This window comes from Salmo trutta, unplaced genomic scaffold (assembly GCF_901001165.1).
Source record: "Salmo trutta unplaced genomic scaffold, fSalTru1.1, whole genome shotgun sequence".
NCBI lineage: Eukaryota > Metazoa > Chordata > Actinopteri > Salmoniformes > Salmonidae > Salmo > Salmo trutta.
The window spans coordinates 1-60,037 of record NW_021823058.1 but is presented as its reverse complement, the minus strand read 5'-3'; the positions used below and the strand labels follow the sequence as shown (position 1 = coordinate 60,037).

At 46.0% G+C, this 60,037-nt stretch overlaps 3 protein-coding genes across 3 annotated transcripts; 1 reads left to right on the top strand and 2 right to left on the bottom strand.

The window, feature by feature from the left end:
• Positions 1-5,249: 5,249 nt before the first annotated feature.
• LOC115188641 (cytohesin-4) lies at positions 5,250-24,578 on the top strand. Its single transcript, XM_029747376.1, has 13 exons — positions 5,250-5,425; positions 7,602-7,684; positions 7,794-7,858; positions 8,302-8,368; positions 17,716-17,834; positions 19,137-19,217; positions 19,401-19,513; positions 19,628-19,776; positions 20,148-20,259; positions 20,680-20,756; positions 22,095-22,166; positions 22,327-22,481; positions 23,119-24,578. Exons 1-13 carry the CDS (start codon positions 5,407-5,409, stop codon positions 23,198-23,200), a joined length of 1,194 nt encoding a protein of 397 aa, XP_029603236.1. The 5' UTR covers positions 5,250-5,406; the 3' UTR covers positions 23,201-24,578.
• A 1,771-nt stretch (positions 24,579-26,349) lies between these two features.
• On the bottom strand, positions 26,350-36,611 carry LOC115188639 (protein FAM83F-like). The gene is made up of 5 exons (XM_029747374.1): positions 35,674-36,611; positions 28,548-28,715; positions 28,042-28,163; positions 27,095-27,825; positions 26,350-26,932 (listed from the first exon to the last, which is right to left on the bottom strand). The coding sequence occupies exons 1-5, from the start codon at positions 36,232-36,234 to the stop codon at positions 26,883-26,885; spliced, it is 1,632 nt and encodes a 543-aa protein (XP_029603234.1). The 5' UTR covers positions 36,235-36,611; the 3' UTR covers positions 26,350-26,882.
• A 185-nt stretch (positions 36,612-36,796) lies between these two features.
• LOC115188640 (GRB2-related adapter protein) lies at positions 36,797-42,672 on the bottom strand. Its single transcript, XM_029747375.1, has 7 exons — positions 42,566-42,672; positions 41,799-41,886; positions 41,327-41,418; positions 38,509-38,628; positions 38,188-38,350; positions 37,661-37,879; positions 36,797-37,469 (listed from the first exon to the last, which is right to left on the bottom strand). Exons 2-7 carry the CDS (start codon positions 41,874-41,876, stop codon positions 37,269-37,271), a joined length of 873 nt encoding a protein of 290 aa, XP_029603235.1. The 5' UTR covers positions 41,877-41,886; positions 42,566-42,672; the 3' UTR covers positions 36,797-37,268.
• Positions 42,673-60,037: the final 17,365 nt, after the last annotated feature.

The following is a 60,037-nucleotide window of genomic DNA, read 5'->3' as shown; positions in this document are numbered from 1 at the left end:
CTGATGTCCCTCATCTTTGTATAGCTGATGGACTTCATGACACAATGAATATGACAACAACAACACTCCCCTAGTAAACCAGGTCTGATAGGAGACTGTCCTCTCCTAACAATAGGACCTCTACCTCATCATCTCTCAGTGTCCTAGTAAACCAGGTCTGATAGGACACTCTCCTCTCCTAACAATAGGACCTCTACCTCATCATCTCTCACTGTCCTAGTAAACCAGGTCTGATAGGACACTCTCCTCTCCTAACAATATGACCTCTACCTCATCATCTCTCACTGTCCTAGTAAACCAGGTCTGATAGGACACTCTCCTCTCCTAACAATATGACCTCAACCTCATCATCTCTCCCTGTCCTAGTAAACCAGGTCTGATAGGACACACTCCTCTCCTAACAATATGACCTCTACCTCATCATCTCTCACTGTCCTAGTAAACCAGGTCTGATAGGACACTCTAATCTCCTAACAATATGACCTCTACCTCATCATCTCTCACTGTCCGAGTAAACCAGGTCTGATAGGACACTCTCCTCTCCTAACAATATGACCTCTACCTCATCTCTCAGTGTCTTAGTAAACCAGGTCTGATAGGACACTCTCCTCTCCTAACAATAGGACCTCTACCTCATCTCTCAGTGTCCTAGTAAACCAGGTCTGATAGGACACCTTTCCTCCTCCTACAAATATGACCTCTACTAATCATCTATCAGTGTCCTAGTAAACCAGGGTCTGATAGGACCACTCCCCTCTCCTAACAATAGGGACCTCTACCTCATCATCTCTCAGTGTCCTACGTAAACCAGGTCTGATATGACACTCTCCTCTACCAACAATATGACCCTCTACATCATCATCTCTCACTGTCCTAGTAAACCAGGTCTGATAGGACACTCTCCTCTACCTAACAATATGACCTCTACCTCATCATCTCTCAGTGTCCTAGTAAACCAGGGTCTGATAGGACACTTTCCTCTCCTACAATATGACCTCTACCTCCTCATCTCTCAGTGTCCTAGTAAACCAGGTCTGATAGGACACTCTCCTCTCCTAACAATATGACCTCTACCTCATCATCTCTCAGTGTCCTAGTAAACCAGGTCTGATAGGACACTCTCCTCTCCTAACAATATGACCTCTACCTCATCATCTCTCAGTGTCCTAGTAAACCAGGTCTGATAGGACACTCTCCTCTCCTAACAATAGGACCTCTACCTCATCATCTCTCAGTGTCCTAGTAAACCAGGTCTGATAGGACACTCTCCTCTCCTAACAATGACCTCTACTCATCAGCTCTCAGTGTCCTAGTAAACCAGGTCTGATAGGACACTCTCCTCTCCTAACAATAGGACCTCTACCTCATCATCTCTCAGTGTCCTAGTAAACCAGGTCTGATAGGACACTCTCCTCTCCTAACAATATGACCTCTACCTCATCATCTCTCAGTGTCCTAGTAAACCAGGTCTGATAGGACACTCCTCTCCTAACAATATGACCTCTACCTCATCATCTCTCAGTGTCCTAGTAAACCAGGTCTGATAGGACACTCTCCTCTCCTAACAATAGGACCTCTACCTCATCATCTCTCAGTGTCCTAGTAAACCAGGTCTGATAGGACACTCTCCTCTCCTAACAATATGACCTCTACCTCATCATCTCTCTCAGTGTCCTAGTAAACCAGGTCTGATAGGACACTCTCCTCTCCTAACAATAGGACCTCTACCTCATCATCTCTCAGTGTCCTAGTAAACCAGGTCTGATAGGACACTCTCCTCTCCTAACAATAGGACCTCTACCTCATCATCTCTCAGTGTCCTAGTAAACCAGGTCTGATAGGACACCTTGGGATCCAGTGTTTTAATATACATCACAGTTCCATGAATTCACAGACAATGTGAAGAATGAGAAGAGAAATGGGGGCCTCCATACATACTGTAGATGAAAAACCTGACTTTTGTCACTGACCCATCAAACAAACTCAGTGTGACATGACACACCTTTGAGTTGCAAAACACAACCTTGAACATATCAGGCAAGTGAACTGAAATCAAGCTGAATACACTATAGATAGGACTGAATCCATGTGTTATGACCATCAATACAGAGATTTACCAGCCACTCTATTCTATTCTATTATGAGCCAATCAAATCACTCCTTCATGATGTGTGTATTAACCTTGTTTCAGCTGCTCTGAACTACACATGTTATGTGTCCCAAATGGCATCCTATTCCTCATATAGTGCCTTACTGTTGAACAAGGCCCAGGGGCTCTGGTGAAAAATAGTGCACTACATAGGGAATTAGGTGCCATTTGGGACACTATCCCAGTGATCCTCTTACACGCCAGCATTTGAAATGCATGTCCTGGCGTGTCTGATACAGCTGCTATGACTGTGTTGGTTTCTCCTATCCACAACCAAGACTGTCCCATGTTACATAGTGCTCTATTCTGCCATACGAGTCCATTGAAGTTGGCTTTGGGGTTCAGATTCAATGGAGCTGGATGAAAGATAGTAGTTGTCTGTTAGTCAACTAATGAAGTAATGAGTAGTAGGGAACTGTACTAACTGTGGAGGCTATTTTAACTCTTTCTCTTTGGATGCACCTGATTAGTAGTATCAACAAACCTCTGGGTCTCTCAACAGACTCATGTTCATCATCTGTTACAGGATTTGTGAATGAAAATATCTGTACATGTATTTCTATAGATGTAAAAAGAGAACAGAAAGAGAAGAACTTGAAGTCACCCAGAACAGAGAAAGTGAAGACATCAACAAGCATCCACTCTTGGCTTCGTATACTGAGAGGCCAAAAAAAGTCATATAGGGTTCGATCGCTCATTGAACCAATGACTAAACCACAGCATTAAGATATCATGTGATAAAATAAAATGAAAAACACTTACCCGTCTCCCACAACAACACATTTGATAGCCTGCATGCTGCTTAGCTTGAGTCAGCTCCCGCTGCTCTCTGTGTAACAGTCTCTGAGAGTTTCAGACAGAGAGAAAATAACTGCAACTCCACGCCTCATGCAACAGCAGGAAGTTGCTACAGCACTCACCTCTCTCTATCGCTCTCTCTCGATTGCTGAGTGATCTCTCTCTCTCTCTCTCTCTCTCTCTCAATCACTGAGTGATCTCTCGCTTTCTCTTCCTCTCTCTCTTCCTATCTCTCTCTCTCTCTCTCTTCCAATCTCCAACTCTCTCTCTCGCTCTGTCTCTCTTTCTCTCTATCTATCTCTCTCTCTCTTTCACTGTTGCAGCTTGCACAAACACACATGCACAGTCCCCCCCCTCCCCTGCTGATTTTGTACGTTTGCCCACTGACAAAGAAATGATCAGTCTATCATTTTAATAGTAGGTTTATTTGAACAGTGAGAGACAGAATAACAACAGAAAAATCCAGAAAAACTCATGTCAAAAATGTTATAAATTGACTTGCATTTTAATGAGGGAAATAAGTATTTGACCCCCTCTCAATCAGAACGTTTTCTGGCTCCCAGGTGTCTTTTAAACAGGTAACGAGCTGAGATTAGGAACACACTCTTAAAGGGAGTGCTCCTAATCTCAGCTTGTTACCTGTATAAAAGACACCTGTCCACAGAAGCAATCAGTCAATCAGATTCCAAACTCTCCACCATGGCCAAGTCCAAAGAGCTCTCCAAGGATATCAGAGACAAGATTGTAGACCTACACAAGGCTGGAATGGGCTACAAGACCATCGCCAAGCAGCTTGGTGAGAAGGTGACAACATTTGGTGCGATTATTCACAAATGGAAGAAACACAAAAGAACTGTCATCTCCCTCGGCCTGGGGCTCCATGCAAGATCTCACCTCGTGGAGTTGCAATGATCATGAGAACGGTGAGGAATCAGCCCAGAACTACACGGGAGGATCTTGTCAATGATCTCAAGGCAGCTGGGACCATAGTCACCAAGAAAACAATTGGTAACACACTACGCCGTGAAGGACTGAAATCCTGCAGCGCCCGCAAGGTCCCCCTGCTTAAGAAAGCACATATACATGCCCGTCTGAAGTTTGCCAATGAACATCTGAATGATTCAGAGGACAACTGGGTGAAAGTGTTGTGGTCAGATGAGACCAAAATGGAGCTCTTTGGCATCAACTCAACTCGCCGTGTTTGGAGGAGGAGGAATGCTGCCTATGACCCCAAGAAAACCATCCCCACCGTCAAACATGGAGGTGGAAACGTTATGCTTTGGAGGTGTTTTTCTGCCAAGGGGACAGGACAACTTCACTGCATCAAAGGGACGATGGACGGGGCCATGTACCGTCAAATCTTGGGTGAGATCCTCCTTCCCTCAGCCAGGGCATTGAAAATGGGTCGTGGATGGGTATTCCAGTATGACAATGACCCAAAACACACGGCCAAGGCAACAAAGGAGTGGCTCAAGAAGAAGCACATTAAGGTCCTGGAGTGGCCTAGCCAGTCTCCAGACCTTAATCCCATAGACAATCTGTGGAGGGAGCTGAAGGTTCGAGTTGCCAAACGTCAGCCTCAAAACCTTAATGACTTGGAGAAGATCTGCAAAGAGGAGTGGGACAAAATCCCTCCTGAGATGTGTGCAAACCTGGTGGCCAACTACAAGAAACATCTGACCTCTGTGATTGCCAACAAGTGTTTTGCCACCAAGTACTAAGTCATGTTTTGCAGAGGGGTCAAATACTTATTTCCCTCATTAAAATGCAAATCAATTTATAACATTTTTCAAATGTGTTCTTCTGGATTTTTTGTTGTTGTTATTCTGTCTCTCACTGTTCAAATAAACCTACAATTAAAATGATAGACTGATAATTTCTTTGTCAGTGGGCAAACGTACAAAATCAGCAGGGGATCAAATACTTTTTTCCCTCACTGTATAAATAACTTTTGGGCCTTGTTGACTGAACTGTAATGTTAATTTAAAAACACTAGAGGGCGTTTTGGTGCAATTTATCCAGGAGGAACCGTTTTTTTCCCTCAGCCTGTTTTTGATTAATTCTGTTCAACGTGTCAATAACCACTTTGTGAAAGTCTATTTATGCATTACATACAATACAATAGCCTACTCGTCATTTTGTTTGATTATAAAAATTGTTTCATTTTCAAGTAAAACACTTCTTTAGTGTAAACTGTAACATAAATCTACATTGAGGCAGCTGCTACATCATTGCGGAAACGTCCACTTCTGTTCTGCAACTAGGCTCGAGCCTATAATGTGACGCGAGAGAGAGAGAGAGAGGGGTGTGTTGCAACAAGAGAATCTTGACTGTCACTTTACATTATTGAGCTGTGGAGTTTGCATGGATGACACCGGTTTGTTACTTTGTCATGTTTAAATACCTGTAGTCTATAGGGTCCGTAGGCTATCGAGTTTGACCGTTTCTCCTGTGTGCCAATGACCGATTGCCAAATGGGTAAGTTCACTTTTTAAGTTGTTATTGCACTTCAATTCACGGTCTAAAATGTTATTCTCACCTGTGAATAGAAGCATTGCTACCAAAAGTAATCATAGTGGTAGACATTTTTATCTTGAATTACCCTACCTGTTTATAACATTATTTAAAAGATGTTCTGCAAATTAGTGCACGTTTTCATGGTCTTGCAAGAGGAACTATTTCCTCTCCTTCCTTTCCACTGACATCACTCCTGTTTCGAAAGACTGAAGAATGACCATGGCAGAAAGGGGAATGGTGACACCTTTATGAATGAACGACTACTTCATGCTCAGTTGTCATGACACCTAAAAGGATAGAGGATTTATTGTAGCCTGAGCGACAGTCTGTTTGTGCTATCACACCAAGTCCTTGTCACTCATTGCCATGCCATAGCCAGGAGTTGGCTGGGAACTGGCTTGTTTTATTATGTGTTAGGAGAGGCGACATTTGAAATCCTTACATAAATGTGGCATCTCCAAACTTCATTTCCTTGAGATACAAAAAGGTTATTATGTAGCTAAATTGCATTTCTTGTTAAAATGCATTGGAAATGATTACATAAATATGTCATCCCAAAACTTCATTCCATGGAGTTACACAGATTATTCTGTAGCTAAATAGTATTTTGGTCATGTCAGTGTGTGTATTTCGGGTCATATTACAGGCTGTAGGAAGGGTGTTGAACAGAGGACTGGTGGTTAGCTGTTTAACAGCAGTATAATAGCCTGGATCTAACACTAACTAACCAAAACTGCTGCCTGTTGATATTTTTCTTTAACCTCTTAAGTTAGGGCCAACACCCTTCTCTGGTTCGCATGGATGCATGCCTACACACACACACACACACACACACACACACACACACACACACACGGTTACATCCCCCCACAACAATACTATGGCTCATGGTTGACATGCTTGGATGAAGATTAACAACGTGAGTTTGGTTAGACTTACAAAAGCTCTTTTCAGTTCTTTTATATTCCTCCTAATGCATTACTTTTCACAGCTTCACCAACATATAGAAAACACCGGAACATTGTGTGTATAAATATCTAGCCTACTACTAGCCTACTATAACTAAACTGGGTAATATCACATTCACTATCGCATTAACACAGTAGCTCATGCATTTGCATACCGCACACAAAGTTTGGAGCCGAGAGCTCATCAGGTAGGAGTATAGACAGACAGTTGTGGGATGAAGGGTTGTGAAAGAGAGAGTGGAAACACAATGTGACGGGATACCTGTGTGCTGTATCTGAAGGAGATGGAGATGGAGTTCCTATGAACGATACTAGTCATATTCTGGCCTTCTTCCTGTTCATTTGATGCTAAATCTCTCCTGTGGCCGGTTCAGTAGTTTGCCTGTAATGTGTTTTTCATATGGTTAAGCTTATCTTGCAGATGTAGGTAACAGGGATTTGTTTTTAACTGTAGGCCATCTGATGAGATGTTGTGGACTTCTGGCGCTTTTGAACGGACGCTTCTTCCTCTTCCTCCTCCATTTTACTCCTCTTTTTTTGTCATCATCTTCCTCATATTCTTCTTCTTCTCCTCTTTCTCCTCTTCTTTTTCAATCAACTCTCCTCCCTCTTCCTCCATCTATTCTCTCCTTCTCTTCCTCAATTTCTTCTCTCCTTCTCTTTCTCCATCTCCTTCTCTTCTCCCCCCTCCATCTCCTTCTCTTCTCCCCTACAGTGTCTCCACTACAGTATCTTCAGATAATAACCCTCCTGTTGTCGTGTCTCCACTACAGTATCTTCAGATAATAACCCTCCTGTTGTCGTGTCTCCACTACAGTATCTTCAGATAATAACCCTCCTGTTGTCGTGTCTCCACTACAGTATCTTCAGATAATAACCCTCCTGTTGACGTGTCTCCACTACAGTGTCTTCAGATAATAACCCTCCTGTTGTCGTGTCTCCACTACAGTGTCTTCAGATAATAACCCTCCTGTTGTCGTGTCTCCACTACAGTGTCTTCAGATAATAACCCTCCTGTTGTCGTGTCTCCACTACAGTATCTTCAGATAATAAACCTCCTGTTGTCGTGTCTCCACTACAGTATCTTCAGATAATAACCCTCCTGTTGACGTGTCTCCACTACAGTGTCTTCAGATAATAACCCTCCTGTTGTCGTGTCTCCACTACAGTTTCTTCAGATTTCACTGCAGATGAGAGGTTGGAGATCGAGAGCATGAAGATGCATAAGAAAGACCTGCTTGAGGACATCCAGGTAAACACACACACACACACACACACACACACACACACACACACACACACACACACACACACACACACACAGGTCTATGAATCACCCTTGTCTGAACATCCTTTTCCAGAAGCTAAAGATGGAGATTGACAAAGTCATGGCGGAAGTTCAAGACTTTGAGTCTACAGAGGAGAAGTGAGTGGTCTTTAATCTTTTATCCTTCCTAAACCATTATCACTGTTCCTCTTTTTTGAACCATTAGGCTTGTGCATTCCCTATTCATTCCCTAGTCATTCCCTATTCACCCCTTATTCATTCCCTATTCACCCCCTATTCATTCCCTATTCATTCCCTATTCACCCCCTATTCATCCCCTATTCATCCCCTAATCTGTTTATTCCTTATCCACCCTTTTCATATTTATGTTTTATCCTTTATTGACTATGTTGTCATCTTTTCTGAATGCATTATTCCTTGCTGATGAATCAGTTATTCACTAGTTGAACATGTCTTATTATTTCCTGTTCTGTAGCTAACAAACCATACAATGAATTACACCTACCTACTTCAGTGCATCGTATTTGTTTACAAGGTCATTTGTTAAGAAGGCAATCTGTTGTTGTTTTCTCTCTGTGCAGCAAAGTCCTTGAGAAAGGAAAGCAGTTCTCAAGCGGGAAGAAGAAATTCAACATGGACCCTAAAAAGGTGAGTGAACAAATGGCCTGTCATCGAGAGAGAGAGAGAGAGAGAGAGAGAGAACCGCATCCTGTCCCCTCTGAGTGGGGGGAGGAAATGTTGGGGGGGGGGGGGGGTTAGGAGCATGTGAGACCACCTACAAGTAAGTACACAGACACACTGAAGCCATGATGACATCATACTTGACCTATGAAACACATCTCTCTATAGGTAGGTTGTGGCTGGAACAAATTATTCATTTTTCCTCAATTCTTACAAGGTGTAGTGTGAGAGAGGGCTATAGTCCACTCATATCACCTTTGAATGTTTGGACACAGGAAAGTGGTTTGTTTGTGTGTGTGTGTGTGTGTGTGTGTGTGTGTGTGTGTGTGTGTGTGTGTGTGTGTGTGCGCGCCTGAGCCACCTTCTCAGGACAAACAGAGGCTCCACTATGGGCTTCCTTTCTGACAGGAAGATGCATCTCTCATAACATGTACACTATACAGCCAGCAGCAATGCCTTGTGGGTGTCTCATCAAGACAACGCACTGTGGTTAAAGTTCAACCACAGCATCATAGTTCATAGCTATGACAACCATCTCACAACATGCATCTGTTGTCACCGGGTACCTTCTATTCTCCTGGACTAGATACAGAGTTAGGTAAAGAACACCAGCTATCTGAGTCAAGGAAAGACATTGGTGGATTGTAAGGTGAGGTCTGAAGTTAAATCGTGTGTTACTGCTGGTCTGGTACAAAACCCTGCACTTACCACTAGCTCTCCAAGACTAGGGTTGGTGACCACTGCTCTAGTGGATAAAGCTATTTACAACCAGTAGATCACCAGGACTAGGGTTGGTGACCACTGCTCTACTGGATAAAGCTATTTACAACCAGTAGATCACCAAGACTAGGGTTGGTGACCACTGCTCTAGTGTCTAAAGCTATTTACAACCAGTAGATCACCAGGACTAGGGTTGGTGACCACTGCTCTAGTGTCTAAAGCTATTTACAACCAGTAGATTACCAGGACTAGGGTTGGTGACCACTGCTCTAGTGTCTAAAGCTATTTACAACCAGTAGATTACCAGGACTAGGGTTGGTGACCACTGCTCTAGTGGCTAAAGCTATTTACAACCAGTAGATTACCAAGACTAGGGTTGGTGACCAATGCTCTAGTGTCTAAAGCTATTTACAACCAGTAGATCACCAAGACTAGGGTTGGTGACCACTGCTCTAGTATCTAAAGCTATTTACAACCAGTAGATCACCAGGGCTAGGGTTGGTGACCACTGGTCTAGTGGCTAAAGCTATTTACAACCAGTAGATGACCAGGACTAGGGTTGGTGACCACTGCTCTAGTGGCTAAAGCTATTTACAACCAGTAGATTACCAAGACTAGGGTTGGTGACCACTGCTCTAGTGGCTAAATCTATTTACAACCAGTAGATTACCAGGACTAGGGTTGGTGACCACTGCTCTAGTTTCTAAAGCTATTTACAACCAGTAGATCACCAAGACTAGGGTTGGTGACCACTGCTCTAGTGTCTAAAGCTATTTACAACCAGTAGATCACCAGGACTAGGGTTGGTGACCACTGCTCTAGTGGATAAAGCTATTTACAACCAGTAGATCACCAAGACTAGGGTTGGTGACCACTGCTCTAGTGGATAAAGCTATTTACAACCAGTAGATTACCAAGACTAGGGTTGGTGACCACTGCTCTAGTGGATAAAACTATTTACAACCAGTAGATTACCAATACTAGGGTTGGTGACCACTGCTCTAGTGTCTAAAGCTATTTACAACCAGTAGATCACCAAGACTAGGGTTGGTGACCACTGCTCTAGTATCTAAAGCTATTTACAACCAGTAGATCACCAGGGCTAGGGTTGGTGACCACTGGTCTAGTGGCTAAAGCTATTTACAACCAGTAGATGACCAGGACTAGGGTTGGTGACCACTGCTCTAGTGGCTAAAGCTATTTACAACCAGTAGATTACCAGGACTAGGGTTGGTGACCACTGCTCTAGTGGATAAAGCTATTTACAACCAGTAGATCTCCAAGACTAGGGTTGGTGACCACTGGTCTAGTGGCTAAAGCTATTTACAACCAGTAGATTACCAAGACTAGGGTTGGTGACCACTGCTCTAGTGGCTAAAGCTATTTACAACCAGTAGATTACCAAGACTAGGGTTGGTGACCACTGCTCTAGTGGCTAAATCTATTTACAACCAGTAGATTACCAGGACTAGGGTTGGTGACCACTGCTCTAGTGTCTAAAGCTATTTACAACCAGTAGATCACCAGGGCTAGGGTTGGTGACCACTGCTCTAGTGTCTAAAGCTATTTACAACCAGTAGATTACCAGGGCTAGGGTTGGTGACCACTGCTCTAGTGGATAAAGCTATTTACAACCAGTAGATCACCAAGACTAGGGTTGGTGACCACTGCTCTAGTGTCTAAAGCTATTTACAACCAGTAGATCACCAAGACTAGGGTTGGTGACCACTGCTCTAGTGGATAAAGCTATTTACAACCAGTAGATTACCAAGACTAGGGTTGGTGACCACTGCTCTAGTGTCTAAAGCTATTTACAACCAGTAGATCACCAGGACTAGGGTTGGTGACCACTGCTCTAGTGTCTAAAGCTATTTACAACCAGTAGATCACCAAGACTAGGGTTGGTGACCACTGCTCTAGTGTCTAAAGCTATTTACAACCAGTAGATTACCAAGACTAGGGTTGGTGACCACTGCTCTAGTGTCTAAAGCTATTTACAACCAGTAGATCACCAAGACTAGGGTTGGTGACCACTGCTCTAGTGTCTAAAGCTATTTACAACCAGTAGATCACCAAGACTAGGGTTGGTGACCACTGCTCTAGTGTCTAAAGCTATTTACAACCAGTAGATCACCAGGACTAGGGTTGGTGACCACTGCTCTAGTGGATAAAGCTATTTACAACCAGTAGATCACCAAGACTAGGGTTGGTGACCACTGCTCTAGTGGATAAAGCTATTTACAACCAGTAGATTACCAAGACTAGGGTTGGTGACCACTGCTCTAGTGTCTAAAGCTATTTACAACCAGTAGATCACCAAGACTAGGGTTGGTGACCACTGCTCTAGTATCTAAAGCTATTTACAACCAGTAGATCACCAGGGCTAGGGTTGGTGACCACTGGTCTAGTGGCTAAAGCTATTTACAACCAGTACATGACCAGGACTAGGGTTGGTGACCACTGCTCTAGTGGCTAAAGCTATTTACAACCAGTAGATTACCAGGACTAGGGTTGGTGACCACTGCTCTAGTGGATAAAGCTATTTACAACCAGTAGATCTCCAAGACTAGGGTTGGTGACCACTGGTCTAGTGGCTAAAGCTATTTACAACCAGTAGATTACCAAGACTAGGGTTGGTGACCACTGCTCTAGTGGCTAAATCTATTTACAATTAGTAGATTACCAGGACTAGGGTTGGTGACCACTGCTCTAGTGTCTAAAGCTATTTACAACCAGTAGATCACCAGAGCTAGGGTTGGTGACCACTGCTCTAGTGGATAAAGCTATTTACAACCAGTAGATCACCAAGACTAGGGTTGGTGACCACTGCTCTAGTGTCTAAAGCTATTTACAACCAGTAGATCACCAAGACTAGGGTTGGTGACCACTGCTCTAGTGGATAAAGCTATTTACAACCAGTAGATTACCAAGACTAGGGTTGGTGACCACTGCTCTAGTGTCTAAAGCTATTTACAACCAGTAGATCACCAGGACTAGGGTTGGTGACCACTGCTCTAGTGTCTAAAGCTATTTACAACCAGTAGATCACCAAGACTAGGGTTGGTGACCACTGCTCTAGTGTCTAAAGCTATTTACAACCAGTAGATTACCAAGACTAGGGTTGGTGACCACTGCTCTAGTATCTAAAGCTATTTACAACCAGTAGATCACCAGGACTAGGGTTGGTGACCACTGCTCTAGTGGCTAAAGCTATTTACAACCAATAGATTACCAAGACTAGGGTTGGTGACCACTGCTCTAGTGTCTAAAGCTATTTACAACCAATAGATTATGAAGACTAGGGTTGGTGACCACTGCTCTAGTGGCTAAAGCTATTTACAACCAGTAGATCTCCAAGACTAGGGTTGGTGACCACTGCTCTAGTGGCTAAAGCTATTTACAACCAGTAGATTACCAGGACTAGGGTTGGTGACCACTGCTCTAGTGTCTAAAGCTATTTACAACCAGTAGATCACCAGGGCTAGGGTTGGTGACCACTGCTCTAGTGGATAAAGCTATTTACAACCAGTAGATCACCAAGACTAGGGTTGGTGACCACTGCTCTAGTGTCTAAAGCTATTTACAACCAGTAGATCACCAAGACTAGGGTTGGTGACCACTGCTCTAGTGGATAAAGCTATTTACAACCAGTAGATTACCAAGACTAGGGTTGGTGACCACTGCTCTAGTGTCTAAAGCTATTTACAACCAGTAGATCACCAGGACTAGGGTTGGTGACCACTGCTCTAGTGTCTAAAGCTATTTACAACCAGTAGATCACCAAGACTAGGGTTGGTGACCACTGCTCTAGTGTCTAAAGCTATTTACAACCAGTAGATTACCAAGACTAGGGTTGGTGACCACTGCTCTAGTATCTAAAGCTATTTACAACCAGTAGATCACCAGGACTAGGGTTGGTGACCACTGCTCTAGTGGCTTAAAGCTATTTACAACCAGTAGATTACCAAGACTAGGGTTGGTGACCACTGCTCTAGTGTCTAAAGCTATTTACAACCAATAGATTATGAAGACTAGGGTTGGTGACCACTGCTCTAGTGGATAAAGCTATTTACAACCAGTAGATCACCAAGACTAGGGTTGGTGACCACTGCTCTAGTGGCTAAAGCTATTTACAACCAGTAGATCACCAAGACTAGGGTTGGTGACCACTGCTCTAGTGTCTAAAGCTATTTACAACCAGTAGATCACCAAGACTAGGGTTGGTGACCACTGCTCTAGTGGCTAAAGCTATTTACAACCAGTAGATTACCAAGACTAGGGTTGGTGACCACTGCTCTAGTGGCTAAAGCTATTTACAACCAGTAGATCTCCAAGACTAGGGTTGGTGACCACTGCTCTAGTGGCTAAAGCTATTTACAACCAGTAGATCTCCAAGACTAGGGTTGGTGACCACTGCTCTAGTGTCTAAAGCTATTTACAACCAGTAGATCACCAAGACTAGGGTTGGTGACCACTGCTCTAGTGTCTAAAGCTATTTACAACCAGTAGATCACCAAGACTAGGGTTGGTGACCACTGCTCTAGTGTTTAAAGCTATTTACAACCAGTAGATCACCAAGACTAGGGTTGGTGACCACTGCTCTAGTGGCTAAAGCTATTTACAACCAGTAGATTACCAAGACTAGGGTTGGTGACCACTGCTCTAGTGTCTAAAGCTATTTACAACCAGTAGATCACCAGGACTAGGGTTGGTGACCACTGCTCTAGTGGCTAAAGCTATTTACAACCAGTAGATTACCAAGACTAGGGTTGGTGACCACTGCTCTAGTGTCTAAAGCTATTTACAACCAGTAGATCTCCAAGACTAGGGTTGGTGACCACTGCTCTAGTGGCTAAAGCTATTTACAACCAGTAGATCTCCAAGACTAGGGTTGGTGACCACTGCTCTAGTGTCTAAAGCTATTTACAACCAGTAGATCACCAAGACTAGGGTTGGTGACCACTGCTCTAGTGTCTAAAGCTATTTACAACCAGTAGATCACCAAGACTAGGGTTGGTGACCACTGCTCTAGTGTCTAAAGCTATTTACAACCAGTAGATCACCAAGACTAGGGTTGGTGACCACTGCTCTAGTGGATAAAGCTATTTACAACCAGTAGATTACCAAGACTAGGGTTGGTGACCACTGCTCTAGTGTCTAAAGCTATTTACAACCAGTAGATCACCAAGACTAGGGTTGGTGACCACTGCTCTAGTGTCTAAAGCTATTTACAAACCAGTAGATCACCAAGACTAGGGTTGGTGACCACTGCTCTAGTGTCTAAAGCTATTTACAACCAGTAGATTACCAAGACTAGGGTTGGTGACCACTGCTCTAGTATCTAAAGCTATTTACAACCAGTAGATCACCAGGACTAGGGTTGGTGACCACTGCTCTAGTGGCTAAAGCTATTTACAACCAATAGATTACCAAGACTAGGGTTGGTGACCACTGCTCTAGTGTCTAAAGCTATTTACAACCAATAGATTATGAAGACTAGGGTTGGTGACCACTGCTCTAGTGGATAAAGCTATTTACAACCAGTAGATCACCAAGACTAGGGTTGGTGACCACTGCTCTAGTGGCTAAAGCTATTTACAACCAGTAGATCACCAAGACTAGGGTTGGTGACCACTGCTCTAGTGTCTAAAGCTATTTACAACCAGTAGATCACCAAGACTAGGGTTGGTGACCACTGCTCTAGTGGCTAAAGCTATTTACAACCAGTAGATTACCAAGACTAGGGTTGGTGACCACTGCTCTAGTGGCTAAAGCTATTTACAACCAGTAGATCTCCAAGACTAGGGTTGGTGACCACTGCTCTAGTGGCTAAAGCTATTTACAACCAGTAGATCTCCAAGACTAGGGTTGGTGACCACTGCTCTAGTGTCTAAAGCTATTTACAACCAGTAGATCACGAAGACTAGGGTTGGTGACCACTGCTCTAGTGTCTAAAGCTATTTACAACCAGTAGATCACCAAGACTAGGGTTGGTGACCACTGCTCTAGTGTTTAAAGCTATTTACAACCAGTAGATCACCAAGACTAGGGTTGGTGACCACTGCTCTAGTGGCTAAAGCTATTTACAACCAGTAGATTACCAAGACTAGGGTTGGTGACCACTGCTCTAGTGTCTAAAGCTATTTACAACCAGTAGATCACCAAGACTAGGGTTGGTGACCACTGCTCTAGTGTCTAAAGCTATTTACAACCAGTAGATCACCAGGACTAGGGTTGGTGACCACTGCTCTAGTGGATAAAGCTATTTACAACCAGTAGATCACCAAGACTAGGGTTGGTGACCACTGCTCTAGTGGATAAAGCTATTTACAACCAGTAGATTACCAAGACTAGGGTTGGTGACCACTGCTCTAGTGGATAAAACTATTTACAACCAGTAGATTACCAAGACTAGGGTTGGTGACCACTGCTCTAGTGTCTAAAGCTATTTACAACCAGTAGATCACCAAGACTAGGGTTGGTGACCACTGCTCTAGTATCTAAAGCTATTTACAACCAGTAGATCACCAGGGCTAGGGTTGGTGACCACTGGTCTAGTGGCTAAAGCTATTTACAACCAGTAGATGACCAGGACTAGGGTTGGTGACCACTGCTCTAGTGGCTAAAGCTATTTACAACCAGTAGATTACCAGGACTAGGGTTGGTGACCACTGCTCTAGTGGATAAAGCTATTTACAACCAGTAGATCTCCAAGACTAGGGTTGGTGACCACTGGTCTAGTGGCTAAAGCTATTTACAACCAGTAGATTACCAAGACTAGGGTTGGTGACCACTGCTCTAGTGGCTAAAGCTATTTACAACCAGTAGATTACCAAGACTAAGGTTGGTGACCACTGCTCTAGTGGCTAAATCTATTTACAACCAGTAGATTACCAGGACTAGGGTTGGTGACCACTGCTCTAGTGTCTAAAGCTATTTACAACCAGTAGATCACCAGAGCTAGGGTTGGTGACCACTGCTCTAGTGTCTAAAGCTATTTACAACCAGTAGATTACCAGGGCTAGGGTTGGTGACCACTGCTCTAGTGGATAAAGCTATTTACAACCAGTAGATCACCAAGACTAGGGTTGGTGACCACTGCTCTAGTGTCTAAAGCTATTTACAACCAGTAGATCACGAAGACTAGGGTTGGTGACCACTGCTCTAGTGGCTAAAGCTATTTACAACCAGTAGATTACCAAGACTAGGGTTGGTGACCACTGCTCTAGTGGCTAAAGCTATTTACAACCAGTAGATCTCCAAGACTAGGGTTGGTGACCACTGCTCTAGTGGCTAAAGCTATTTAGTTGACTATTGACACAGAATGTAACTTTTCCCCTCAGTTACAGTGCTGATGAGAAAGAGGAAGAGATATTGAGCTTTAAGGAATAGTGATTTTAAAAAAACGGTGCCCTAATTCCATCTCAAGCTTTTAGGAAGTCTAGTCAAACAGATGGAATCTATGAGATCATTCTGAAACAAGACAAATAACAGCATTTAACAACCAATCACAGATCGGAAGGCCGGTGTGTCTGTGTATGTGTGTGTTACTCACTCTTATCACTGCAAAAGCTATATAAAAGTGTTATATTTAAAGTGTTTTATAGTATCTGACTGACTGATTGTCTAAATCAAATCAAATCAAATGTATTTATAAAGCCCTTCTTACATCAGCTGATATCTCAAAGTGCTGTACAGAAACCCAGCCTAAAACCCCAAACAGCAAGCAATGCAGGTGTAGAAGCACGGTGGCTAGGAAAAACTCCCTAGAAAGGCCAAAACCTAGGAAGAAACCTGGAGAGGAACCAGGCTCTGAGGGATGGTCAGTCCTCTTCTGGCTGTGCCGGGTGGAGATTATAACAGAACATGGCCAAGATGTTCACATTTTCATAGATGCAGGGTAATAATAATCACAGCAGGGTAATAATACAGCAGGGTAATAAGCAGGGTAACAGCAGGGTAATAATAATCACAGTGGTTGTCGAGGGTGCAACAGGTCAGCACCTCAGGAGTAAATGTCAGTTGGCTTTTCATAGCCGATCATTGAGAGTATCTCTACCGCTCTTGCTGTCTCTAGAGAGTTGAAAAAAGCAGGTCTGGGACAGGTAGCATGTCCGGTGAACAGGTCAGGGTTCCATAGCCGCAGGCAGAACAGTTGAAACTGGAGCAGCAGCACGGCCAGGTGGACTGGGGACAGCAAGGAGTCATCATGCCAGGTAGTCCTGTGACATGGTCCTAGGGCTCAGGTCCTCCGAGAGAGAGAAAGAAAGAAAGAAAGAGAGAAAGAGAATTAGAGAGAGCATACTTAAATTTACACAGGAAACCGGATAAGACAGGAGAAATACTCCAGATATAACAGACTGATCCTAGCCCCCCGACACATAAACTACTGCAGCATAAATACTGGAGGCTGAGACAGGAGGGGACATGAGGGGAGAAAGGAGGGGTCAGCAGACACTGTGGCCCCCTCCGATGTTGCCCCCGGACATTGACTGGTTGATGTATTTGTTAATTGACTGGTTGATGTATTGGTTAATTGACTGGTTGATGTATTGGTTAATTGGTTAATTCATGTCTGTTTTACATCATTCTAGGGTATAAACTACCTGGTAGAGAACAAGCTTCTGGAGAGGAACCCTCAGCCAATAGCAGAGTTCCTTTACAAGGAGGAGGGGCTCAATAAGACTGCTATTGGAGACTACCTGGGAGAGAGGTACAGTAGGGACATGGTTATGATGATGATGATGATGGTGATGGTTGTGGTGATGATGATGATGATGGTGGTGATGATGGTGGTGATGGTAGTGATGATGGTGGTTGTGGTAATGATGATGATGATGATGATGGTGGTGGTGGTGATGATGATGATGGTGGTGGTGGTGGTGGTGGTGGTGATGATGATGATGGTGGTGATGATGGTGGTGATGGTGATGATGATGATGGTGGTGGTGATGATGGTGATGATGGTGGTTGTGGTAATGATGGTGATGATGGTGGTTGTGGTAATGATGATGATGATGGTGATAATGATGATGATGATGATGATGGTGATGGTGGTTGTAGTAATGATGATGATGGTGGTGATGATGGTGGTGATGACAGTGATGATGGTGGTGGTGATGATGATGATGATGGTGGGGGTGATGGTGATGATGATGATGGTGGGGGTGATGGTGATGATGTGATGGTGGTGGTGGTGATGGTGGTGGTGATGATGATGATGATGATGATGGTGGTGGTGATGATGATGATGATGGTGGTGGTGGTGATGATGATGATGGTGGTGATGGTGATGATGGTGATGATGATGGTGGTGATGATGGTGGTGATGGTAGTGATGATGGTGGTTGTGGTAATGATGATGATGATGATGATGGTGGTGGTGGTGATGATGATGATGGTGGTGGTGGTGGTGGTGGTGGTGATGATGATGATGGTGGTGATGATGGTGGTGATGGTGATGATGATGATGGTGGTGGTGATGATGGTGATGATGGTGGTTGTGGTAATGATGGTGATGATGGTGGTTGTGGTAATGATGATGATGATGGTGATAATGATGATGATGATGATGATGGTGATGGTGGTTGTAGTAATGATGATGATGGTGGTGATGATGGTGGTGATGACAGTGATGATGGTGGTGGTGATGATGATGATGATGGTGGGGGTGATGGTGATGATGTGATGGTGGTGGTGGTGATGGTGGTGGTGATGATGATGATGATGATGATGGTGGTGGTGATGATGATGATGATGGTGGTGGTGGTGATGATGATGATGGTGGTGATGGTGATGATGGTGATGATGATGGTGGTGGTGATGATGATGATGGTGATGATGGTGATGATGATGATGATGGTGATGATGATGAAGCAGCGATGGCTGAGGGGAGAGGATAAAGGGGGAGATATTCGAGGAGTTGGGAGATACTGAAGTCATATCAATAATAATATGATGATAGCTCTTGTAGTTAGTGTCTCCCCGTCTGCTCAGTCTGCTTGTGTCTTTACAGAGAAGACCTCCACCTCCAGACACTGAAAGCCTTTGTGGACCTCCATGAGTTCTCAGACCTCAACCTGGTACAGGCACTGAGGTAGGTTGACAGACTGTTCATCAACTAACCTTTCAATTCTCAGCTATGTTAAAATGACAGAATACATTTGGTCAAATAACTGTAGATGATTTGGGCTGAAGTTGTAGTCTGAAGGCAGAACACAGGAGCTCTGTGAGCCTGACTGGTCTGAACCCCCTGTCTGAATGTGTCTGTATGTCTCAGGCAGTTCCTGTGGAGTTTCCGTCTGCCCGGCGAGGCTCAGAAGATTGACCGCATGATGGAGACCTTCGCCACACGCTACTGTGACTGTAACACTGAAGTCTTTCAGTCTACAGGTGTGTGTGTGTGTGTGTGTGTGTGTGTGTGTAGATGTACTGTATGTGTTCTCATTTCCCTGAAATAACAATATAAACTGTGTATAATGTCTACATTTCTCTGTGTTCCCTCAGACACCTGCTACATCCTGTCGTTTGCCATCATCATGTTGAACACCAGCCTCCACAACCCCAACGTGAAGGACAAGACCCCTCTAGAGAGATTCATCTCTATGAACAGAGGCATCAACAACGGAGGGGACCTGCCCAATGAGCTGCTCACGGTGAGACACAACAGCCAATCAGAGAGGCCACATAGGTCACATCATCAGGAAGTAGTAGTTCATTGACCAATGAGATGTTCATGGCGAGACACAGCAGCCAATCAGAGAGGCCACATAGGTCACATGATCAGGAAGTAGTAGTTGGTTGACCAATGAGATGTGTATGGTGAGAAACACCAGACATTCACAGTTTTCATATAGGTCACATGACCCTGAAGTATTGGGATCGGCCGCTATCTAGCTATGGGGTTTGGTTTGAATTCTACCTTGATAGCGGTGGAAAAATGTAGTTGCATAAAAACTAAACATATGTCAAACCAGGAAATGGCCCTTACCTCATCAGCTGGCTTCTCTGCTGTCTCCCTCTTCAGAAACTGTACGACAGCATCAGGAACGAGCCCTTTAAAATCCCAGAGGATGATGGGAACGACCTGACTCACACCTTCTTCAACCCCGACAGGGAGGGATGGCTCCTCAAACTAGGTGAGACACCCAACAACATGGTCATGATATAATTTAGCTGATATACTTCTTAAATACTGTTGCTCCTTGGGGAGCTCCGTCCTTCACAGATATCCAGAGATGTTATTAGCTGATATACTTCTTAAATACTGTTGCTCCTTGGGGAGCTCTGTCCTTCACAGATATCCAGAGATGTTATTAGCTGATATACTTCTTAAATACTGTTGCTCCTTGAGGAGCTCCGTCCTTCACAGATATCCAGAGATGTTATTAGCTGATTTACAACTCACACCTGGAACATTAAAAGCCAGCACCGACCCTTTCCTGTTCGACTCTGTAGTGTAGTGGATCAAAGCAACAGTAGGATGCCGTCTAGATAGTAAACAGACCAAAACCGTAGCATATCTAGAGTATTTCAGATGTGTGTGTTTGGTTGGTCAGGAGGCAGAGTGAAGACGTGGAAGAGGAGATGGTTCATCCTGACTGACAACTGCCTCTACTATTTTGAGTACACCACTGTAAGTCTACTATTTTGAGTACACCACTGTAAGTCTACTTTTTTGAGTACACCACTGTAAGTCTACTATTTTGAGAACACCACTGTAAGTCTACTATTTTGAGAACACCACTGTAAGTCTACTATTTTGAGTACACCCCTGTAAGTCTACTATTTTGAGTACACCACTGTAAGTCTACTATTTTGAGAACACCACTGTAAGTCTACTATTTTGAGTACACCACTGTAAGTCTCTCCTACCTGCCTACTCCTCTATGTCCATCCCTCTGTCCATCTCACTGACCCCTTTCAATACCTCTCCATTCCTCCTTTAAGTTCATCTACATCTCTCATCCCCTTCTCCTTTCTTCCTTTCTAACTTTCCTATTGCTTTTCATCCCTCCATCTTCTTCCCCGCCCAATGAAAACATTCCCTCTGCATCGGTTATATCCCTCCATACCCCTCCTTCCTTGGTCCCTTCCTCCATCCCTCCCTCTCTAACCTCCTTCCTCTAACCTCATCTCTCTCTACAGGACAAGGAGCCCAGAGGCATCATCCCTCCCTCTCTAACCTCCTTCCTCTAACCTCATCTCTCTCTACAGGACAAGGAGCCCAGAGGCATCATCCCTCCCTCTCTAACCTCCTTCCTCTAACCTCATCTCTCTCTACAGGACAAGGAGCCCAGAGGCATCATCCCTCGCTCTCTAACCTCCTTCCTTCCTCTAACCTCATCTCTCTCTACAGGACAAGGAGCCCAGAGGCATCATCCCTCCCTCTCTAACCTCCTTCCTCTAACCTCATCTCTCTCTACAGGACAAGGAGCCCAGAGGCATCATCCCTCCCCCTCTAACCTCATCTCTCTCTACAGGACAAGGAGCCCAGAGGCATCATCCCTCGCTCTCTAACCTCCTTCCTTCCTCTAACCTCATCTCTCTCTACAGGACAAGGAGCCCAGAGGCATCATCCCTCCCTCTCTAACCTCCTTCCTCTAACCTCATCTCTCTCTACAGGACAAGGAGCCCAGAGGCATCATCCCTCCCTCTCTAACCTCCTTCCTCTAACCTCATCTCTCTCTACAGGACAAGGAGCCCAGAGGCATCATCCCTCGCTCTCTAACCTCCTTCCTCTAACCTCATCTCTCTCTACAGGACAAGGAGCCCAGAGGCATCATCCCTCGCTCTCTAACCTCCTTCCTCTAACCTCATCTCTCTACAGGACAAGGAGCCCAGAGGCATCATCCCTCGCTCTCTAACCTCCTTCCTTCCTCTAACCTCATCTCTCTACAGGACAAGGAGCCCAGAGGCATCATCCCTCGCTCTCTAACCTCCTTCCTTCTTCTAACCTCATCTCTCTCTACAGGACAAGGAGCCCAGAGGCATCATCCCTCTGGAGAACCTGTGTGTGAGAGAGGTGGTGTATGCACGCAAACCGGTAAGAATACAATACCCTTAGACACTCATCCTTCAGTGTGTGCGTGTGTGTGGGAAAGAGTGTGAAAGAGAGAGGACCAGTAAGAATGCACTACTCACCCTTACTTATCCTTCCGTGTGATTGACTTGATTGCTCCTGTCTGTCTCTCTGTGTTCCTCAGTACTGTCTGGAGCTGTATAACCCCAACAGCAGGGGTCAGAAGATCAAGGCGTGTAAGACAGAGACAGACGGCAGAGTGGTGGAGGGGAAACACCAGTCGTACATGATCTGTGCTGCTACCGCCGAGGAACGAGACACATGGATAGAGAGCATCAGGTACGTAGAACGCCTGGAAGAATACACTGGTGGGAGGAGCTATAGGAGGACGAGCTCATTGTATTGGCTGGAATGGCATCTATGGAACGGAGTCAAACCTGTGGTTCCCATGTGTTTTGATGTGTTTGATACCGTTCAATGTATTCTATTCCAGCCATTACAATGAGCCCATCCTCCTATTGCTCCTCCCAGTTCCACCACACACACACACACACACACACAGAGATAGACAACACAGTGACTAGGGTCTGGCTTCAATGATGGACTCTTTTGGCAGAGAGCAACTATGTCACTGCCTACATCGATAACAACATTTTAAAAATTCCTGGGAGTCTCCCGACCAATCAGGAGGCAGACATGCCAGAACGTCGCGATTCAAAACCAAAGTTTGCAGGCCAAACCTTTGCAGTGGTTTTAGTGAAGGTAGTTTGCCACTTGCGAAATGCACTCATTATAAAGAACCTCTGTGGTCTCCATCTTGCCAGCTACTATTTAGTATTTGGTTTAAGCGGTAGAGCAGTGACCTAGGCAGTGACGTACTGTAGTTCCTCTATGTTGCCTAGGTTGGGCGTTTAGAGGCTCCACACGCTCTCACAACACCAATAACAACCCAACATCCTGTTATCTCACGTTACAGAGCCAGCATCACCAAGGACCCCTTCTATGACCTGGTGTCGGTGCGTAAGAAGAAGGTGATCAACCAGGCTCCCCAAGACTGAGACAGGACAGCACCCCCTGTGGATCAATCACAGTACTGCATTACAGAGGGAGATGGAACCCCTACAGCAAATAGTTCAATCAATAGACTTTGGTTCAGGTTCAGTGGAACTGACTAAGCATTGGGAACCTGGACACTTTCAACAGTGAGAATGAGGACTTTCTACCTTAAAAAGGAATTAGAAATGAACTTTTGTCATAATGAGATTTGAGGGATCATTTTTTGTTGTTGCAAGAAGAGTTTCTGAGAAGACTGCTGGGGGAAAGACTGATTTGGACTTTTATCTGGATTAAAAGGGTGGAACTGTGGACTGTCTGGAAGAGTGACTTCTCATTTGAACCACGGCCGTGTCAAAGGACTTCCTTCTTATCCTGTGAGATGAAATACTGTCATTGTCAACAGCTGTCAACGTGACCTGTACATACTGTTTGTTGATAAGGTGACAGAAGCGAAGCCAAGAGAGCGGTTTCTCATGTGTACATACCGCAGATAGATACGACCTCAAGCATGGCTGATTCCACCTACTGTCCTTGTATGACTCTTTGATTGTGTCCCAAATGGTGCCCTATTCTCTATACAGTGCACTACTTTCCACCAGAGCCTTATGGACCCTGGTCAAAAGTGGTGCACTAAATAGGGAATAGGGTACCATTTGAGATGCAGACCTTGTCTGCTGTTATAAGACCTCTGTGTCTTTGGTTTATCATACCTGTTCTATGTACTGGATGTACATCATGCTAATAGATACCACCTCCAACGTTGCTGGCTTCACCAACTGTACTAGGGCGGCAGGTAGCCTAGTGGTTAAGAGTATTGGGCCAGTACCCACGAGGCTGCTGGTTCGAATCCCCGAGCCCCCTAGGTGAAAATCTTTTGATGTGCGCTTGACCCATAATGCTCCTGTAAATTACTCTGGATAAGAGTGTCTGTTAAATGACTGAAATGTATTTGTCTCTGTATGCTAATACTGTAGAGAGGATCTCTGAGTCGCCTGGTTATTGTATCTGTTCTGTCTCTATGTCTATAGATGAGACTGTATTGGTTAGAGAGAGAAACCATCACATCTCACCAGGAAGTCAACACAGTATTTATATCACAGAGGTGAATAGAGATAGCATGCAAACACACAAAGAACTCTTCTGTCACTGTCATGCCATACAAGCACCAAACACACACAGAACCTGGGAGTACATATACAGAACCTGGGAGTACATATACAGAACCTGGGAGTACATATACAGAACCTGGGAGTACATATACAGAACCTGGGAGTACATATACAGAACCTGGGAGTACTACCATGTTCTTCTATTCATGTTTTTTTTTAATCTTGTTCCTTAATTGTTCAATTGATTATTTAATAAATGGCATAGAAAGGCCATTGTGAACATGTCCGATTACTGGGTGGTAGTTGCCTGTAAGCACAGATCTAGGATCAGCTCCCTTTCTCCCAGTCCTATTCTCAACCATCAGAGTTAATGTTAAACTGACCTTAGATCAGTGGTCAGGGGCAAATCCACCAGTAGGGTGAGAGCAGTAAGTTCTGTTTTCAGTCAGAAGGAAAGGGACACCTGCATGTTCCAGTTGAACACACACACACACACACACACACACACACACACACACACACACACAGACACACACACACACACACACACACACACACACACAGGTTCCTCTATCTCTCACTTCCTCTTACTGTTTGTTGTGTGTGTGTGTGTGTGTGTGTGTGTGTGTGTGTGTGTGTGTGTGTGTGTGTGTATGTGTGTGTGTGTGTGTGTGTGTGTGTGTGTGGACGTGTTTAACTATTCTTGAATAGTAAAGAATAGTAAACAAACAAAAATGTGACCAATTGGGGACATTTTGTTCATCTCCACGAGGTCAAATGCTATTTCTAGGGGGTTTAGGGTTAAGGTTAGAGTTAGTGTTAGGGTTAGAACTAGGTTAAAGGTTAGGGTTAGGAGCTAGGGTTAGTTTTAGGGTTAGGCTTAGGGTTAAAGAAAGGGTTAGGTTCAGGGTTAAGGTTAGGGTAAGAGTACGGGTTAGGGGTTAGGGAAAATAGGATTTTGAATGGGACTGAATTTTGTGTCCCCACAAGGTTAGCTGTACAAGACTGTGCGTGTGTGTGTGTGTGTATGTGTGCGTGTCCAACACTGATCTCTATAGAGAAGTGACCCCTGCTGGTGGTGTTGGGAACAACACACTAGACAAAAGGACCATCTCTCATCTCCTCATCTGACAAAACTAACAGTGGTACAACCCAAACCTCCTCATCTGTTTCTAATGGACATTATACCATTATGGTTTTGTCTTGTATTGAGAAAACTTAACACAAACTGAGTCTGTAGCAATGGCATAGCCTGGGTATAGCCAAGCTATTATCTTCTGAGTATTACAGGTCTACATTAAAGAGTCATAGGCTAATAACTGCTATGGAAAAACATTCCTACAGGTGTTTAAAGCCTCAGTGGTGTTTCTAATGCTCCAGGGTGAAGTTTCTCCAAAGTGCAGATCTAGGATCAGCTTCCCCTCCCCCAATCCTAACCTTAACCATTAGTGGGGGGGGAAATGCCAAACTGACCCCAGATCAGCGTTTATGGTCAATTGGGCCAGTGTTGAGCGAACAGTGGTCTTTAGTCATCAACACCTCTCATTGCCTTCCTGTGTGCCTCTGTACTTCCTGTTTCAGTGTTGCGCCACACACACATCGGTCCTCGCTTGCATCAGTTCCCCTCACGCCTGTGGTTCCTCTCTGTGGTTAGAGCTGTAGCAAACACCCAGAGAGGAGGGAGGGATGGGATGGGAGTGTGTTTGAGAGAGAGAGAGAGGCTTAGAACTGTGCAAACACCCAGAGAGAGGGGGAGAGGGTGGAGGACAGAGAGAGATGGGGAGGTGACAATGCTTGGTCCCATCAGCAACACAGTGCTAAACTAGTCCACCAACCACACAAACGTCAGAGCGTCAGAACACGTGTTACAGCTATTGAATCTATTCTGCTCAGTCAGGTCTACAGCCACTAGATGGCAGACCAGAATCATCACTGTCTACAGTGCCTACACTGAAGATAAAGGCATGACCACAGAAACCTTAAACATCATCACACAACTACCACTGGCGAATCAGGCCACAAATGTTACACGACTAGAAAACTCAGAAAAACATGTTTTTTTATATATATACTGAATAAACACTCAAATATCCATTCAAATCCATTCCACAATCCACTTATCATTGACATACGTTGGTCACAGCATGAAACACACACCTAAAAGTCCCATTAATGACATAGAAGACTTCACAAGACAACATGACATTGTTCTTTACATGGTATAATAAGCATCATAGACTTGGTGCTCAGTGACAGCGCTTCTTCAACCTGGAATCCATAGTGATGAAACCGCCACGTCCACTTACAATATTACCACAAACATGGATGCTCTTTTCCTCAAAAGAAAAACAACAACTAATGTGCCTGGGGGCGGCCAGTAGCGCTGTTCCACCTATCTCGGATCTCAGCTTCAAGGCACAGGAAGGCTCTGTTTGTCCCTAGAATATCTCTGTACAGAACAAGTAGAATTGACACATTATAATAATTATTGCACCAGATCCCAAAGGTATTATGGAAGACCACAGAGCACCAGTTGAGTGGGGTGGTTTGATTCCGGATTGACTCAGGTTTTGAATCAGGATGGACTACATTTGTTCTTTGTTGATGGCCTACGGCTCTTCACGCCTGCAAGAAAGAAAGGAAGAAAGAAAGAAACGTGCTATGGTTAAATGACTTGAGAGAGAGAGATAAACGGAGAAATACAGGTATTGACATAACGACGAGAGGGAGAAGGAGGGAGAGAGAATCAAACTGAGCTAAAATAATGAGACAAGAAAAACAACTTACTGTCATTGTCTTGTGTGTTGACAGTCTGTTGAGAAGCACTCTTCAGGCTCATTTTAGACTTCTTACTCTTCATTGGTTGTTTCACCATAACTTCAAGGTTATTCATCTCCTCCATACTATTGGTTCCCAACGATGTGGGGGAGGAGATTGGACTGGTTGCCGGGCTATCACCCCCGGTGACCACGCTCTGATTGGCTGTCGATTTCCCCTTGAAGAGTTTCTTAAAAGAAGAGCGGGATTTCTTCTCCAAAATGCTGTTGTTTTTTTTCACCCCTACCTTCCCGTCGTCGGGTGGTAGCGGGGTGAGTTGATCCAACCACTCGCTGTTCACCTGCATTAGTCCCTCAGGACCCGCAGTTATAGCCGTCTTTTCTATGCCTGGTAGATCCTGCAAGGACCCCATCAGTCCAGGAACACTATTCCCGTACACCAAAGAGTATTTGGGGTTGTGGTATTTATGTGCAGGCACCTGGAGATCACCTCTACGCGAGTGGCCTAGACTAACCTGGAATCTGGATGTGGCGGCTCGTATCTGGGGTTTTACGGGCTCCACTTTGAGCCGCGCGGCGGCGGCCATTTTGGGAGATGGGCTGAGGTTGAACTCCTTGTAGAGGTCCAGTTTTTCGGAGACGGCGTAGAGCTCGCAGAAGTCGCGGTCGAAGAAGTCGACCACCTGGCCAGTCATGACCGTGATCATGTTGCGGTCCATCCGAGACGAACTCCATGAGAAGCTAGAGGAGAAGAAGATCACAAGAACGGCGTTTAGGTCTTCAATAAAAACACACACAGCAAGAGAAGCTAGGAGAGAACGAACAGATATATGTTATGTCTTGGAAATAAACACAGAGTAACACACATGAGACAAAGACAAAGAGAGAGAGAGAGAAAGAGAGAGAGAGAGAGAGAGAGAGAGAGAGAGAGAGAGAGAGTGAGCTACTTTCTCTCACCTGTAGGAGCCGAACATGACTTTGTCCCCATCCACCAGCATGTATTTACTACACAAAGAACCAAGGAGTCTACCGAAGGACAGACCCAACCCTGTACCCTGAACTGTACGAGTCCTGATGTTCTGAAAGATACAACACACACAGTTATATAACAGGGTTAGGGTTATGGTAACTTGACACAGTCATAAACAAAATGCACGTAGACGAGCAAGATTCTGCATACACACAGAAAGCCATCAACTCATCGGTGTTAAACCTCCCATATCCAAACTACCATCTGTGCATATTAACATAGAAATCTGTTGAATTTAAGATGCCAAAAATCATTTGACATTTCATTTATTTAGCAGACGCTCTTATCCAAAGCGACTTACAGTTTTTCCTTACTGGTCCCCCCCAGGCATGTCACATGATCACACATGACACAGGGCTCTTGTACAACACATAAGTGAGTAGCCGAAAGCCTTCAATGCTCCTCTGCTTCAGTATGAGGGACCGTCTCTTACCCGCAGGTGCTGAGCTCCGACCTGCAGCCTGCAGCACATATCCAGGAAGTGTGGAACCCCGCTGACATCCAATAGGATGTAGACGGCCACAGAGCGCCGCGACGCTGCGTCCAGCAGGTCCTGCAGTATCTGGATGTCTGTCAGCAGGTCCATGACTATAGCTAACACCTGAAAGATACAAAGACAATCAAACTTTATTTAAAAATGTAATACACTCAAACTTTATTTAAACACACATGGAGGCAGGGGTAATCAAAAACAATCAAACTTTATTTAAACACCTGGAGGGAGAAACAAATACATTCAAATCAAACTATATTTAACTTTCAACAACTAAATAAAAAAAACATACAATTTACATGATGTATTTGAAATATAGCTAGAGCAATACATGGAAATAAAGAGGGATTAAGAACAATAGTAGTGAATCATATCACTTGAAAGTCAATAAAACAATGAAAAACCTCTGTGACGAAAGACCATACAACAATCACTGACTGTCGGGCTGAAAGCACAAGCTGGGCCTACAGAAAACCCGTAGGCTTACACTAAACCCGTAGGCTTACACTAAACCCGTAGGCTTACACTAAACCTGTAGGCTTACACTAAACCCGTAGGCTTACACTAAACCCGTAGGCTTACACTAAACCCGTAGGCTTACACTAAACCCGTAGGCTTACACTAAACCTGTAGGCTTACACTAAACCCGTAGGCTTACACTAAACCCGTAGGCTTACACTAAACCCGTAGGCTTACACTAAACCCGTAGGCTTACACTAAACCCGGGGTGTTATAAAGGCTTATAAACAGTGACATCTTGGCGGTGTAGAGACATTTTTCTCATTTTTAAGCTAATTCCTGCAATTCTGCACATTTTACAACTGAGCTGAGAGACAATGTTGCAGTTTTAAATCTAGTTTCCTGCAGTTCTAGGCATTTTGCTATGGCTAAGGCTGTGTTCTTTTTCTCCAGCATCATAATTAAATAAATACTGCTAAATTCATTGTTCTGGGAACTTTCAACTTTCTCCCTGAGCTTTAATATTGGTGATTGTTAGTTCTCAGAGATTATACTATGAAAAAATATATATGCCCATTATCTTGACTACAGACTTTATATCTGGTTTAAGTGGTTTAAATTTACACTGAAAGTGTTTTTTCATCCCTAAAAATTATACATATTTTTTGGATATATATATATATATATATATATATATTTTCATCCCCTATTTGTTTTTTTATTTTTACATTGTTTGGACATAGGGGCCTGAAAAAACACTTAGTCAGCCTGCCTACGTATTTCAATGGAAGAAAAATCCCTGTAGCTGCCCCAACACGTCTCCTAGCTGCCCCAACACGTCTCCTAGCTGCCCCAACACGTCTCCTAGCTGCCCCAACACGTCTCCTAGCTGCCCCAACACGTCTCCTAGTTGCCCCAACACGTCTCCTAGCTGCCCCAACACGTCTCCTAGCTGCCCCAACACGTCTCCTAGCTGCCCCAACACGTCTCCTAGCTGCCCCAACACGTCTCCTAGCTGCCCCAACACGTCTCCTAGCTGCCCCAACACGTCTCCTAGCTGCCCCAACACGTCTCCTAGTTGCCCCAACACGTCTCCTAGCTGCCCCAACACGTCTCCTAGTTTCCCCAACACGTCTCCTAGCTGCCCCAACACGTCTCCTAGTTGCCCCAACACGTCTCCTAGCTGCCCCAACACGTCTCCTAGCTGCCCCAACACGTCTCCTAGCTGCCCCAACACGTCTCCTAGTTTCCCCAACACGTCTCCTAGTTGCCCCAACACGTCTCCTAGTTTCCCCAACACGTCTCCTAGTTGCCCCAACACGTCTCCTAGTTTCCCCAACACGTCACCTAGCTGCCCCAACACGTCTCCTAGCTGCCCCAACACGTCTCCTAGCTGCCCCATCACGTCTCCTAGCTGCCCCAACACGTCTCCTAGCTGCCCCAACACGTTTCCTAGCTGCCCCAACACGTCTCCTAGCTGCCCCAACACGTCTCCTAGCTGCCCCAACACGTCTCCTAGTTTCCCCAACACGTCTCCTAGTTGCCCCAACACGTCTCCTAGTTTCCCCAACACGTCTCCTAGTTGCCCCAACACGTCTCCTAGTTTCCCCAACACGTCACCTAGCTGCCCCAACACGTCTCCTAGCTGCCCCAACACGTCTCCTAGCTGCCCCAACACGTCTCCTAGCTGCCCCAACACGTCTCCTAGCTGCCCCAACACGTTTCCTAGCTGCCCCAACACGTCTCCTAGCTGCCCCAACACGTCTCCTAGCTGCGTCTCCTAGCTGCCCCAACACGTCTCCTAGCTGCGTCTCCTAGTTGCCCCAACACGTCTCCTAGTTGCCCCAACACGTCTCCTAGCTGCCCCAACACGTCTCCTAGTTGCCCCAACACGTCTCCTAGTTGCCCCAACACGTCTCCTAGTTGCCCCAACACGTCTCCTAGTTTCCCCAACACGTCTCCTAGCTGCCCCAACACGTCTCCTAGCTGCCCCAACACGTCTCCTAGTTTCCCCAACACGTCTCCTAGTTTCCCCAACACGTCTCCTAGCTGCCCCAACACGTCTCCTAGTTGCCCCAACACGTCTCCTAGCTGCCCCAACACGTTTCCTAGCTGCCCCAACACGTCTCCTAGCTGCCCCAACACGTCTCCTAGCTGCCCCAACACGTCTCCTAGTTTCCCCAACACGTCTCCTAGCTGCCCCAACACGTCTCCTAGCTGCCCCAACACGTCTCCTAGTTTCCCCGAAGCTGCCAGGCTGGCAGAGACAAAGCAGAGACAGAGACAGGTATGTGGGGAGCGGTGGAACACCTGAGGAAGGAACTAGAAAGTGGAATCTCAGCTATTATCTTTCCTCAGAACTGGTTCTGTTCTGCTTAGCTTTTACTTTCTGTTTGATATGGGGAATTATTGAAAAAGTAGGAATTTCCATGGACCTAGAACTCTCTGGAGTAGGATGAGACCGATACATTGACTTGAATGTGTCCACAACATAACACTGCCTTTTCAGTCTGCCTCACAAGAAGGAGTGGAGGTTTTTATAGTGCTTTAGATAAAGGAAGTCCTTGTACACAAAACGATATGGGCATAATAAACTCTATTGGGAGTAAGATAAGAAAGATACATTCACTTACAGTGGCAGAATGTGAAACTAAAGCCGTGTTCACACTGCAGGCCTTAATGCTCAAATCAGTTTTGTTTTTTTAAATCAGTTTTGGAATACTGACTGTCCAAACAGCAAGTTACAAGTGACCAGATCAGATTTGTGTGTGTTCAGACAGCAGCCATTTTCTGACATGTCTATGCTAGTTGTCATAGTAACGACTGGTGTATGTTTATTTGTGGTGGCTCTCATGCTTCCTATTAATCAGAAGTTATGTAGCAAGCCCAGGTGACAATAATGCCTGCCATGGATGATTCCCTGTTGCTTTGAATGTTCAAAATCATAGTGTTTGAACACTTTTTTATTTATTTTTTTAACCCTCAAAGTACAAGATGAAACAAGTCCTTTTTAAAAGGGCCTACCAAGGTGGTTTGAAACGTGGCTTGAAATATCCGATTTCATGTGGCCTTTGGCTGTTCAGACCGCATGAAAATAACAGATTTGAATCGGATATGCAAAAAAATAGGATTTGAGTCACTTCAAAATGCCAATGTGAACAAGGCTTAACTAGCATGCCTACAAAAGCTGTATTCTTGAGATGACCTCAGTAATGGGAAAGGTGGAGGAGGAAAACGTTTCACATGAACGTTCTCATTCAGACAAGGAAAAGGCTGTATGCTGACATCACATCCTCCAGAGGAAACATGCTGAGTGAAGGGTTCTCTGTTGTGACAACAGGGTCTGTGTTGTGTTCACAAAGCCTCGTACAGTAGGACTGCTGATCAGTTTGGCCTTTTAGATCATAATGAATAAGACTACATGGACCGGGGAGACCTGATCCTAGATCAGCACTCCTACTCTAACCCATACACTTTATGAGTACGGCCAAAGAGAAACAACAAGTTACAGTATGAAATAATTCAAGTTAAAACCTACAACACCACAATGTCTTCCATCTAACAGTAGCTGCAACAAAATCCACTCATTGTTTATGCCATCCATGTAAATGTTGTGATGTGGATTAGACAGTAATCTATTCTACTGTATGTAGATGAAGACAACCACAGTATGCTAAGCTAAACACACCACACCTGATTATGTAGGTCCCTGTATCACTACTGTGTGTGTGTGGACCTGTTTAACTATACATGTGGGGACCAGAAGTCCCCACAACAATAGTAAACATACAACATGTGACCAACTGGGGACATTTTGTTAATCCCCATGAGGTCAAATGCTGTTTCTAGGGGGTTTAGGGTTAAGGTTAGAATTAGTGTTAGGGTTAGAACTAGGTTAAAGGTTAGGGTTAAGAGCTAGGGGTAGGTTAAGGTCAGGTTTTTGGTAAGGTAAGAATACGTGTTAGGTTTAGGGTTAGGGGTTAGGGAAAATATGATTTTGAATGGGACTGAATTGTGTGTCCCAAGGTTAGCTGTACAAGACTGTGCGTGTTTGTGGAAAAGGAGGGCTGAACAGGCCCCCATTAACATCGACGGGGCTGTAGTGGAGCGGGTCGAGAGTTTCAAGTTCCTTGGTGTCCACATCACCAACGAACGATCATGGTCCAAACACACCAAGACAGTCGTGAAGAGGGCACGACAAAACCTATTCCCCCTCAGGAGACTGAAAAGATTTGGCATGGGTCCCCAGATCCTCAAAAGGTTCTACAGCTGCACCATCGAGAGCATCCTGGCCGGTTGCATCACTGCCTGGTATGGCAACTGCTCGGCATCTGACCGTAAGGTGCTACAGAGGGTAGTGAGTACGGCCAAGTACGGCCAAGTAGTGAGTACAGCCAAGTACATCACTGGGGCCAAGCTTCCTGACATCCAGGACCTCCATACCAGACCAAAAAATTGGCAAAGGCTCCAATCACCCAAGTCATAGACTGTTCTCTCTGCTACCGCACAGGAGCGCCAAGTCTAGGACCAAAAGGCTCCTTAACAGCTTCTACCCCCAAGCCATAAGACTGCTGAACAGTTAATCAAATGGCCACCCGGACTATTTACATTGTCCCCTTGTTATTGTTATGTCATTTTCTTGTGTTCTTTATTTTCTTTATTTTTGTACTTTTTAATTTTCTTAACTCTATTTCTCTAACTGCATTGTTGGTTAAGGGCTTGTCAGTAAGCATTTCACAGTAAGGTCTACACCGGCTGTACTATTTGATTTGATGTGTGGGTGATGTGTACTTGCAACCACATTCTCTCCATTTCTCATAACATGAAACAAACTGGTTCAAAGCATCCGGCTGCGGTGTTCCATGAAATCCTGTTTGGCACACACACACTTGACAAATTAACTTTCATATTTTCTCATTCACTCACTAGTAGGGTGAAGTTGCCCCTAGGTGCTGATCTTGGGTCAGTTTTAAATGTCTCCCACTAATGGTTAAGGTTAGAATCGGGGGAGGGGAAGCTGATCCTAGATCTGTACCTAGAGGAAACTTCAGCCCAGAGCGGTGAACTACCCAGGGGGAATCCCCTGTAGGTATAGATAGACAGTGTATGCACATTTACATGACATTGTAAGCTACCTGCTGCCCTGTGAACTCACATTAACACACTGTCATATATGTATCATACTGTATATGACATAGGCCTAGGTTTAACATATCATTAACTATCATCATACTTCTGTAACAATATACTGTATTGACACAATCCTTTTTTACCTGTTTTATTGAACCTTTATTTAACTAGGCAAGTCAGTTAAGAACAAATTCTTATTGACAATGACGGCCAAAACCAGACCGGACCAAGACATCGATGTGATTGTGTGTTCTTCTAAGACCTAGTTGTACAAACGGAGGAAATGTGTCATGGACTGACTGCCTGACTAACTGACTGACTGACTTGCTGATTGGGTGGCTCTGACTGGATGACTCACTGGCTGACTGGCTGACTGACTGGGTCAAGATGGGTGGGTCCAAAATGACTAAAACAAACGTCGCTAAAGGCAACTCAAATAAGCAGCTCTGACTGGAGTTCACCACTGTTATGTGCTGCCAGCATGCTGAGTGATTTGTTCATTCATCACAATGGAATAGAACCCCCTTTATCTCTCCTGTGTTGTTTTAATGTGAGGTTGTACCCATCCAAAAAAGGTGGAAAGTACAGACAATGTGTGTGTGTGTCTTGGTATATGTGTTCTCTGAATAGCCTAATCATGAAAGCTAGCCTAACTTTAATTGACATGACAGAATGTTTCCTGTGTAATAGGGAAATCAGCTGTTCGTTCAATGAGGGCATTCAACAATGATATATGTTATCAGACAGGATTCTTGGCCCGTGGATGACCTCCCAAGTTTACTGGAAATCATAATAATAACAAACAAATTAAAAAATGGTTAATTGTTGGACGTAAAAGACTGTAAAAACACCAGGAAATCAGCGCCAAGTGATTTTAATTTAAGAAATATGTTCCCAAGAATTCCCATGCATAACAGAGAGACACGTGATCGTATATAAACTTAAGCAAGGTTTGAAATAATTATGTTTTAGTCAAAAATGATATGTGTTTGGGCTTCTTGCGGTCAATTTGCAGTCTACAAATGATTTGTAATTATGTTCAGGCCTCTCGACAATCCTCTCAACAAAAAATATCGTCCCGCGGTTGAATCTAGTTGAGGATCACTTCCATAGGCCCCTGCTGACGCGCGCGCACACACACACACACACACACACACACACACACCTTATTTCTCAATCCGCTGAGACACGCCTCTAATAATCAGTCCTTTATTCGGGAAATCCATTCATTCTCTCTATCCAATCACCGCCTCTCCCCTAACCCCCGCAGACGCATTTTAAGTTCTCCGATAAATTACTATAAAGATTACTTTCCCATGAAAAAAATGGCTTCATGAGTTAGATTCCTAACTCACATTTGAGATACATAGGCCAGGGCTATCACTATCCCAATAATAAACCAATACAACACAGTCATGAGTCCTGCATTATTCAGCTCATCCTGATGTTATTACAACACTATATACCCACAGTTCACCTTGGTAGCTTCTTGGATCAGCCTACGAATGACCTCCTTGATGTGCGGTCCATTCTCTTTCGGCGGGTGCGTGTGAACTGCCACGCGTGTGACCCCCTTGAACAAACCCCCGTTGGGCCAACCGAGATCCAACGGCGGCACCTCTGTATCCGACATCTGCGGCCAGTACGTGGAATGGTGCCCCGAGTCCGCTGTGGAATCGTCCGGTTTCGCCTTTAATTCTCCGGACTTCTCTTCGTCTTCAGTGTCATATTCTTTGAAAGTGTTCCTTATCGTTTTAATATCACGGGCTGAGAGAAAGTCTTTCACTTTGTCCTCTTTCAGTCGCAGTTTGAACGCGCCGTCACCGTTTTTGAGCAGTTGTTCAACCGCCGCGCGTTGTTCTTCGCTGTAGTAAAACTCCGGTTTGGACTCCGGGACGTTCTCTTTGATGTGGCCGTCCTCCATGCATGTTAGCTGGGACTCGGCCATGGCTGGACACCGCTGTGTCACGGCTGTACTGAAGCCTATGGGTAAAGTCGCACAACCGCTACCGTGCGATTTGAAAAGGATCCTGTACATACACGGTCACCTACCTACCTAGGCTACCTGTGTGACGTTTGACTTTGACAGCTAACCTCAAATGACGCGTTCAGAAAACTGGGAACTTGGAACTCGGAAATCTCCGACATCAGTGCGTTCAAGACAACTGGGAACTCGGGGGGGGAAAAAGCGAGTTCCGTCTGTGAAAAATCGTTTTGAATGGTCATCCAAATCGCAATTCCATGTCGGAAACTCGGGCAACCTAGAGCTACATGAATTCCGAGTTGGATGACCATTCCAAGCACGTTCTTTTCAGAGTTCCCAGTTGTCTTGAACGCGGCATTACCTGCCATAGGGGCGGAACGATAAATACCTTGTTATATGACGGAAATCACCCTATGGAAGCACCCAACGCTTATGTGGCTATCATGCAAGTGACTGTCAGACTGTGATACTTGTTGGACTTCGAACAACCCAGATATTTGTGACTCTTCCTGGAATTGGTGTGATTCCACAGTTAGTTGATCCAAGGATTTTGCTCTCACAAAAGTCAAACTCAAAATGAATGGAAGCTATGTTGCAACGTTGATTAACACAAGGCTTTATACAGGGTGTTACAGAAAATGCATTTATTTGATAATCATACAGTAATAATTGTGTTCTGACACAAAGTGAAGTTTTAAATAGTTGTGGTATCCTGACATAAGCCTATGGTATGGTAAAGTACATTGATAATAAACCAGAAAGAAAGTTACAATATATATATTTAATGCTAAAGCTAATCGTTATGTTCTCTCTCTCTCTCTCTCTCTCTCTCTCTCTCTCTCTCTCTCTCTCTCTCTCTCAGAAATAGAAATATTATTGTTAAGGAGGCAGGTAGCCTAGCGTTTAAGACTGTTGGGTCAGTAACCCGAAAGGTCACTGATTCGAATCCCTGAGTGAAAAATCTGTCAATATTTCCTTGAGCAAGGCACTTAACCCTAATTGCTCCTTTAAGTTGCTCCGGATAAGAACGTCTGCTATAATGAATTAAGATAATTATTTAGCTGTAAATGCTAACCATTTTCTCTCTCTCATACAGGGTTGGTGTAGTTGGAAGGAAACACTCCTGTTTGTCCCCTCAGTCTTCCTTTCCACCATGACATGTCGGAACACTCTAGCACCTCGATGATGTCACCGGCCTTAAAGCTCAGCTCGTCCTTCTCCTCGGCGCTGAAGTCATACTGAGCTCTCACCTGCATCAGACCTCCGCCCCCCGTGGTCACGGATGCACGCTGGAACACAGGTACACACACGGGTTGATTAGACACGTAGCTTCATTATGTACATACACACACATACATGGAGGTACATACACACACACGGGTTGATTAGACACGCAGCTCCATTCTATACATACACACGCACGCACGCACACACGCACACACACACACACACAGGAGGGATTTGGTTGTAGAGTGTATACCTGTGGTGGGGGTATAGGGTCTGGTGTGCGGGGCAGGGTTTGGTGAGGCTGGGGTATGCTGGGCAGGGGCAGGTGAGGCTGGGGTATGCTGGGCAGGGGCAGGTGAGGCTGGGGTATGCTGGGCAGGGGCAGGTGAGGCTGGGGTGCGCGGGGCAGGGGCTGGTGAAGCTGGGGATGAGAGGATGGGGCTGATGTCCTGGTCTGGCCGAATCCCCTCTCCTAGGAAGAAAAGTGAAATTAGAGAGAGTGAGAGCACTGTTATAACTTTTCTTTCAGATTCGATAAACCGATAATGAACAGTTTTAGCTATTTATCTTGATCAAGCTTGAAGTATCCTACACCATCATTTAGTGAATAGGGATCCTCCATAGTTCTACTCCTGCCTGTGTTCCTGTGTCCAGCAGATAGATGCGGCTGTGTTTAGAGGCAGAGTTCTTCATATAGTACGCCACCAGCTCCTTTATTAACTACGTATAAGCCCTTCATAAACCCCTTATAAACCCTTTATAACTACCTATAACCAGTACCTGTGTTTCTGTGTCCAGCAGATAGATGCGGCTGTGTTGAGAGACAGAGTTCTTCATATAATAGTTCACCAGCTCGTTGAAGGAGCTGAACTTCTCAGACCAGAGGTAATACTGCCCTCTGGTGTCTGCCATCACCTTGAAGTGCTGCACGTCTGTCTCGTGTCTGGGAGAGGTAGGTAGGTAGGTAGGTAGGTAGGTAGGTAGGTAGGTAGGTAGGTATTGTGATATGATGCAAATATGAGGCAAATATGTGGTCAATGATGTTGTCGTGTACATGAATCTATCTTTTTAATGTAAAGACACACACACACACACACTGACCTAACGGATATGGAGAAATCTCCTGGGGAGCTCTGGCTGCCCCTGATCAGAAAAGATCCTATAGGCTGAGCCATGAGAGACTCCTGGGCCTCACCTCGACTAGCACTCTCCTGGTACCAACTAGAGATGGAGGGAGGAGAGAGAGTGGTGAGAAGGGGTGGGGGAGAGGGAGAGCAGTAAACAAAATAGTATTTAGTATTTTTCATAACATCGGATTGTGTTCACACCTGCTTACACACAGACATCACATAGCCGACACACACTGACACACACTGACACACACTGACACACACTACTGCTTGATTGTCTTGGGTAATAGGTATGACCTGGGTAGGGGTTTGTCTTGGGTAATAAGTATGACCTGGGTAGTTGATTGTCTTGGGTAATAAGTATGACCTGGGTAGGTGATTGTCTTGGGTAATAAGTATGACCTGGGTAGGTGATTGTCTTGGGTAATAAGTATGACCTGGGTAGGTGATTGTCTTGGGTAATAGGTATGACCTGGGTAGGGGATTGTCTTGGGTAATAAGTATGACCTGGGTAGGTGATTGTCTTGGGTAATAAGTATGACCTGGGTAGGTGATTGTCTTGGGTAATAAGTATGACCTGGGTAGGTGATTGTCTTGGGTAATAAGTATGACCTGGGTAGGGGGTTGTCTTGGGTAATAAGTATGACCTGGGTAGGTGATTGTCTTGGGTAATAAGTATGACCTGGGTAGGTAATTGTCTTGGGTAATAAGTATGACCTGGGTAGGTGATGATTGTCTTGGGTAATAAGTATGACCTGGGTAGGTGATTGTCTTGGGTAATAAGTATGACCTGGGTAGGTGATTGTCTTGGGTAATAAGTATGACCTGGGTAGGTGATTGTCTTGGGTAATAAGTATGACCTGGGTAGGTGATTGTCTTGGGCAATAAGTGTGACCTGGGTAGGTGATTGTCTTGGGTAATAAGTATGACCTGGGTAGGTGATTGTCTTGGGTAATAAGTATGACCTGGGTAGGTAATTGTCTTGGGTAATAAGTATGACCTGGGTAGGTGATGATTGTCTTGGGTAATAAGTATGACCTGGGTAGGTGATTATCTTGGGTAATAAGTATGACCTGGGTAGGTGATTGTCTTGGGTAATAAGTATGACCTGGGTAGGTGATTGTCTTGGGTAATAAGTATGACCTGGGTAGGTGATTGTCTTGGGTAATAAGTATGACCTGGGTAGGTGATTGTCTTGGGCAATAAGTGTGACCTGGGTAGGTGATTGTCTTGGGTAATAAGTATGACCTGGGTAGGTGATTGTCTTGGGTAATAAGTATGACCTGGGTAGGGGATTGTCTTGGGTAATAAGTATGACCTGGGTAGGTAATTGTCTTGGGTAATAAGTATGACCTGGGTAGGTGATGATTGTCTTGGGTAATAAGTATGACCTGGGTAGGTGATTGTCTTGGGTAATAAGTATGACCTGGGTAGGTGATTGTCTTGGGTAATAAGTATGACCTGGGTAGGTGATTGTCTTGGGTAATAAGTATGACCTGGGTAGGTGATTGTCTTGGGTAATAAGTATGACCTGGGTAGGTGATTGTCTTGGGCAATAAGTGTGACCTGGGTAGGTGATTGTCTTGGGTAATAAGTATGACCTGGGTAGGTGATTGTCTTGGGTAATAAGTATGACCTGGGTAGGGGATTGTCTTGGGTAATAAGTGTGACCTGGGTAGGGTAATGTCTTGGGTAATAAGTATGACCTGGGTAGGTGATTGTCTTGGGTAATAAGTATGACCTGGGTAGGTGATTCTTGGGTAATAAGTATGACCTGGGTAGGTGATTGTCTTGGGTAATAAGTAAGACCTGGGTAGGTGATTGTCTTGGGTAATAAGTATGACCTGGGTAGGGGATTGTCCTGGGTAATAAGTATGACCTGGGTAGGTGATTGTCTTGGGTAATAAGTATGACCTGGGTAGGTGATTGTCTTGGGTAATAAGTATGACCTGGGTAGGTGATTGTCTTGGGTAATAAGTATGACCTGGGTAGGTGATTGTCTTGGGTAATAAGTATGACCTGGGTAGTTGATTGTCTTGGGTAATAAGTATGACCTGGGTAGGTGATTGTCTTGGGTAATAAGTATGACCTGGGTAGTTGATTGTCTTGGGTAATAAGTATGACCTGGGTAGGTGATTGTCTTGGGTAATAAGTATGACCTGGGTAGGTGATTGTCTTGGGTAATAAGTATGACCTGGGTAGTTGATTGTCTTGGGTAATAAGTATGACCTGGGTAGGTGATTGTCTTGGGTAATAAGTATGACCTGGGTAGGTGATTGTCTTGGGTAATAAGTATGACCTGGGTAGGTGATTGTCTTGGGTAATAAGTATGACCTGGGTAGGTGATTGTTTTGGGTAATAAGTATGACCTGGGTAGGTGATTGTTTTGGGTAATAAGTATGACCTGGGTAGGTGATTGTCTTGGGTAATAAGTATGACCTGGGTAGGTGATTGTTTTGGGTAATAAGTATGACCTGGGTAGGTGATTGTCTTGGGTAATAAGTATGACCTGGGTAGGTGATTGTTTTGGGTAATAAGTATGACCTGGGTAGGTGATTGTTTTGGGTAATAAGTATGACCTGGGTAGGGGATTGTCCTGGGTAATAAGTATGACCTGGGTAGATGATTGTCTTGGGTAATAAGTATGACCTGGGTAGGTGATTGTCTTGGGTAATAAGTATGACCTGGGTAGGGGATTGTCCTGGGTAATAAGTATGACCTGGGTAGGTGATTGTCTTGGGTAATAAGTATGACCTGGGTAGGTGATTGTTTTGGGTAATAAGTATGACCTGGGTAGGTGAATGTCGATGTAGTTACGTGGTATGAATCCCTTCTTTCCATGTCGCTCAGCCATCAACCAGTCATCATTGGTGCCCAAGATCTACAGAGAACAGAGGAGTGGGACACACACACACACACACACACACACACACACACACACACACACACACACACACTTAAAAGTGGTTAGAATGGAGAAGGACTGTATCCTACTATTGACATAAGTCACAGAGTGCAAACAGGAAATGCTGTGGATACCGTATGACTAATCCATGTTTGCCATTTGACCGTCTCACAACATAGCTTACTGTATGCTATAACAAAGGCCTGTGACCAACATGTCAGCACCTATCAACTAACAATGGGTTTGCAAGACAGTGTTGCATGGAGTATTTCTTCCGACATATGGGTTGCCTACTTATATATGTGCCCTTGCTAGGGTACACTAGTAGTGTGGAAGGGGATTGCTGTCCTCTTTACCTTCATGTTGTCTCCCTTCCTGAAGCTCAGCTCGTCCTCAGCAGTGGCAGTAAAGTCATACTTACCTACTGCCTCCATAGCAGGGAGCCTGGGGGGAGTTCAGGGGGAGAGAGATAGAGGGAGAGATGGAGAGAGAGAAGAGGGAGGGACAGGGAGAGAGAGAGAGAGAGAAGAGTGAGGTAGGGAGGGAGGAACAGAGAGAGAGAGAAGAGGAGGGTAGGGAGGGCCCGGAAGAGAGAGAGAGAGAAGAGGGATGAACAGGGAGAGAGAGAGAGAGAGAGAGAGAGATGGAAAGAGAGAAGAGGGAGGGACAGGGAGAGAGAGAGAGAAGAGTGAGGTAGGGAGGGAGGAACAGAGAGAGAGAGAAGAGGAGGGTAGGGAGGGCCCGGAAGAGAGAGAGAGAGAAGAGGGATGAATAGGGAGAGAGAGAGAGAGAGAGAGGGAGGTAAGGAGGGACAGGGAAAGAGAGAGCGAAGAGGGAGGGACATGGAGAGAGAGAGAGGGGGATAGGTAAAGAGAGGGAGAGAGAGAAAGACAGAGAGAGAGAGAGAGATAAAGGAAAGAAGGAAGGAAGGAAGGAAGGAAGGAAGGAAGGAAGGAAGGAAGGAAGGAAGGAAGGAAGGGGAGAGGACAGGATAGAGAGGTTAAACAAAGGCATAGTTCTGTAACAGAAACCCAAAACACATCAACTTTGACACATCATTAATGAATATACGATCCTATAGACAACAACAACAGCAAACACTGTAAAGGAAACTGATACATACTTCGATTCCCCCAGACAGCACGGTTAGTAGAGATGGTAGCTCCAAACTTGAACTGTCCTTGTCACAGTTCTGACAGACAGGATATGATGCAGTCCTGCAGTTGCGCAAACAGAACCTTGTTCTCAAGTTGTTTAGAAGATGTCTCACCGTACACACACACACACACACACACACACACACACACACACACACACACACACACACACACACACACACACACACACACACACACACACACACACACACACACACACACACGACACACACACACACGACACACACACACGACACACACACAAACACACACACACATTAACACACACACAGAGAGAGAAGGGGTGAAACCACAATGCAGTCTCAGTGAGGCCATATGCTAAATATGCATAAAGTCTGTTTCAGAAGAGAACATTCATCATTGACAAACTTCCTCCTTTGGAAGCACTGCTGTAGCTGGCTTTCTGGAAACACCCAAATAACCTTTTACATTTCACTTGCCAGCATTATGATCCTATGTGCTGGAGAATACACACTTTATGTTGCACAAGCAAACACAATATTCTCTCTCACGACCAACACACACTTTCCCTTTCTCATTTGTTTTTTGGTCTGTGTTTCATACAGGATCAGAAGCTGTAGCAGAGGCTCAGTCTACCTACACACACACACACACACACACACACACACACACACACACACACACACACACACACACACACACACACACACACACACACACCCGCTCAGTCTACGTACACACACACACCCGCTCAGTCTACACACACACACACACAGACATACCCGCTCAGTCTAAAGCTATACAGCCAGTGGGTTTGGGTTCTTACCAACAAGGTCACTATTGCCTGAGACAGCGTTTCTTAAAGGAGTAGTTCACTATTTTACAACATGATGTTAGCTGGTTCCTCACCCTGAAAGAGGTCTTTGGGCCAGGAGAAACTGTCATCTGTGGTTCAGTTTCATTTATACAGCCATTACAAACCTCAGCTATCTTTAGCCACCGTTAGCTAAAAATCAATTGAAGTGATGGGGGCATGTGAGCAGGAGTCCCAACCCACAGGGTTTATACTGTTACTGGAGGAGTCCCAACCCTCAGGGTTTATACTGTTACTGGAGGAGTCCCAACCCACAGGGTTTATACAGTTACTGGAGGAGTCCCAACCCACAGGGTTTATACAGTTACTGGAGGAGTCCCAACCCACAGGGTTTATACTGTTACTGGAGGAGTCCCAACCCACAGGGTTTATACAGTTACTGGAGGAGTCCCAACCCACAGGGTTTATACTGTTACTGGAGGAGTCCCAACCCACAGGGTTTATACTGTTACTGGAGGAGTCCCAACCCACTGGGTTTATACTGTTACTGGAGGAGTCCCAACCCACTGGGTTTATACAGTTACTGGAGGAGTCCCAACCCACTGGGTTTATACAGTTACTGGCGGAGTCCCAACCCACAGGGTTTATACTTACTGGAGGAGTCCCAACCCACAGGGTTTATACAGTTACTGGAGGAGTCCCAACCCACAGGGTTTATACAGTTACTGGAGGAGTCCCAACCCACAGGGTTTATACTGTTACTGGAGGAGTCCCAACCCACAGGGTTTATACTGTTACTGGAGGAGTCCCAACCCACAGGGTTTATACTGTTACTGGAGGAGTCCCAACCCACAGGGTTTATACTGTTACTGGAGGAGTCCCAACCCACAGGGTTTATACAGTTACTGGAGGAGTCCCAACCCACAGGGTTACTGGAGGACTCCCAACCCACAGGGTTTATACTGTTACTGGAGGAATCCCAACCCACTGGGTTTACACAGTTACTGGAGGACTCCCAACCCACAGGGTTTATACAGTTACTGGCAGAGTCCCAACCCACAGGGTTTATACTTACTGGAGGAGTCCCAACCCACAGGGTTTATACAGTTACTGGAGGAGTCCCAACCCACAGGGTTTATACAGTTACTGGAGGAGTCCCAACCCACAGGGTTTATACTGTTACTGGAGGAGTCCCAACCCACAGGGTTTATACTGTTACTGGAGGAGTCCCAACCCACAGGGTTTATACAGTTACTGGAGGAGTCCCAACCCACAGGGTTTATACTGTTACTGGAGGAGTCCCAACCCACAGGGTTTATACTGTTACTGGAGGAGTCCCAACCCACAGGGTTTATACAGTTACTGGAGGAGTCCCAACCCACAGGGTTTATACAGTTACTGGAGGAGTCCCAACCCACAGGGTTTATACAGTTACTAGAGGAGTCCCAACCCACAGGGTTTATACTGTTACTGGATGAGTCCCAACCCACAGGGTTTATACAGTTACTGGAGGAGTCCCAACCCACAGGGTTTATACTGTTACTGGAGGAGTCCCAACCCACAGGGTTTATACTGTTACTGGAGGAGTCCCAACCCACTGGGTTTATACTGTTACTGGAGGAGTCCCAACCCACTGGGTTTATACAGTTACTGGAGGAGTCCCAACCCACAGGGTTTATACAGTTACTGGCGGAGTCCCAACACACAGGGTTTATACTTACTGGAGGAGTCCCAACCCACAGGGTTTATACAGTTACTGGAGGAGTCCCAACCCACAGGGTTTATACAGTTACTGGAGGAGTCCCAACCCACAGGGTTTATACTGTTACTGGAGGAGTCCCAACCCACAGGGTTTATACTGTTACTGGAGGAGTCCCAACCCACAGGGTTTATACTGTTACTGGAGGAGTCCCAACCCACAGGGTTTATACTGTTACTGGAGGAGTCCCAACCCACAGGGTTTATATAGTTACTGGAGGAGTCCCAACCTACAGGGTTTATACTGTTACTGGAGGAGTCCCAACCCACAGGGTTTATACTGTTACTGGAGGAGTCCCAACCCACAGGGTTTATACAGTTACTGGAGGAGTCCCAACCCACAGGGTTACTGGAGGACTCCCAACCCACAGGGTTTATACTGTTACTGGAGGAATCCCAACCCACTGGGTTTACACAGTTACTGGAGGACTCCCAACCCACAGGGTTTATACAGTTACTGGCAGAGTCCCAACCCACAGGGTTTATACTTACTGGAGGAGTCCCAACCCACAGGGTTTATACAGTTACTGGAGGAGTCCCAACCCACAGGGTTTATACAGTTACTGGAGGAGTCCCAACCCACAGGGTTTATACTGTTACTGGAGGAGTCCCAACCCACAGGGTTTATACTGTTACTGGAGGAGTCCCAACCCACAGGGTTTATACAGTTACTGGAGGAGTCCCAACCCACAGGGTTTATACTGTTACTGGAGGAGTCCCAACCCACAGGGTTTATACTGTTACTGGAGGAGTCCCAACCCACAGGGTTTATACAGTTACTGGAGGAGTCCCAACCCACAGGGTTTATACAGTTACTGGAGGAGTCCCAACCCACAGGGTTTATACAGTTACTAGAGGAGTCCCAACCCACAGGGTTTATACTGTTACTGGATGAGTCCCAACCCACAGGGTTTATACAGTTACTGGAGGAGTCCCAACCCACAGGGTTTATACTGTTACTGGAGGAGTCCCAACCCACAGGGTTTATACTGTTACTGGAGGAGTCCCAACCCACTGGGTTTATACTGTTACTGGAGGAGTCCCAACCCACTGGGTTTATACAGTTACTGGAGGAGTCCCAACCCACAGGGTTTATACAGTTACTGGCGGAGTCCCAACACACAGGGTTTATACTTACTGGAGGAGTCCCAACCCACAGGGTTTATACAGTTACTGGAGGAGTCCCAACCCACAGGGTTTATACAGTTACTGGAGGAGTCCCAACCCACAGGGTTTATACTGTTACTGGAGGAGTCCCAACCCACAGGGTTTATACTGTTACTGGAGGAGTCCCAACCCACAGGGTTTATACTGTTACTGGAGGAGTCCCAACCCACAGGGTTTATACTGTTACTGGAGGAGTCCCAACCCACAGGGTTTATACAGTTACTGGAGGAGTCCCAACCCACAGGGTTACTGGAGGAGTCCCAACCCACAGGGTTTATACTGTTACTGGAGGAATCCCAACCCACTGGGTTTATACAGTTACTGGAGGACTCCCAACCCACAGGGTTTATACTGTTACTGGAGGAGTCCCAACCCACAGGGTTTATACTGTTACTGGAGGAGTCCCAACCCACAAGGTTTATACTGTTACTGGAGGAGTCCCAACCCACAGGGTTTATACAGTTACTGGAGGAGTCCCAACCCACAGGGTTAATACAGTTACTGGAGGAGTCCCAACCCACAGGGTTTATACTGTTACTGGAGGAGTCCCAACCCACAGGGTTTATACAGTTACTGGAGGAGTCCCAACCCACATGGTTTATACTGTTACTGGAGGAGTCCCAACCCACAGGGTTTATTCTGTTACTGGAGGAGTCCCAACCCACAGGGTTTATACTGTTACTGGAGGAGCCCAACCCACAGGGTTTATACAGTTACTGGAGGAGTCCCAACCCACAGGGTTTATACTGTTACTGGAGGAGTCACAACCCACAGGGTTTATACTGTTACTGGAGGAGTCCCAACCCACAGGGTTTATACTGTTACTGGAGGAGTCCCAACCCACAGGGTTTACATATAGTTACTGAAGGAGTCCCAACCCACAGGGTTTATACAGTTACTGGAGGACTCCCAACCCACAGGGTTTATATAGTTACTGATGTAGATCCAACCCACAGGGTTTAAACTGTTACTGGATGAGTCCCTACCCACAGGGTTTATAATGTTACTGGAGGAGTCACAACCCACAGGGTTTATAATGTTACTGGAGGAGTCCCAACCCACAGGGTTTATACTGTTACTGGAGGAGTCCCAACCCACAGGGTTTATATAGTTACTGAAGGAGTCCCAACCCACAGGGTTTATACAGTTACTGGAGGACTCCCAACCCACAGGGTTTATATAGTTACTGATGTAGATCCAACCCACAGGGTTTAAACTGTTACTGGAGGAGTCCCAACCCACTGGGTTTATACTGTTACTGGAGGAGTCCCAACCCACAGGGTTTATACAGTTACTGGAGGAGTCCCAACCCACAGGGTTTATACAGTTACTGGAGGAGTCCCAACCCACAGGGTTTATACTGTTACTGGAGGAGTCCCAACCCACAGGGTTTATATAGTTACTGGAGGAGTCCCAACCTACAGGGTTTATACTGTTACTGGAGGAGTCCCAACCCACAGGGTTTATACTGTTACTGGAGGAGTCCCAACCCACAGGGTTTATACTGTTACTGGAGGAGTCCCAACCCACAGGATTTATACTGTTACTGGAGGAGTCCCAACCAACAGGGTTTATACAGTTACTGAAGGGGCCCAACCCACAGGGTTTAAACAGTTACTGTAGGAGTCCCAACCCACAGGGTTTATACTGTTACTGGAGTAGTCCAAACCCACAGGGTTTATACTGTTACTGGAGGACCCCCAACCCAAAGGGTTTATACTGTTACTGGAGGAGTCCCTACCCACAGGGTTTATACTGTTACTGGAGTAGTCCAAACCCACAGGGTTTATACTGTTACTGGAGGAATCCCAACCCACAGGGTTTATACAGTTACTGGAGGAGTCCCAACCCACAGGGTTGATACTCTTACTGGAGGAGCCCCAACCCACAGGGTTTATACTGTTACTGCAGGAGTCCCAACCCACAGGGTTTATACTGTTACTGAAGGAGCCCCAACCCACAGGGTTTATACTGTTACTGGAGGAGTCCCAACCCACAGGGTTTATACAGTTACTGGAGGAATCCCAACCCACAGTGTTTATACTGTTACTGGAGGAGTCCCAACCCACAGGGTTTATACTGTTACTGGACGAGTCCCAACCCACAGGGTTTATACTGTTACTGGAGGAGTCCCAACCCACAGGGTTTATACTGTTACTGGAGGAGTCCCAACCCACAGGGTATATACTGTTACTGGAGGAGTCCCAACCCACAGGGTTTATACAGTTACTGGAGGAATCCCAACCCACAGGGTTTATACAGTTACTGGAGGAGACCCAACCCACAGGGTTTATACTGTTACTGGAGGAGTCCCAACCCACAGGGTTTATACGGTTACTGGAGAAGTCCCAACCCACAGGGTTTATATAGTTACTGGAGGAGTCCCAAACCACAGGGTTTATACAGTTACTGGAGGACTCCCAACCCACAGGGTTTATACAGTTGCTGGAGGACCCACAACCCACAGGGTTTATACTGTTACTGGAGGAGCCCCAACCCACAGGGTTTATACTGTTACTGGAGGAGTCCCAACCCACAGGGTTTATACTGTTACTGGAGGAGTCCCAACCCACAGGGTTTATACAGTTACTGGAAGAGTCCCAACCCACAGGGTTTATACTGTTACTGGAGGAATCCCAACCCACAGGGTTTATACTGTTGCTGGAGGAGTCCCAACCCACAGGGTTTATACTGTTACTGGAGGAGTCCCAACCCACAGGGTTTATACAGTTACTGGAGGAATCCCAACCCACAGGGTTTATACAGTTACTGGAGGAGTCCCAACCCACAGGGTTTATACAGTTACTTGAGGAGTCCCAACCCACAGGGTTTATACAGTTACTGGAGGAGTCCCAACCCACAGGGTTTATTCGGTTACTGGAGGAGTCCCAACCCACAGGGTTTATACTGTTACTGGAGGAGTCCCAACCCACAGGGTTTATACTGTTACTGGAGGAGCCACAACCCACAGGGTTTATACTGTTACTGGAGGAGCCACAACCCACAGGGTTTATACTGTTACTGGAGGAGTCCCAACCCACAGGGTTTATACAGTTACTGGAGGAGTCCCAACCCACAGGGTTTAAACAGTTACTGGAGGAGTCCCAACCCACAGGGTTTATACTGTTACTGAAGTTGTCCCAACCCACAGGGTTTATACTGTTACTGGAGGAGTCCCAACCCACAGGGTTTATACTGTTACTGGAGGAGTCCCAACCCACAGGGTTGATACTGTTACTGGAGGAGCCCCAACCCACAGGGTTTATACTGTTACTGCAGGAGTCCCAACCCACAGGGTTTATACTGTTACTGAAGGAGCCCCAACCCACAGGGTTTATACTGTTACTGGAGGAGTCCCAACCCACAGGGTTTATACAGTTACTGGAGGAGTCCCAACCCACAGTGTTTATACTGTTACTGGAGGAGTCCCAACCCACAGGGTTTATACTGTTACTGGAGGAGTCCCAACCCACAGGGTTTATACTGTTACTGGAGGAGTCCCAACCCACAGGGTTTATACTGTTACTGGAGGAGTCCCAACCCACAGGGTATATACTGTTACTGGAGGAGTCCCAACCCACAGGGTTTATACAGTTACTGGAGGAGTCCCAACCCACAGGGTTTATACAGTTACTGGAGGAGACCAACCCACAGGGTTTATACTGTTACTGGAGGAGTCCCAACCCACAGGGTTTATACGGTTACTGGAGGAGCCCCAACCCACAGGGTTTATACAGTTACTGGAGGAGCCACAACCCACAGTGTTTATACAGTTACTGGAGGAGTCCCAACCCACAGGGTTTATACAGTTACTGGAGGAGCCACAACCCACAGGGTTTATACAGTTACTGGAGGAGTCCCAACCCACAGGATTACTGGAGGAGTCCCAACCCACAGGGTTTATATAGTTACTGGAGGAGTCCCAACCCACAGGGTTTATACTGTTACTGGAGGAGTCCCAACCCACAGGGTTTATACTGTTACTGGAGGAGTCCCAACCCACAGGGTTTATACTGTTACTGGAGGAGTCCCAACCCACAGGGTTTATACTGTTACTGGAGGAGTCCCAACCCACAGGGTTTATACTGTTACTGGAGGAGCCCCAACTAACAGGGTTTATACTGTTACTGGAGGAGTCCCAACCCACAGGGTTTATACAGTTACTGGAGGAGCCACAACCCACAGGGTTTATACTGTTACTGGAGGAGTCCCAACCCACAGGGTTTATACTGTTACTGGAGGAGTCCCAACACACAGGGTTTATACTGTTACTGGAGGACCCCCAACCCAAAGGGTTTATACTGTTACTGGAGGAGTCCCAACCCACAGGGTTTATACTGTTACTGGAGGAGTCCCAACCCACAGGGTTTATACGGTTACTGGAGGAGTCCCAACCCACAGGGTTTATATAGTTACTGGAGGAGTCCCAACCCACAGGGTTTATACTGTTACTGGAGGAGTCCCAACCCACAGGGTTACTGGAGGAGTCCCAACCCACAGGGTTTATACTGTTACTGGAGGAGTCCCAACACACAGGGTTTATACTGTTACTGGAGGACCCCCAACCCAAAGGGTTTATACTGTTACTGGAGGAGTCCCAACCCACAGGGTTTATACTGTTACTGGAGGAGTCCCAACCCACAGGGTTTATACGGTTACTGGTGGAGTCCCAACCCACAGGGTTTATACTGTTACTGGAGGAGTCCCAACCCACAGGGTTACTGGAGGAGTCCCAACCCACAGGGTTTATACTGTTACTGGAGGAGTCCCAACCCACAGGGTTTATACTGTTACTGGAGGACCCCCAACCCAAAGGGTTTATACTGTTACTGGAGGAGTCCCAACCCACAGGGTTTATACTGTTACTGGAGGAGTCCCAACCCACAGGGTTTATACGGTTACTGGAGGAGTCCCAACCCACAGGGTTTATATAGTTACTGGAGGAGTCCCAACCCACAGGGTTTATACTGTTACTGGAGGAGTCCCAACCCACAGTGTTTATACAGTTACTGGAGGAGCCACAACCCACAGGGTTTATACTGTTACTGGAGGAGTCCCAACCCACAGGGTTTATACGGTTACTGGAGGAATCCCAACCCACAGGGTTTATACAGTTACTGGAGGAGTCCCAACCCACAGGGTTTATACAGTTACTTGAGGAGTCCCAACCCACAGGGTTTATACAGTTACTGGAGGAGTCCCAACCCACAGGGTTTATTCGGTTACTGGAGGAGTCCCAACCCACAGGGTTTATACTGTTACTGGAGGAGTCCCAACCCACAGGGTTTATACTGTTACTGGAGGAGCCACAACCCACAGGGTTTATACTGTTACTGGAGGAGCCACAACCCACAGGGTTTATACTGTTACTGGAGGAGTCCCAACCCACAGGGTTTATACAGTTACTGGAGGAGTCCCAACCCACAGGGTTTAAACAGTTACTGGAGGAGTCCCAACCCACAGGGTTTATACTGTTACTGAAGTAGTCCCAACCCACAGGGTTTATACTGTTACTGGAGGAGTCCCAACCCACAGGGTTTATACTGTTACTGGAGGAGTCCCAACCCACAGGGTTGATACTGTTACTGGAGGAGCCCCAACCCACAGGGTTTATACTGTTACTGCAGGAGTCCCAACCCACAGGGTTTATACTGTTACTGAAGGAGCCCCAACCCACAGGGTTTATACTGTTACTGGAGGAGTCCCAACCCACAGGGTTTATACAGTTACTGGAGGAGTCCCAACCCACAGTGTTTATACTGTTACTGGAGGAGTCCCAACCCACAGGGTTTATACTGTTACTGGAGGAGTCCCAACCCACAGGGTTTATACTGTTACTGGAGGAGTCCCAACCCACAGGGTTTATACTGTTACTGGAGGAGTCCCAACCCACAGGGTATATACTGTTACTGGAGGAGTCCCAACCCACAGGGTTTATACAGTTACTGGAGGAGTCCCAACCCACAGGGTTTATACAGTTACTGGAGGAGACCAACCCACAGGGTTTATACTGTTACTGGAGGAGTCCCAACCCACAGGGTTTATACGGTTACTGGAGGAGCCCCAACCCACAGGGTTTATACAGTTACTGGAGGAGCCACAACCCACAGTGTTTATACAGTTACTGGAGGAGTCCCAACCCACAGGGTTTATACAGTTACTGGAGGAGCCACAACCCACAGGGTTTATACAGTTACTGGAGGAGTCCCAACCCACAGGATTACTGGAGGAGTCCCAACCCACAGGGTTTATATAGTTACTGGAGGAGTCCCAACCCACAGGGTTTATACTGTTACTGGAGGAGTCCCAACCCACAGGTTTTATACTGTTACTGGAGGAGTCCCAACCCACAGGGTTTATACTGTTACTGGAGGAGTCCCAACCCACAGGGTTTATACTGTTACTGGAGGAGTCCCAACCCACAGGGTTTATACTGTTACTGGAGGAGCCCCAACCCACAGGGTTTATACTGTTACTGGAGGAGTCCCAACCCACAGGGTTTATACAGTTACTGGAGGAGCCACAACCCACAGGGTTTATACTGTTACTGGAGGAGTCCCAACCCACAGGGTTTATACTGTTACTGGAGGAGTCCCAACACACAGGGTTTATACTGTTACTGGAGGACCCCCAACCCAAAGGGTTTATACTGTTACTGGAGGAGTCCCAACCCACAGGGTTTATACTGTTACTGGAGGAGTCCCAACCCACAGGGTTTATACGGTTACTGGAGGAGTCCCAACCCACAGGGTTTATATAGTTACTGGAGGAGTCCCAACCCACAGGGTTTATACTGTTACTGGAGGAGTCCCAACCCACAGGGTTACTGGAGGAGTCCCAACCCACAGGGTTTATACTGTTACTGGAGGAGTCCCAACACACAGGGTTTATACTGTTACTGGAGGACCCCCAACCAAAGGGTTTATACTGTTACTGGAGGAGTCCCAACCCACAGGGTTTATACTGTTACTGGAGGAGTCCCAACCCACAGGGTTTATACGGTTACTGGAGGAGTCCCAACCCACAGGGTTTATACTGTTACTGGAGGAGTCCCAACCCACAGGGTTACTGGAGGAGTCCCAACCCACAGGGTTTATACTGTTACTGGAGGAGTCCCAACCCACAGGGTTTATACTGTTACTGGAGGACCCCCAACCCAAAGGGTTTATACTGTTACTGGAGGAGTCCCAACCCACAGGGTTTATACTGTTACTGAGGAGTCCCAACCCACAGGGTTATACGGTTACTGGAGGAGTCCCAACCCACAGGGTTTATATAGTTACTGGAGGAGTCCCAACCCACAGGGTTTATACTGTTACTGGAGGAGTCCCAACCCACAGTGTTTATACAGTTACTGGAGGAGCCACAACCCACAGGGTTTATACTGTTACTGGAGGAGTCCCAACCCACAGGGTTTATACGGTTACTGGAGGAGTCCCAACCCACAGGGTTTATACTGTTACTGGAGGAGTCCCAACCCACAGGGTTTATACTGTTACTGGAGGAGTCCCAACACACAGGGTTTATACTGTTACTGGAGGACCCCCAACCCAAAGGGTTTATACTGTTACTGGAGGAGTCCCAACCCACAGGGTTTATACTGTTACTGGAGGAGTCCCAACCCACAGGGTTTATACAGTTACTGGAGGAGTCCCAACCCACAGGGTTTATACAGTTACTGGAGGAGTACCAACCCACAGGGTTACTGGAGGAGACCCAACGCACAGGGTTTATACTGTTACTGGAGGAGTCCCAACCCACAGGGTTTATACGGTTACTGGAGGAGTCCCAACCCACAGGGTTTATATAGTTACTGGAGGAGTCCCAACCCACAGGGTTTATACTGTTACTGGAGGAGTCCCAACCCACAGGGTTACTGGAGGAGTCCCAACCCACAGTGTTTATATAGTTACTGGAGGAGTCCCAACCCACAGGGTTTATACTGTTACTGGAGGAGCCCCAACCCACAGGGTTTATACTGTTACTGGAGGAGTCCCAACCCACAGGGTTTATACAGTTACTGGAGGAGTCCCAACCCACAGGGTTTATACAGTTACTGGAGGAGTCCCAACCCACAGGGTTACTGGAGGAGTCCCAACCCACAGGGTTTATATAGTTACTGGAGGAGTCCCAACCCACAGGGTTTATACTGTTACTGGAGGAGTCCCAACCCACAGGGTTTATACTGTTACTGGAGGAGTCCCAACCCACAGGGTTTATACAGTTACTGGAGGTGACCCAACCCACAGGGTTTATACAGTTACTGGAGGAGCCACAACCCACAGGGTTTATACTGTTACTGGAGGAGTCCCAACCCACAGGGTTTATACTGTTACTGGAGGAGTCCCAACCCACAGGGTTTATACTGTTACTGGAGGAGTCCCAACCCACAGGGTTTATACGGTTACTGGAGGAGTCCCAACCCACAGGGTTTATACTGTTACTGGAGGAGTCCCAACCCACAGGGTTTATACTGTTACTGGAGGAGTCCCAACACACAGGGTTTATACTGTTACTGGAGGACCCCCAACCCAAAGGGTTTATACTGTTACTGGAGGAGTCCCAACCCACAGGGTTTATATAGTTACTGGAGGAGTCCCAACCCACAGGGTTTATACTGTTACTGGAGGAGTCCCAACCCACAGGGTTTATACAGTTACTGGAGGAGTCCCAACCCACAGGGTTTATACAGTTACTGGAGGAGTCCCAACCCACAGGGTTTATACGGTTACTGGAGGAGTCCCAACCCACAGGGTTTATATAGTTACTGGATTAGTCCCAACCCACAGGGTTTATACTGTTACTGGAGGAGTCCCAACCCACAGGGTTACTGGAGGAGTCCCAACCCACAGGGTTTATACTGTTACTGGAGGAGTCCCAACACACAGGGTTTATACTGTTACTGGAGGACCCCCAACCGAAAGGGTTTATACTGTTACTGGAGGAGTCCCAACCCACAGGGTTTATACTGTTACTGGAGGAGTCCCAACCCACAGGGTTTATACGGTTACTGGAGGAGTCCCAACCCACAGGGTTTATATAGTTACTGGAGGAGTCCCAACCCACAGGGTTTATACTGTTACTGGAGGAGTCCCAACCCACAGGGTTACTGGAGGAGTCCCAACCCACAGGGTTTATATAGTTACTGGAGGAGTCCCAACCCACAGGGTTTATACTGTTACTGGAGGAGTCCCAACCCACAGGGTTTATACTGTTACTGGAGGAGTCCCAACCCACAGGGTTTATACAGTTACTGGAGGAGCCACAACCCACAGGGTTTATACTGTTACTGGAGGAGTCCCAACCCACAGGGTTTATACTGTTACTGGAGGAGTCCCAACCCACAGGGTTTATACAGTTACTGGAGGAGCCACAACCCACAGGGTTTATACTGTTACTGGAGGAGCCCCAACCCACAGGGTTTATACTGTTACTGGAGGAGTCCCAACCCACAGGGTTTATACTGTTACTGGAGGAGTCCCAACCCACAGGGTTTATACTGTTACTGGAGGAGTCCCAACCCACAGGGTTTATACAGTTACTGGAGGAGCCACAACCCACAGGGTTTATACTGTTACAGGAGGAGCCCCAACCCACAGGGTTTATACTGTTACTGGAGGAGTCCCAACCCACAGGGTTTATACAGTTACTGGAGGAGCCACAACCCACAGGGTTTATACGGTTACTGGAGGAGTCCCAACCCACAGGGTTCATATAGTTACTGGAGGAGTCCCAACCCACAGGGTTTATACTGTTACTGGAGGAGTCCCAACCCACAGGGTTACTGGAGGAGTCCCAACCCACAGGGTTTATATAGTTACTGGAGGAGTCCCAACCCACAGGGTTTATACTGTTACTGGAGGAGACCCAACCCACAGGGTTTATACTGTTACTGGAGGAGTCCCAACCCACAGGGTTTATACAGTTACTGGAGGAGCCACAACCCACAGGGTTTATACTGTTACTGGAGGAGCCCCAACCCACAGGGTTTATACTGTTACTGGAGGAGTCCCAACCCACAGGGTTTATACTGTTACTGGAGGAGTCCCAACCCACAGGGTTTATACTGTTACTGGAGGAGTCCCAACCCACAGGGTTTATACAGTTACTGGAGGAGTCCCAACCCACAGGGTTTATACTGTTACTGGAGGACTCCCAACCCACAGGGTTTATACAGTTACTGGAGGAGCCACAACCCACAGGGTTTATACTGTTACTGGAGGAGTCCCAACCCACAGGGTTTATACTGTTACTGGAGGAGTCCCAACCCACAGGGTTTATACAGTTACTGGAGGAGTCCCAACCCACAGGGTTTATACTGTTACTGGAGGAGTCCCAACCCACAGGGTTTATACTGTTACTGGAGGAGTCCCAACACACAGGGTTTATACTGTTACTGGAGGAGCCACAACCCACAGGGTTTATACTGTTACTGGAGGAGCCCCAACCCACAGGGTTTATACTGTTACTGGAGGAGTCCCAACCCACAGGGTTTATACTGTTACTGGAGGAGTCCCAACCCACAGGGTTATTGGAGGAGTCCAGAGAATCTGAAGATAACACATACTGTATAGATTTTTTTCAATTTAACTTTATTTAACTAGGCAGGTCAGTTAAGAACAAATTCTTATTTACAATGACGGCCTAGGAACGGTGGGTTAACTGCCTTGTTCAGGGGCAGAACGACAGATTTTTACTTTGTCAGCTCGGGGATTCGATCTAGCAACCTTTCGGGTTACTGGCCCAACGCTCTAACCACTAGGTTACCTTCTAGCTTTTGCTCTGAAAGGTGTGTGTGTGTGTGTGCGTGCGTGCGCATGTGTGCGTGCGTGTGTGTGTGTGTGTGTGTGTGTGAATGTTCTCTCTCTCCTCTTTCCTCCTTTCTTCCATCTTTCTCGCTCACCTTTTATTTTGGCCACTAGGGGCCAGCAGAGTCTGTAGCAAAATGATAAAACCATCTGTACTGAACATGGCCATATTCACAAGGCGTCTCAGAGTACAACAGCTGATCTAGGATCAATTTAGCCTTTTCAGTCACAATGAATATGATTATATAGGCAGGGGGACCTGGTCATAGATCAGCACTCATACCTTTACTAAATAATATCTCCAGTACTGAACTGGGCCGTATTCATAAAGCATCTCAGAGTAGGATCAGTTTTGCATGTTAGATCATAATGAGTGAAACTACATGGGCAGAGGGGCTACTTTATCCTAGATCTGTACTAACATATATCCTTGGTAAATGAAAAGAGTTCCTCTCAGTGGGGTCTGATCAGTATTGAGACAATGGTTGACTCCCAAATGGCACCCTATTCCCTATATAGTGCTCAACATTTCACCCTATTCTCTATATAGTGCATGACATTTCACCCTATTCCCTGTATAATGCACTACATTTCACCCTATCCCCTATATGGTGCACTACATTTCACCCTATTCCCTGTATAATGCACTACATTTCACCCTATCCCCTATATGGTGCACTACATTTCACCCTATTCCCTATATAATGCACTACATTTCACCCTATCCCCTATATGGTGCACTACATTTCACCCTATTCCCTATATAGTGCACTACATTTCACCCTATTCCCTATATGGTGCACTACATTTCACCCTATTCCCTATATAGTGCACTACATTTCACCCTATTCCCTATATAGTGCACTACATTTCACCCTACTCCCTATATAGTGCACTACGTTTCACCAGGGACCACAGCGCTCTGGCCAATTGGGTGGGGAGATGGTACCGGTTGGAAAGGAAACTGTTGGAGCAGGATTATGGTCTCCTGATGGGGGGGGGGGGGGGGGGGGGGGGGGCAGTCAGCACAACGGTACAGGAGGGATTAATGGAGTTACATTTTAACTTATCTAGCAGACGCTCTTATCCAGAGTGACTTACAGGAACAATTAGGGTTAACTGTCTTGCTCAAAGGCACATCGCCAGATTTTTTTAACTTAGTTGGCTCGGGAACTCGAACAGCGACTTTTCAGTTTCTGACCCAACACTCTTATCCAATTGGCTACCTGCCACCCGGATGGATGGATGAATGGATGGAGGGAGGGAGGGAGGGAGGGAGGGAGGGAGAGAGAAGTTGTGTGGGAGAGGACAAGGAGTTGTCACCTAGTCTCTCTCTTCCTGTCAGACACACCAATTCTCCCCTCTGTCTGACTGTCAACCTGATGTGGGCTTCAGTTGGGATGTTAGAACGAACAGCAAACCACCAAGATGTCTTTCTGTTGAACATCGTAATCCTCCTCAAGCAGCCAAGTCAAAGTGTCTTTCTCAGTCAGTCACAAAGGCCCTCATTAATTACTGTCTGTGTTCCAAATGTCAACCTCTTCCCTTTATAGTGCACTACTACCATCCGTTAGCGTTATGTACAGTAGCAGCAACAGTACCAACTCAGCTAGAGAAAGTTCCTCTGTTAGCCAATCCCAGTCGGCGTCTGTCAGAGATCTCTTGATTGGGCAAATTGGACCAGACAGAATCTGCTGGAATTATTGGCCGCTTGATGACAGTTGCCAAGGCGACGCAGTTCTGAACTGGTACTTGATCGTTAGGAATGTGCTTCATCAGGGAAAGCACAGGTGTGACAAGAAGACAGAGGAGAGTCACAGTGTGTCAGTCTCATCTAGAACAGAGAAGAGAGAGGAGAGTCACAGTGTCAGTCTCATCTAGAACAGAGGAGAGTCACAGTGTGTCAGTCTCATCTGAAACAGAGGAGAGTCACTGTGTGTCAGTCTCATCTAGAACAGAGGAGAGTCACTGTGTGTCAGTCTCATCTAGAACAGAGAAGAGAGGAGAGTCACTGTGTGTCAGTCTCATCTAGAACAGAGAAGAGAGAGGAGAGTCACAGTGTGTCAGTCTCATCTCGAACAGAGAACAGAGAGGAGAGTCACAGTGTGTCAGTCTCATCTAAAACAGAGGAGAGTCACTGTGTGTCAGTCTCATCTAAAACAGAGAAGAGTCACAGTGTGTCAGTCTCATCTAAAACAGAGAAGAGAGAGGAGAGTCACAGTGTGTCAGTCTCATCTAGAACAGAGAAGAGAGAGGAGAGTCACAGTGTGTCAGTCTCATCTAAAACAGAGGAGAGTCACTGTGTGTCAGTCTCATCTAAAACAGAGGAGAGTCACAGTGTGTCAGTCTCATCTAAAACAGAGAAGAGAGAGGAGAGTCACGGTGTGTCAGTCTCATCTATAACAGAGAAGAGAGAGGAGAGTCACAGTGTGTCAGTCTCATCTAAAACAGAGAAGAGAGAGGAGAGTCACGGTGTGTCAGTCTCATCTAGAACAGAGAAGAGAGAGGAGAGTCACAGTGTGTCAGTCTCATCTAAAACAGAGAAGAGAGAGGAGAGTCACCGTGTGTCAGTCTCATCTAGAACAGAGAATAGAGAGAAGAGTCACCGTGTGTCAGTCTCATCTAAAACAGAGAAGAGAGAGGAGAGTCACCGTGTGTCAGTCTCATCTAGAACAGAGAAGAGAGAGGAGAGTCACAGTGTGTCAGTCTCATCTAAAACAGAGAAGAGAGAGGAGAGTCAAAGTGTGTCAGTCTCATCTAAAACAGAGAAGAGAGAGGAGAGTCACAGTGTGTCAGTCTCATCTAAAACAGAGAAGAGAGAGAGTCACAGTGTGTCAGTCTCATCTAAAACAGAGAAGAGAGAGGAGAGTCACAGTGTGTCAGTCTCATCTAAAACGAGGGAGTCACAG

Coding starts and splice junctions, on each gene's coding strand:
- LOC115188640 (XM_029747375.1), bottom strand. CDS start 41,876: ATGGAGGCAGTAGGTAAGTATGACTTTACTGCCACTGCTGAGGACGAG. Junction 38,351..38,508: donor GATTTCTCCATATCCGTTAG/GTCAGTGTGTGT, acceptor TACCTCTCCCAG/ACACGAGACAGACGTGCAGC. Junction 37,880..38,187: donor TGCTGGACACAGAAACACAG/GTACTGGTTATA, acceptor TTTTCTTCCTAG/GAGAGGGGATTCGGCCAGAC.
- LOC115188641 (XM_029747376.1), top strand. Junction 7,859..8,301: donor TTTGAGTCTACAGAGGAGAA/GTGAGTGGTCTT, acceptor CTCTCTGTGCAG/CAAAGTCCTTGAGAAAGGAA. Junction 22,482..23,118: donor ACATGGATAGAGAGCATCAG/GTACGTAGAACG, acceptor CTCACGTTACAG/AGCCAGCATCACCAAGGACC.
- LOC115188639 (XM_029747374.1), bottom strand. CDS start 36,234: ATGTACAGGATCCTTTTCAAATCGCACGGTAGCGGTTGTGCGACTTTA. Junction 28,164..28,547: donor TCGGAGCTCAGCACCTGCGG/GTAAGAGACGGT, acceptor TGTATCTTTCAG/AACATCAGGACTCGTACAGT. Junction 27,826..28,041: donor GTCATGTTCGGCTCCTACAG/GTGAGAGAAAGT, acceptor CTTCTCCTCTAG/CTTCTCATGGAGTTCGTCTC.